This window comes from Wolffia australiana, chromosome 16 (assembly GCF_029677425.1).
Source record: "Wolffia australiana isolate 7733 chromosome 16, ASM2967742v1".
Taxonomy (NCBI): domain Eukaryota; kingdom Viridiplantae; phylum Streptophyta; class Magnoliopsida; order Alismatales; family Araceae; genus Wolffia; species Wolffia australiana.
This window is the reverse complement of record NC_135850.1, coordinates 8,234,119-8,306,207: the sequence shown is the minus strand read 5'-3', so window position 1 is coordinate 8,306,207 and position 72,089 is coordinate 8,234,119. Positions and strand designations below refer to the sequence as shown.

The 72,089-nt window shown below is 44.8% G+C and overlaps 1 non-coding gene across 1 annotated transcript; it reads left to right on the top strand.

The window, feature by feature from the left end:
* Positions 1 to 42,506: 42,506 nt before the first annotated feature.
* Positions 42,507 to 42,612, top strand: LOC144714097 (small nucleolar RNA R71). The gene has a single exon (XR_013584251.1). It is a non-coding gene; the product is annotated as a small nucleolar RNA R71 (small nucleolar RNA).
* The last annotated feature ends 29,477 nt before the right edge of the window (positions 42,613 to 72,089 follow it).

The window sequence follows — 72,089 nt, the reverse complement described above, 5'->3', positions numbered from 1 at the left end:
AGCAAAAGTTAAAACAAAAGTGAATAGAAGAATCATGAAATAACATTTCCTAATCAACCTAATGTGCATTTTTTTCCATCTTTTCCCTCTTTATGGATGTCATCCAGCAAATATCAGCCAGCAAAAAAGCCTTAGTAAGATCTAGGTTGTTCAACCTGGTTTATTTGTGTTTTGAAGTCTTTGCTTTATGCAAAAATTCTTTTTGCAGTGAAATCCATGTTATGAAGTAGATTTGGATGTGTCCCATTTGTTTCCCAACCATTTCCATCAATTTTTCATAATGTTCCTTTACTTTGTCTCTCTATCCTTCCATTGGTACAGCTCTCTTTCTACAATCAACCACTTTCTCTCTATCAACTATATTCAATCTAAGCCATCTTTCTCTAAAAAATACCTAAAATTCTCATTATTTCCCTCCACAATATGTTCCCATTTTTTTGTACAACCATATGTTGCATGGGCACCAGATCGGGCAGCCACAAGGAATTCCAGATGGTGTACACAACCCTCTCTCTATAGTCATCAACAAATCATGAAATTTAAGCTGATGTTATGGTTTATTTTTAAGTTTCTGATACCCCATTCGTTGAGATATGATTTTTCAAAGGGAGTAATTTAAAGGCATCCATGTTTTTATGGCTTTCATCTCTAGTAAATTTCCCTGTCATATGTCTTGATCCAATTAAAGAATACTGAGACCCATGGTTCACTGCTCAATTATTGTATAAGGTTTCATTATGGCGTCGCTATTAGTGCAGTTATTTTTTGCCAATGGATGTACACACTTATTCATTCAATTTTTTCAGAAATGTCAACTCGTGATGTTATTAGCGATGTGACATTTCATTTGTGCCAAGAGATAAGGGGCATGTCCCACCAGCATTAAATTCAAGGATTAAATCTGCATTAAATGCTATTGGACATTGATAACATTATAGATCTACTTTAACTTCTGTGCATTTAGTACAATTTTAGACATCTAACTCTTGATTTCATCATATTGTAAACCAATATATTTTGAATATACTAAACTATGTCTAGAAACAAGCTTTTTCACATGATTAATATTTTTAAATAACCCTGCTCAAGGATGCACTTTCACCGTTGGTAAATATTTTATAGTCTGTGTCTAAAATTTTCTGGAATTGTATGAAACGGTTTTCAATGGATTGTATCATTTCACGGAGTTAAGCCATTGGATGAATGGGCTTTAAGGTACAAATTTCAGTTTTGGTCTTTCAAATACATAATCAGATAAGTATGTGCCACTACCTGGCCCATTTATTTAGCCCCCAGTTACCTCTCAAAAGAGGCAGATGAAATTAGGATAAAGGAGTTATCAAAATAGAATCCTGATTTTGAAATTGTACACACTAATACTGCGTCGTTTTTTTCTCGATGGTTTGAGGCCCCTTCCAAAACACATAGGGGTGTCCATCTCGATCAATAGCTTGATTATCCCTTCTTACAACTTTCTTTGGCCTTATAGATTATGTACTAGTGTACTGATAAAATGAACCAAAAATTATTATATATACTATATTAGTCTACGTTCCCTTCTTATGGGAATGCTCTAGTAGGGGTCGGCCAGAAGGACAAAATTTATGGAACTCATAGAGACAGATTTGTGTGCTGATGCAGTTCCCATGGAGTCTAACTCTTTGGAGTTGGAAACACTTAAAATTAATCAGCCCAGTTCATGCTCCACACATATATCATTTCATTAAAGTCATAAAATTCACAATCTTAGATCACAAATACAACCCTAAAAAAATCAATTTTTCAATGTCATTCCATTTGTGTTTTTGTCCGTCGTTCTGTTTGGTGTGTCATCGTCTATTCCGTGTCTTTCTTTGCTTCTTTCACTGTGCCCGTTGTTCGTCGTTTGTCCATTGTTTGTGTTTGTGTTTTTATTTTATTTTGTAAGCAGGTCCTTAGTTATTTGGACCCACCCCTTAATGGATCCCCCTAGGGCCTATCTGACTCCCCATTTATAAGGGAAAAGATGTGCCCTAGGTCAGGGCAGATCAGAATATCAAGTGAATTTTCGTTGTTCAATTTTGGTCTCGTTAAGAAAAAGAAGGGGCAACAGAAGGGAGGAAGAGGAGTGATGGCACGCGCCATCAAGGATCACCAATGACGTTGTCCGCGCCCCCCGACACCGTCGTCATAGGTCGGGTGAAATTGCTCGATTATCGCATTCTGCTTTCATCGCCCTTTCTCGTGTTTGGTGTTTCATTTTCCCATTGTTGTCATCATCTTTTCGCCACATTCGCGATGTGTTTTGTCCATCCATCATTTTATCATCAAGGGAGAGGGGCCTTCCTTTGCCCCCTTTTCCATTGTTTCCCTTCTTTCTTTTATTTTTAATTTCCCCTTTGTTTTATTATGAGGGGGCCCAATATATAAGGGCCCCCTTAATGGACCCCTTTCTCTCCTCTTGTTGACCCAAACTAGGGGGGCCATTTTCATCTCCCCCTTTATAAGGGAAGAGGGGGCGTCCTAATCCCTTAGACGAGGAAGAATCATGAAGTTGTGTGTTTTGTTCTTTTTGGTCTCGCCCCTCTCACTCCGAGAAAGAAGAGAGGGGGAGAAGGAGAAGAGGAGATTGAGAGGAGGAGGAGAGAAGGGCCTGACTGCTCGCATGACCTATCCACCCCCTCCAAGCCGGAGATATTGCTGAATCCGCTTGGTAGACTCTGGCCACAAAATCCTCATCATGCTTAACCAAGGTTGCATGTCAGTGAGAACTTTTGCCGACCATCAGACATCTCTTCGACGCATCTTGCACACTACGGTAACACAGATGGGGCGGCGGAGCTTCGCGGTCAAAACCGAGATAAGCTTTGTATCGGGGATTGATTCAGGGGAAAACAATCGGTTGCTGCAACGCTTCCACGAGGATTGTCTTCTTGTGACGCGGAACCACTTTTGCCTTGTAGGTCAATGGATCGTGTGTTGTCGGGCGCAGGACCCGCATTACACAATCGATAGTTGATCGTGCCCTCTGACACCCAGAGGAACACTCGGAGGAAGTGTCAGAACTATCGGTTGATGGGGGACCATCCAACAGACGCCAGGACGGGACGAATCCAACCATGCCGGGCTGCTCGCGCCGATGCTCGCCATCCGGGGTTTAAGTACTCCGCGTAATCATTTCATTTACGTCTTTTATTTGTTTTGTCTTTATGTAATTTCCGTTCTTGGATTTTACGGACTGGGCCAGTGTTTTGGGCCTCGTCCATGTTATGTTTTCATTTGCTTGTAACTGTTAAAGAGAGGCCGAACCACGTCTCGCGACGGTTCGTCCTCCCCATGTCTCGCGACGGTTCATCCTCTCCACGTTCTCACTTGGCACCTATCCTCACTATATAAGGGGATAGCATGCCCAAGTGAAGGTAGGCAATTGTTGAAGGAAAATGTCTCAAAGTTGTCTCCCTTATCTTAGTGATAGATACGATCTAGAGTGTAGAGAGGAGTGGCTATCCTCACCCACGTCGAGATTACTCCGTGGATTAGAGCCCGCGCCTTCACGTTGAGACCACTTCATGAAGACGTGTTCTAACGCCCTCATCGAGATTACTCTGGGGTCGCCTAAAGATACAAGGAACGTCACTTCTTGAAGCCGGAAGACTCCTCCGGCGAGCTCGCTCCGAAGGTGTCTTTAAGATTCAAGAAGGTGCCTACATTGAGGGAAACATCGTCGACCGTCTTCGTTGAGACCACTCAGGGTACACGCCGTCGACATCTCCTTCGAAGATTCTACCAACTGCCAGCAAGAACCCGCTCTCAAATCAAGAAACCACCTTCTTCTTGGGGTTCTTGGGTGGTAAACCTTCAAGAAACCCATTCTTGGAGTTGCTGCTAGACTGGCGGCCTCCATCTCGTGCGCCACTTATGACCGCCGTCGCCTGCCGCCGGCGCCGCCGCCATCTCCCCCGCCAGACGTCCTCCCCGCGTGGCTGTGCACTGGTAAACGCGTCTGCGCGCCAGTGCCTGCACGCCCCATCTCCTGGCCGTGCGCCCGGAGGCTCTCCTGCCGGCGCGCTCGCGCGTCTTCACCAGCGCGTCGTATGCACGCTGCATTCCCACCCACGCATGTCCGGCGCGGCGGCGCTCATCTGCCGGTCACCGGGCGATCCAGCCCGCGCGCCCGTGGACCCTCACAGGTGTTACCCGCGCGCCTGCAATCACGTGCCAACGCCTCACCGCCGGCGTCCTTGTGCACCTAGGCTGCACGCCAGCGCACCCCTGCCGCGCGCTTGCGCCCCTCTTGCCGACCATACGAACATTCTCGCCAGCGTGCCCGTGCATCTCTGGCCAGCGCACCATCCCACCTTCGCCGGTGCTGCTCACCGGCCCAATCACGTTCTTGTGCTGTCATCCGCCGCCTTCGCCAAGTCTCCCTCAACGGTCTGCTCGCCGAACTCTCATACTGCCGTGGATTATTGACAATCAGGTACCTATTCGTCTCCCCTCCATTAATTCCAGTATTATTACTTTCCTCCAATGCCGTCTACGGCTATCTCTTCCACTGCCTTGATTTGCTCCGATAATTGCTATAGGATAGCCACCGTGAAGAAAGGTAGGATTTCTTTGTGATGGAGGTTTAGCCGTCAACTTAGATGGTGAACACCCTTGGGCCATCACACGTCCCTTACTCTTAGATGTCGTAGTTGGTCTTCTAAGGGTCATTGGGAGTTTAATCAGATCAATATCTTTTCTTAGAGGACGTCGTTGATCTCCCTCCTCATTCGTAGGCGTCTCTTATTGCTCATTAAGGGTTTTTCCAAACTACATTCCTTTCATATCATTAACTACGAATTCATTCATTCTTGCTCCTTTGACGTAATATGAGCCGTCCGATTCCGGCCCGCCCTTCGTATTACATCATCAGTGTGCGGAGACCAACCAGCGCGGCCCTCGGATCTGTCCTTTTGGGACAATTGCGCCCGATCCCTGTGAAGTTACGGCAACCGCCGCCCACCATGTGAAGGCGGGGGCGCCTTGGGTGAGCCAACTGTTGGTTTGAGCCACTATCGCTGTCGCCTTCATCTCCTCCACTCCGCTCCCCCTCGACTGCTCCGTCCCTAAGCCGCCATTGCTCTTCGGTGCCTCTCTGTCACACCCGCTCCGACCGCTACGATTGTTGACAAATCAGCACTCAAGCACATTGAGGTACGCCGTCCTCTCCCGTCACTCGTTTAATTACTTCTTGTAGTAGATTTTTGTCTTAACTCCTCCGTGCTCGAGCTAGGTAGGTGAGAGAGGTTTTGAGAGAACTATGACTCTATGAGTGTCTTACCAGTACAAACGAGTACGTCCGTTATGTATGAGCCCTACGGATAGATTTTGTTCAGCTGTAGATGTCTTCATCGCTCTGACGAGGTTTAAGAGGCCACCGTCGCCGTCACCCCGTGACCCATCCAAGCTTGGAGCTCGATGCCTCCCTCGAGTTGGAGCCTGCACATACGACACGTAGGACATTCATTGCATCATCGTCATATAACCTGTTAGGGTTTCATCCGTCGAATGATGACACTGTCCATGTTCGATACCTTTATCCTTTATCTACACCGAACCATCATATTCGGTGTCGATCGGACGACGTCTCTGACGACGTTCGACATCAAGGAGGAAGAGGGAGAGCGGAGAAGGAGAGAGAATCAAAGTTACAAGAGGAGGAGATTCGTGCACCACGATCATCCACTGTCCGCGCTTCCCAGATCTCGCGAATCTCTCTCTCCTGCGTTTGGCTGATTGTCCAAGTCCACCATTAGAGTCGCCGCCTATACCAACGCACAGGCGTCGGATTCACACCAGCGCCGCCAGAGCGAAATTGAATCATCGGGCACCTGCCTGGCCCCTATAATGGCTAACGTCAGTGGTGAGGATGCGGGATTGAATATCACCCGATGGCACTGCCTCTCGAGCCAGCCACCTTCATCTCGTGCAAACCCGTGATTGATCTTGACAGTCTACGCGGTCAGCGATCCTACTGGTCGATGGTGGCGGGCTGACTCTTTATCCGAAGGCCCTAGTCGACAGTTCTCAAACCGAGTTGTTGCTCGTGGCAGAAGACTATGGCCGTACCGACGCTTGGTCGCATCTGCCCTTGTTAGCATATGCTCATGACAGATGAATATTGATCGATGTGCCGCTATCCAAGTCACCCAAGGGGCGCCCACAGCGGTCTGGACCTGTCACGCACGTGTTGACTGCACGAACCTCCTTGCCACTCAGCACGCGCTGCACTTGGGGTGACACCATACACAGTCCTTCACGAACCCACATCATATTGACCCATCTCCATGTTGCTGACCTGTTGTACTGGCTTTGCTGAGCCTACGCCACCTACACCGCGCCCACCGTCAAACTCGTCCAGGTGGTTCAAAGGATATCTCGTCTTCACCCCCTACTCTCCCATGACTCCTCGCTTCCAAGCTCTACCAACTGCTCATGCGCCTATTGCCAGTTGAGCTACGCTGACTTCTCTCTAGCTCCTCTCTACCCACAACCCGCACCAGCTGCATCAATCGATGAAGACCGTCACGGCAAGCATCCCGCCGATGAGGTACGTTGTCCTCCATTCATTATTTATATTATTTCTGACAGTATATTGTCGATTGGCTCCACCGCGGTCGGGCTAGAGATAGGTGAGAGAGAGTTAAGAAAACTACGAGAATTTGTGTCTTACCGATATGGGTCGAGCCCATCCGTTACGTGTGAGCCCCTACAGATTTATTCCATTCGGCACCGTAGATGGCATCGTCCCTTCGACAAAGGTCAGGAGGCCACCGACGTCGTCACCCGGCGTCCCATTCGAAGCTTGAAGTTTGGCACACCTCATCGAGCTAGGGCCTGCAAGTACGTCCATGTAGATTGCATCATTCCGTAGTTACATACCCTTTAAGGTTTATCCATCAGGTGACACCATTGACGACGTCCGACACCACTATCTAGGGAACCGAGCATCATCTTGGTACCGATTGGACGACGTCTTTGATGACGTCCGACATCATTTATATTAATATTTTCTGCATAATGTCTCGAGAAACTAATTAGTATATATTAAAGGAGAATATTGACACTGAAATTGGATACATAAACTTCCTAAACTCTATTTCCTCCAATCTTGGGCAACAACCCATCTTTAAATAGCCAGAGTGAAGCCTTTTCATAGTTGTCCCTTTCCTTTACATTTATTGACATGAGAAACTTTTGATTCATTTTTATTTTGTTAACTTTGTATCAGAGGGACTGAGTGACCAAGCCAGGCATGACTTAACCTTTTCTCAGGGATAGACTTGGCACATTAAAAACTAATAGTTTGGATAATAAAGAAACATGATCCATCATTCACATATTCCTTTTAGTGATGCAAAACCCATTTAATTTTCAACTGGTTAGAATACAAAATAAAAATTTACAATAGGACAGCAATTTAAGGAAGATTCAACCAAGCATTAAACTTTCGAAATTGAATGTTTATATCAAAAATATCAATATTGTGTAGGTGTGATTAGAGTGAATTAGCAAATGTATCTTCAAAGTATTTTCTTACAATTTATTTTGGATTCGTAGGGAATGTAGTTAAAAAATGGAAATACGATGATTACTGGTCTCTTATATGATGAGAAGCAAATAAGGTTGAAACAGCAGTACACGGAGTCTTCTAGCTTAATCTAGTTTCACCATAACTTAGAACATAAGTTCAAATATTAATTGATCATCATCAGATAGGATAAAAAATAACACTGGAGATTCAAAAAAGTTTCCAATTTATCATGGGCCCTTAATTTAGTTGCCAAATATATTTATGGGAAAACACATTTGTTCTAGCTTTTATTTACTCATTAATATCCTGGTGAAGGGCATGGAATGCAGTTCTTGACATTTGTAATAAAAATTCCTTGCAAAAAAAAAATGTATCTTAGAAATTGATTCCTAAACATTATAGTCTAAAATACAGGATTAATACTATCATCAATTATAATTTAATAATAACTTTTAGATACTACATAGTGATTATATGTTTGTATCTTTAATGGGAATATGAAAAAATATGAAACATTGCACAAGTGCACTACACTATCACGATTGTGCTCTTACGAGACATTACTCTGACCACACACGGATACTCATTCTCCCAGATATGAACTGATGGGGGACCATCAGGACGACGCCAGGACGAGATGAGTTCAACCACACTAGGCTGCTCGCGTCGACACTCTGCATTCAAGTATCCCGCGTAAGTGGTTAGTTCATTTTGCGCCTTATTTGTTTGGTTGTATTTTCTTTTTATAGACCTCACGGACCGGGTCATTCTGTTTAGGCCTTGTCCATGTTATTTTCAATTCTTATTTGTAATCGTTGAATAGAGGACGAACCACGTCTCGCAACGGTTCCTCCTCTAGAGACGTCACTTGGCACCTATCCTCCCTATATAAGGGGATAGCATGCCCCAATTGAAGGAGGCCAATTAATGAATTGAAAGTTGTGTTCTTCTTATCTACCTTAGTGCTTAGATAGAATTTAGATAGAAGTTAGAGAGTAGTGGGAACGTGGCTTCTTTTGCCCGCCTCATGTTGAGACAACTCCGTGAATTGCCGCCATCAACAACCTCGTCGAGACCACTTTGATGCCGCCGGGATGACTTGCGCCAGCCCTGATAGTCTTCTTGAAGTTTCAAGAAACGTAGCTCCTGGGAACCAGCGTCGCCTTCGCCACCCTCGTTGAGATCACTCCGAGGATACACCGACGATGGCCTCCATCTGTGGCTGCCCCAACTCCTAGAATCGCCATTATTTTGCCATTAAGAAACTCCAAGAACCAGGAGGTTCTTGTTTTCTTAGCGGTCTTGCGGCCTTCCAGCCTCGCCTGACCACCCTGAGGATGACCAATCTGCCTCCCCGCACACACCCACGTGCCCCGCGTTGGTTCCCAGCATCGCCACCACGAATGCGGCCCTTGCCTTCGCGTGTTATCACGCATCCGTGGATGCCCCGTGCCCTGCCTTCGCCCACTACCGCACACCCGAAGGACTTCCATCGGTGCCCGCGTGATTTCACAGTCGTGAGCATCGATCTGTGCTGTGGTACTCGCATCTGAACGCTACCACGTGCCTGCAACAATGACCCACACTGCTTCTGCGCTCGCAACCCTCACCTCCGCACGTTTCTACGCGCCATGGCTTCTCCCCACCACGCGCCGCCATGCGCTAGTGGTGATCTCCTCGGCGCTGTTTACCTAGGATCGTGATTGCCCGTCTGTGCACTGCCCGGGAGGTGTGACTCTTCAAGCACCCTTTGTCCCCGACTAGCAATCCTCGACCAATCGCATGCTTCGTCAACACCACCGAGCTCGACCGTCCCCTATTAGCCCATCAACGGACTACTTCACTCAAGTATCTTCTCGCCCTCCCCTATCAGTTAGGGATTCATTGAGGTAGACGACTACTTGCTAATTTTAGAATTGGGACAACCTTGGGTCGTTAAACGCCTCTTTCGTCGTAGTCATCATAGTTAGTCAAGAGGGTCATTGGGAGTCTATCTTGGCTACCCTCTCTCCAAGGGGAATTCATTGATCATTCACCCAGTACGTAGACGTCTCTTTTTGCTCATTTGGGGTTTCTATCGACATACATTTCATCTACATAGATTCTAATTACCACATCACTTTTTACTGTGTTGTAATACGAACCGTCGATCCCAGTGTCATCGTATTACATCATGAAAACTCAAATCTGTCATCCCCCATTTAGATTCCTAGCTATGTTGTTGGAGTATAAAGACTTTCATAGTTTTGTGCAAAGCCACTGGCATGGAACGATCTCCGCATCGCCTTTGGATAATTTCAGTTATAGACTACGGAACCTTATGTTCCACCTGAAATGGTGGAATCGAAATGTATTTGGAGACGTGCACGCACTAGTTGAAGCACTCAAAATGGAGCTAGCTGCTATTGAGAGATAGCTACAAGATCATTGGACGGACGAAGCGTGGGAGTGATAGCTTAGGCTACATGAGAAGCTTGAGGATACGATGCAACGACATGGGATTTTCTAGCTCCAGAAATTGCATATCCACTAGCTATGAGAAGATGATAGAAACACACATTTCTTTCACGCTTTGATTCACAACAGAGCTCGTCCTAATTATACGAACCTGTTAGGGATGTATAGTCAAGACCCCGCCCAACTAGCGATTGCTTGCGTTGAATATTATAGCTCACTCCTTGCCTCACAATTGATTGACGTGAGTGAGGACCTACTCGCCACCATCCCTTACTTGGTGACCAACGAAGAAAATGCATTACTCACAGCCCTTCCTATGCGAACGGAGATCAGGGAGATAGTCTTTTCCTTGGGTAGGAACAAGGCTCTGGGACTAGATGGATTTCTAGCAGAATTCTATATCACATATTGGGATATCGTAGGCACGGACTTGGTGCTTGCCATCGAGGAAATCTTTACACACAAAGTCCTACCACGAAGTTGGAAATCCACTTTCTTGGCGCTAATCCCAAAAGTGGGCAACTCAACTTCATTTAGAGACTTTTGACGTATTAGTCTTTGTAATGTATGCTATAAAATTGCATCCAAGATCATTACAAATCAACTTGGGACCTTCCTTGATAAACGTATCTCACCTGAATAGTGCAGTTTTGTCAGGGGTCGACAGATCCAAGACAGTGTCATGCTTGTTCATGAGTTAGCCTAGTCATTAGACACTCATATTTGGGGCTCAAATGTCATCATCAAACTGGATATGGAGAAAGCTTTTGATCGAGTCGAGTGGACTTTCCTTACCGAAGTGCTACGTCGCTTTGGAGAATCATTTCTCTCTTTTGGTGGACAGAAACTCCATAGGTTTTTTCACGGCCACGAGAGGTTTATAGCATGGTGATCCTATCTCACCCACACTTTTCATCTTGATGGAGGTCTTTAGCCAATCAATCACACGAGCGATCGCCCGCAGCCTCATCTAACCATATTTTATGAAAAGGGGATGCCCAATCCTCTCGCACTCTCTATTTGCACATGATGCCATTCGTTTCTTCAATGGATCTAAAAAATCCATTAAGGAACTTATGAGTGTCCTCACTACATACGAGTGGGCTTCTAGCCAGCTCGTCAATGCCTCAAAGAGCAACTTTATGGTCACTCGGTCCACCACTATAGAGCGCTCTCATATTATCCAACAGTATACTGGTTACCAACAAGGATGCCTCCCTTTCGACTATCTTGGATGCCTTATCTTTCTGGGACGTGTGAGGCATCATTATTTTGATGCCTTGCTGGACAAATTGAGAAAGAAACTAGAGGGATAGAAACTTCATTTTCTATCAAGTGAAGGATGCATCCAACTTATTTGACACATCCTTAGATTGCGGTCCATTCATTATCTCTAACAGTCCTCCGCTCTATGGAGCGATTGTGCGCATGTTTCTTATGGTCCAGCCACCTCAAGAAAGAGAGTCACCGTCATTGGGTTTCTTCGGAGAAAGTTTGTCGGTCGATGAACGAGGGGGTCTAGGGATTAGGGTCTAGGGAGATTCATATCATCAAAGTATGGCGAGTGGGCGCGTAGTGAGATGGATATCCGGGGCCATCTCAAGTGACACACTTGGCAGCGTCATTGGATTAAGATAGTCACGGTCACACGTTGGCATGTTGGTCGAGGCGCGATGAATGCTTGGTATGATACATGACTCAACAACGCACCCCTAGCCAGTCACCCCACTTTTTGCTCCATTGCCTTAGATTGATCATGGCGCAACTACTTCTAGGCGACACAAGCCACCTTTGGGAGCAACATGGCCTTGCCATCAACCTGTTACCCCAAGCCCTGAGTAATCCCATTGTGCCCACTCAAGATTATCCTATATGGATGTTTACCCTTGATGGGTCATACTCTTGCTGCTCTTCTTGGGAGTATTTTTGTGAGAAATCCCTCGCCCAGCACTGGGGTTGCCGAATTTGGTATCCGGAAATCATTACTCGTGTCTCCTTCTTCCTCTAGCGACTTTTGCATCATGGCCTCCCGACTGATGATCGAGTGAGCCATTTGGTCAATTTCTCTGTTTTGCGTTGTTATTGTTGCCCCACATCTTCCCCTAGCTGAGACTATAGAGCACCTTTTCTTCCATAGTGAGACATCTCTAGCTTGTTGGCGCTAAATCACACACCATTGCAGTCCACTTCTTGGTACCTACTCTGCTCTGACATTTTTAGAGTGTTTTGGCAAAATGTATCTCTCACCAACATGCTCCAAATGAAGCCCCCTACTACACGTCACTATAGCTTATTCACTATGGGAGATTTGGAAAGGGCCAAATTCTTCTTGTTTTTGAGGAACTCCCATGTGCGACTTGGATATCCAACATGTCAAGCAATGGATACGCGTACACATCACCTTTTACCACCTTGTGCCTACAGCTCACCCCTAGCCTATAACCTCCTTCGATCTTGGAGTATCCTAGTGACCCTCGCCCCCATCCGTATTTGTCTACAGATTGTTCGTTGGCACCCACTGCCAATCGGCATCCTCAAGCTAAATGTGAATGTGTGGCCAAAGGGAACCCAGGGCTGGCAGAGGGAGGTGGTATCCTATGTGATCATACATGGAGTATTATCTTTGCTTTCTCCTCTTTTTATGACATACAAACTAATACAATAGCCGAGGCTATGGCGATACGTGATGATTTACTCCTATGAGAGGAACAAAACCTTCAGTATATCATCGTAGAATCAGACTCACAGGTATTAGTTGACATGCTTTCTACACGCAAATACTCCCAATCACGATTGTAATGCGTGTGACAGGACATCATGTAGTGCCGCCCCCGCACAACTTGTGCCCGTCACCAGTTGTGTGAGGGAAATCAGACAACAGATACCCTTGTCAGTCACGCGGTACACACACAAACCCCTTCCTCCATTTTCCTTTCCAAGCACGCACTCCCTCCAATAGCTCATGGATGTTATCACATTGAACGCCTGGGCTTGTCGGCCCTTCGTACATGACGCACAATATCATAGGAAGACCCGCGGGAGTGGCGGATAGCATGGAGTGCTGGGGCTGGGAGAGCTCACCATCTCGCCTGATATTTCATCAAGTCGCGCATGTCCACAATGACATTTGCGAACGGCGAGGCGAACTACGCACCGACTTTTGTATCACAAAGAGGGTTCCCCCAACTCTTGCTAGCATGAGTGAACATCTCTCGGCCTTCACTAGGTCAAATCTCGAGCTAGGTTTCTTCCTCGAAATTGGTGTGTGCTGGCCTTAGTGCTTGGAGCAGAACACTGAGCAGCCTTAATCTCTTGCAACAGAAGCTTTTGCAATTGCTTAAGATTGCTTAGAAGGGGTTAGAGGAGATGGTAGTGTTAGGAACCGTCAGTGAATAGGGTCATTTCATTCATAGCATAAAGAGTACATCATCATTGGGGATAATTACATGGGGGAAGACGAGGGGTGATACAACAAACGAGACGAGTCACCTTACGGTGAGGTAATGTCGTCACACTACCTCAGGGTCGCCGCTCTGCACGCTCACGCCCGCTCTACCACTTACCAAGTGCGTCAGACCGGGTGCCGCACGCCCGCGGGCCTCGCGATCACACACGCCACCCCTGCCTTGACGATCACACACGCCACCAGCACCCGTGTCAACACTGTAGCGCGCAGTTTGCGCGACGCTGACGCATTCGATGCCCCTGAGCTGGAGGCTGCACGCCGAGCACTACCCGCAAGAGCGCTACGCGCCCGCTGTGTCACGCGCTGCCTGCGTGGGCAGCACACAACTCTGTCCACTACAATCGCAGCACGCTGCCCGCCCTATGCGTCCCGCACCCACGCGCGGCGCTTCTTTCTCCCGCGCACAGCGCTTGGTGTGGGCGGGTAGCGTTGGCGCCCGCGCGTGGTGCTTGGTGTTGGCGCGCGGCACTTGGCGCGCGCGCACACACCGTTCAGCCCAGCACGCGCGGACCATACCTAATCCATCCCGCCTTGGGCACGGACGAGCACGTGCACAGTGTGCCGTGAATCACCATCGATAGTGGCAATGGCCTGAAAGATCAGGTATTGGGCCTCACTACCCATTATAACTCAGTTTTTAAAATGTCGTGAGTCGAGATACACTGGACACCCCCTCCCAATAAGCACGCAGGCCTCTAGGTAGGGAATGCCACCTAGTTAGGGGCCTAACACGCCCCCGCCACCTGAACTTGTCGACACGCGCTGCTCCGCTTCATATGCTCATAGTAGGTCCTTGAAATACCATAAGTCCGAGTCGGGCTCCCAGGTGGCTGATTCCTTTGGTCTGTTCTCCCACTTTATTAGGTACTCGATCTTGTGATAACAACCGTGACGCCCTCCCCGGTCAATTTCCCGCTTCGCCAGGATAGCTTCTGCTTCTTGGTCGAAGTGATCCCGCACATTTGGTGGTGCACGTGGGGGCTGGTTCCTCGCCGCATGTTCGGTATCTGGTATATATTTCTTCAGAACCGACACATGGAAGACCGGATGGACCGCCAACCGATGGGGAATGTTGAGTCAGTAGGCAACCTGTCTGATTTTTGCGACCACTTTGAAAGGTCCATCATAGCGAGGTACCAGACCCTTGTGACGCTGCTTTGCTTGCTTCGTCTTCAACATTTGCGCGTTGGTCTTCAACAAGACCTTGTCTCCCACTTGGAACTCTATGTCCCTTTTGTGTTGGTCGGCGTACTTCTTCATTCTTTGAGCAGCACGCTCTAGTGCTTCACGGGTTTCCTCAATGCGAGCATGATAGTCGCGTGCAAATTGGAAGGCCGCAGGGAAATGCCCATTCCCTTTCCTTTTTACAACTTCCGGAGGAGTCATAGGCTGTCTTCCCATTGCAATCTCAAATGGCGAGTGACCTGTAGCCAAGCTCCAGTTGATGTTGTGTGCAAATTGTGCTGCGTCCAATAGCTCCACCCAATTCTCCTTATTGACCAAAACGTAGTGTCGGAGGTATTCTTTGAGCATGGAATTGACACGTTCCATCTGACCATCTGTCTGGGGGTGGAAGCTCGTAGAAAATTTGAGCTTAGAGCCCATGTACTTAAACAGTGACTCCCAAAAATGACCAGTGAACCTTGTGTCTCTGTCACTAATAATGTCCAGTGGAAGACCCCAGTACTTCGACACATAGGACATGAATAGACGAGCCACTCCATCTGCGTGCACTTTCGACGTGGTGGGAATTAAGGTCGCATATTTGAAGAAGTGATCCACGACAACTAGGATGGTGTCGTGCCCACCCACGCGTAGAAGGCAAGTGATGAAGTCCATCAAAATAGACTCCCACGGTCTGCTCACCCTCGGGAGAGGTTCCAGCATTCCAGCTGCCTTGGCCTTCTTCGTCTTGTCTTTTTGACACACCAGGCATGAACGAACATAGGCTTCTACGTCTCATTCCATTCCCCGCCAGTGATAGCTGCTGGACATGAGTGGAAGCGTCCAAGCCTGCCCTAAGTGTCTGGTCTGGGGTACGTCGTGTGCTTCGTAAAGGAGCTTCCAGTGCAACCCATCCTCACGCGACACATACGGCCTGCTCCCATTTGCGTATATGATGCCGTCCTCGGTCCAGAATCTCCTTGTCTCGCCCGCAGCAATGCGCTTCATTAGGCAAATAGCTTCTGGATCATCTTTCAGCGCCAACTTGATTTCATCGAGGATGCTTCCTTGGACTACTGAAAGTGCAGCCATCAACACTTTTGGTTCTTTGCGTCTTAGGGCGTCGGCCACTTGGTTGGCGCGCCTTGGCTTGTACTTCAAGTCAAAGTCGAACTCCGCCAAGAAGTCTTGCCATCTTGCTTGCTTCGGGGCTAGCTTCTTCTGGGACTCGAAGCAGCTGGTGGCCACATTGTCGGTGTAGAAAACAAATTTTCCTTCGAGGAAATAGTGACGCCAGACTCTTAGGCAATGGACCACCACTGTCATCTCCTTCTCGTGTACCGAGTACCTCCTTTCTACGTTGTTTAGCTTGCGGCTCTCGTAGGCCACAGGGTGTCCATCCTGCATCAAGCCACCACCAAGGGCAAAATCAGAAGCATCGGTGTGTACCTGATATGGCTTGTTAAACTTGGGCAATCGAAGCACCGGTTCACTGGAGACTGCACTCTTCAGCTTATCGAATGCTCATTGACACCGATCTGTCCACTGCCACTTCACATCATTCTTCAACAAGTCCGTCAAAGGGGCAGCTACTCGGGAGAAGCCTTTGATAATCTTCCGGTAGTAATTTGCCAACCCAAGGAAAGATCTTAGCTGCAGCACTCCCTTTGGCTCCGTCCAATTTGTGATGGCCTTCACCTTAGAGGGATCCATGCGCACACTTCCCTTCCCGACTAGGTGTCCAAGAAATTCAATCTCCTGTAAGGCAAACTCACACTTTTTTGGGTTCAGGTAGAGCTCGTGTCCCTTCAGCTTGGCCATCACCTTCCTCAGGTGCCTCACATGGTCATCTAAGCTCTGGCTATATACGAGAATATCATCCAAGTACACAATGACAAAATCATCGATATAATCGTGAACAATATTGTTCATCACGCAATGAGACTTAGCAGGAGCGTTCGTGAGCCCAAAGGCATCACACATAATTCAAATGACCCGTTGCGAGTCACGCACGCCGTCTTCGGTTCATCTCCCTCCTTAATCCGCACTTGGTGGTACCCGCTCTTCAAGTCCATCCGTGAGAAGTAGCGAGCCTCGCCGAGCCTGTCAAATAGCTCTTCAGCATTCGGTACAGGATATTTATTTTTCATTGTTACCTTGTTCAACGCTCAGTAGTCCACGCAAAGTCAGAGCGACCATCCTTCTTTTGGAAAAGAACCGGGGCGCTGAAGGGACGGATGGACGGATGAGCTTGCTTTCTAGCAGTTCTTGGAGCTGCTTCCTCAGCTCCTCCAGGTAAGCAGTGGGCATCTTGTAGGGCGCCCGCGCAGGGGGACGTGTTCCGGGGAGCAATTCAATCTCGTGGTTCACATCCCGCCTGGGCGGCACCTTCGTGGGGAGTTGCGCGGGCATCATCCCGACAAACTCCCGCAATACGTCTGTAATTGGCCCCGACAGTCCACCCGCAGCTGCACTAGGGTTGTTGTCATCGTCATCACCCCAACTAAGTGCCGCCAAACGGGCTGGTGCGCACCCCTGCCTTTCACCCTTTTTCTAGGGTGTCGGCCCTCATGTGGTGATGAGGAAGGTCTCTTCCCCCTTCCTCAATCTGTCCTTGATTTGCATGGCGGACAGTAGTGTTGTGTTCAGCGGCTTCTGGGCCCCGTGGTCCTTCACGAAACATGGGTGAGATCCCTCTGGTAATAGGACGCCGTGGTACTGGGGGAACACGACAACACGTGAACCCATTAGAAGGTCGAGACCCAAGACGACCGTGAAGTCATCCATGGGGGACACCATGAAGTTGGTCCGGCCCTCCCACGTTCCCACCTGCAGCAACACCTCCTTGGCCACGCCAATGATGTCTCGAGCTTCTGAGTTGACGACCTTGATCTTCCCCGCACTTGGGGAAAGCTTTATGCCAAGGTTCTTGGCTTCTTTCTTAGCGAGGACGTTGTGCGTCACCCCTGTGTCAACCATGGCCGTAGAGGGCTTGCCGTTGATCAGTACCGGGATGTGCAAGAGGTTCAGACCCTCATACAGGACTAGGGCGCCCCCTTGTAGTGCCGCTAAGCACTGCAAGGGGTTCAGGGTCACCGTACTGCTTCCCCCAGGAACATCCAGTTAGGGCGGCGACATGACCATCGCCTTAACGTTTGTGGCCACCGCCGTCCCTCTTGGGCAATCCTTCATGAAATGGGGTCCTCCGAAAGAAAAACAAGTTAACTTGTTGCCCCCACCGCCTGGATTCTGTTTCCACAATCTCAGGCTCTTGCCCTTGTCTCGGCTCTTGCCGTGGCCTGGTTTAAACTTCCTCTTCAGGCCTGACTGTTTGGCACTGTTGGGGCCTCAGCGCGCTCTTGGCGCAGCTTGTTCTCTCTCATGGGTCTGTCCTCTGTCCTACTGGGTCTAGCGGGGCGGAGCTGTGTGCTTTCCACGACCTAGTAGGCTGAGTTCAAATCTCTACATTGTCTCCTCTCCAGCTCTGTCTGGAGCTAGTGGGGAAGGCCTTTCGCAAAGCGGTAGAGCTTGTCCATCTCAGACATGTCGGTTATCCTCCGGATTATGGACACCAATTAGCCCACGTATTCCCTTGGATTGCCCGTCATCTTAAGGCTTTCGAGCTCTCCCCTCGCGATCCATGCCGTGTTGTGTGGCATGAAGCTCTCCTTAATCTCCCGCACAAACTCTTCGTGAGTCAGGGGTGGCTAATTTCCACATTCTTCCTGTCGCCACCATGACTTCGCCTCATCAGTGAGAAAGTAGCTAGCCTGTATGATTTTACTTTCATTCGAGTGTTGTCCTTCGCCAAAATACCGGTCGTAGTCATATAGAAAATCCGCCACTACATCTTCGCAGTGAGAACTGTCGAACCGCGGTTCGGGGAGTGAGTGCTTCCTCGCGGTGCCGTTGCTGGGACGACTACTGGTGCCTTCTTCCAGTTTTAAGGTCAGGACCATCTCGGTCAGCTGCCGGATGATGTCCTCCCATTGATTGATCTTTTCTTCGAGGATTTCTTGCCTCTGGCGGGTCTCCACCCGCACTTCTTTTACATCTGACTTCAACTCATCGTAGTTTCTGTCGACGTGGGTCTTCAAACCCATCACGTTCTTGTGCAGCAAGCGATTAGTCAACCTCTGCTCCTTCTCCTTTTGCCGTCTCTCTTCACGCAACTACGCGAGAAACGACTCCATCTCCTCAACAAGAATTCAGAAGCACAGGCGGCAGCGATCCCACCTGGCTCTAATACCATTTGTCACACGGCCAAATCTCGAGCTAGGTTTCTTGCTCGAAATTGGTGTGTGCCGGCCTTAGTGCTTGGAGCAGAACACTGAGCAGCCTTAATCTCTTGCAACAGAAGCTTTTGCAATTGCTTAAGATCGCTTAGAAGGGGTTAGAGGAGATGGTAGTGTTAGGAACCGTCAGTGAATAGGGTCATTTCATTCATAGCATAAAGAGTACATCATCATTGGGGATAATTACATGGGGGAAGACGACGGGTGATACAACAAACGAGACGAGGTGCCTTGAACCGAGGTAATGTCGCTACACCGCCTCAGGGCCGCCGCTCCGCGCGCGCGGGATTGCTCTGTGCCTATTGAAGTGCGTTGGACCGGGCGCCGCGCGCCCGCGGGCCTTGACGATCACACATGCCATTGGCACCCGTGTCAACACTCTAGTGCGCAGTCTGCGCGACGCTGACGCATTCGACGCCCCTAAGCTGGAGGCTGCACACCGAGCACTACCCGCAAGAGCGCTACGGGCCCGCTGTGCTGCCTCAGCGCTCTTAGTGCGCCACATGCCTTAGTCTCTTGGCGAGATGTCTCCCGGCCCCGCACCCCGCACACACAATGCGCGCGCTGCCCACGCGGCCACTGCACGGCACCCCACACAACTCCACGCGGTGCAACCGCGGCACGCCACCCGACCTGCGCGTCCTGCACCCACGCGCGGTGCTTCTCGCTCCTGCACGCATTGCTCAGCGCTGGCGGGTAGCGTTGGCGCCTGCGCGTGGTGCTTGGCGTTGGCGCGCGGCAACTTGGCTCGCGTGTGCACACATCGTTCAGCCCATGTGCCCAGCACGCAAAGACCGTACCTGATCCATCCCACCTTGGGCGCGGACAAGCACGTGCACAATCTGCCGTGAATCACCATCGATAGTGGCAATGGCCTGAAAGATCAGGTATTGGGCATCGCTATCCATTATGACTCAGTTTTTAAAATGTCGTGAGCCAAGGTACACCGGACACGCCCTCCCAATAAGCAAGCTGGCCTCTGGGCAGGGAATGCTGCCTAGTTAGGGACCTAACGCATGGGCATAGGCGAGTAGGGTTCGTGTGTAACTGGGACATGTACGCTTACTCCATGCTAAAACTGATGAAAAACACTGAATTTTAACAGTAAACACCCCCTGATGCGAAACGCCGACGGCCGGGATCGAGCAGCGCGTTTTGCATCACAGGAATAATGATGATATGATGCAAACACAATGAGATTTTATGATCGAGCAATTAAGACACAAGGAGATAACGCAATGGACGGTGACGATCACCAAATAGATTGATCCGAAAGTCAGACTCCCAATGACCCTCAAGACCACTAGACGTCTAGACGAGAGGGGCGTCTAACGGCCCTGATAAGTTCGGAATTTAAAGATCAAGTGACAGACCGTTTACCTCAAGAAAGTCCTGCTCCCACAACAGTGGCTTGTTCCTAATCCGCTGCCGAGTGATGAGTGGCGCAGAGGATGCGATAGCGGAGGACGGCACTGGAACAGGTAATAATACTGGTTAAGGAGGGAGAGGAGACGAGCTGACCTTAAAATATGTAGTCCACGGCGTATCGAAGACAGGCGTAGAGATAGCATTCCGGGGACGGATTCGTCTTGTCGTAGGCCAGAATGCCGGGAAGGATCAACGTGGCTTGGCGCAAGTGACGGGGCGGCACCGGTCGCAACTGGCAGTGGCGGTGGCGCAGAGCCACGGTACAGGGCAGAACAGCGGCGCAGGGGGGTTAATGAAGCGAGGCGAAGCCTCGGCGCGGCGTGGAGCCACAGAGTGCGGCAGAATCGTGGCGATTGGCGGACCCGCGGCGGGGCGCGAACTCGCGGCGCACGGTCGGATCACGGCTGGGCGCGAGTCCGCGGCGCTGGCGGCGCGCGCGCGCGGAGTCGCGCGCGAATGGGTCCACAGCGCGGCGTGGGGTCGCGGCACAGAGCGGGGCCCCGACGCGGGGGAGGATGCGGGGTGGTCGGGAATCGGGGTTCGGGGCGGGGCGGCAATGGGAGAAGTGGCGGTCGAATCAAGAAAAAGGGGGGGGGGAAGCCAAAGGGTGATGCAAGAATGGGGTGGTTATGGTCAAGAACGATGGAAGATGGTGGGGGAATGGTCAAGAACGATGAGGGTGAAGAGGAAGATTCAAGAAACGATGGGGAAAGGAGGGTGGGCGATCAAGAAAGGCAAGAGGAGGCGGTTGGGAATCAAGAAACGATGGGGAAAAGAGGGTGGGCGATCAAGAGAGGCAAGAGGAGGCGGTTGGGAATCAAGAAGCGAAGGGGAAAGGAGGGTGGGCGATCAAGAAAGGCAGGGTAGGGGGAGGGCAATCAAGAAAGGCAAGAAGAGGTGGTTGGGCGATCAAGAAGGGCAGGGGAAGGGGAAAGGGTAGGGGAAGCGGTTGGGCGATCAAGAATTTCAAGAAAATGGGGGATGAGAATGGGTGGCGTTCAAGAATCGGTGGGAAAGATCAAGAAATGGGGTTAGATGATCAAGAAGCGAGGGTGAAGGGGTGGCGTCCAAGGAAATGTGGGCGAGATGGGCTGGATGAAGGAGAAGGGGGTGGATGGGTAGAGCCAAGAACCTGGCGTGGTGAGTTCTTGGTGGGTCGCGTGGTTCTCCTCGTTGGAGATGATTTCCGACGCAGCGCGGGCGCCAGAGTCGTCGGAAACCTGCGAGGACGGCCAGAGTGGTCTCGATGGGTGGTCTCTAGATTCTTTATTTCAACAGCTTCTTGAAAATCTTCAACGTACTGGAGTGATCTCGACGGTACGGTTGAACACGTCACGCCCGGAGTGATCTCGACGGACAGGACGTGGGCTCTACTCCTCGGAGTGGTCTCGACGAAGAGGTGGGGCTAGCCAAACCCCCTACGCTACGACTACGATAGGGGGAAGATTCTTGAAACAATTTCAATTCAAAAACTTCCAAGTAGTCCCTTGGGCATGCCCTCCCCTTATATAGGGAGGAGGGGTGCCAAGGAGACGTGGGGAGAGGTTGAACCGTCATGAGACGTGGTTCGACCTCTCCTTACAAAATCAAAATACAATCTTAAAATGAAAATAAAGACGAGGATGGGCCCTACGATACTGGCCCAATCCATAATTCGAAATGCAAAGAAAATACACATAGAAAAAACATAAATTGTTCGAACCTACCCGGAGTACTTAAACCCCAGGTTGCGGACGTCGGCACGAGCTGTCTGACGTGGCTGCTGGCGAGTCGTCGTCGGTCATCCGGCTGATGTCGTCGTCGTCATCAGGTCGTCGTCAGCACGATGGTCCTCCATCACCCCCTGGGCGGCGTCTAGGGCATGGATGGATTGGTCTACAGGCACAACAACAGGGTTGGATGTAATCGGCACTGTGATTTTGCCAATAAAAAAAATGCAAAAATATGAAATATATTTGAATGGTTTTGTAAGTATTCACCAAATAAAACATACTTGCAGTAAACTTCTTATTTGACTGGTTTAAGACCTTAACCTATAAAACATACTTGCACTAACCTTCTTATTTGACTAGTTTAAGACTTTAACATTCAAAACATACTCGTACTAACCTTCTTATGTGACTGATTTAAGACCTTAACATTGATGTAATACGTAGTCGGGGATCGATGGCACGTATTACAACACAGGAAGACGGCATGTACAAACTACGCAAAATGATGTGATGCAGATTTTAAGTCCGAATGACAAGTGCAAAGAAAAAAACTATTAAACTCAAATGATCGATTAAATCGATGAAGTTCGATTGAGTCAAAATTGACTTCCCAATGTCCCTTTCGATCAATTAGACGTGATAAGATAAGGGGTAAATTCAATTACCCGTCGGCGTCCAATCCTCCTTTGTAAACTATTAGTGTTTTGACATCGAGAAAATCTTATCTCTCACTAGAATGAGTAGTGTTCAATTCGATGAGGATGGTTCCTAACTATCAAAGCACGAAATGTAAATCAACAGTACTGTAAGAAAATAATAGAACTACAACGAAGGAGAAGATGCTAGAACGTCATAAGTTTGATACCCGTCGATTTCATAGCAGAGTCAAACACTCAATCCGATCAAGAGCGAGCGTGTCAGCAAGGCAGGCTGAGTGAGCAGGGCGCAGTTCGGGCAGTATGCAGGGCAAAGCATTGCGCCGGGTGAGCGGGCACGCGCGCGTGCACGCACGGTAGGGAGTGTGCGCACGGCAAAGCAACGGGTGCGTGTGCGAGCGCGATAGAGTGCACGCGCACAGCTGAGCGGCGCTCGGCCAGTCTTGGCATGGGAATGAAGGGTGCTGTCGTGTGACAGAGCCAGGCATTGACGGCGGCGCCGTAGATGCGCACGCAGGTGCTGGCCGCGCTGTAAGATTCAGCGCAATGGGCATCGGAGGATCAAGGTCTGATGACTCTCAATAAGTCATCAAATATTTAGACTTTTAAGCATTAAAGCATCAAGAATATCTAGTTAATTCATGTGAGTTGTCATGCATATGCATTATTTCATAAAATTACTAACCCCACTTGATTCTTCGAATCAAGTGGATTATATTTGACATTTTTGGTTAGTAAGTTCAGAAACAGGTTAAGACAACCAAGGAGGACGTCAAGGATCAACAGGAGCTGGAGAAATCTCAAAGAAGAAGAAAATTCCGAAAATGCCCTTGGGCATGTGTTAAGAGAAACCTATAAATACTCTCTTGAGAGTTCACTTTGGGTTGTCCAGAATTTCTCTCAAGGAAGCTAGGGCTTGGAGAGGAAGGATTTCTGCAGACCCTCCAGGAGCTGATGAGCTTTGGAGTTGGAGAGGAGGAACGAGCTGAAGATTACCTGGGGATTGAAGACCTCCGCCTCGCCGCAAGGACGTGACACTAGGTCGGAGCGATCTCTTCAGTTTCAGTGGTGTAATTCTCTCCATTTCAGACAAGCTAGGTTGGGTTGGAATATTCACACCAGTGATCTTCCAATATTTCCAGCAGAGATTGTTTCGTTTTTTATTTGTTCTCCGTTGTCCAGGTGAAACCACCTTTGGTGGAAGCTTCCAGGCAGCCAGCAACCCAGTTGCAGCTACCTAAGGGGTGGGCGGCCTAGGCTGTTAGAAGCCAAGACAGCCAGCAACCAGGGCAACAGCCTCGGTCGCCAGCAGTCTAGGTAGCCAGCAGCTTGCGCTGCCAGCAGCCCAAGCTGCAGGCAGCCAAGGCCGCCAGAAGCGGAAGCTGCTAGCGACCCAAGCCGCCGGCAACCAAAGCTGCCAGCAGCATGAGCTGCGGGCAGCCAAGGACGCCAACAGCGTGAGCCGCCAGCAGCGCGAGCTGCAGGCAGCCACGTCCGCCAGCTGCTCAGCCGCCAGCAGCGCATGCTGTTGGCAACCAAGGCAGCCAACAGCCCACGCTGCTAGCAGCCCACGCCGCTAGCAGCTAGGGCCATCGGCCGCCCAGGCTGCCAGGGCGACTGAGTGGCACCCCTGCGCGCAAGCAGCGGTCCGCGCGCAGGGTGTTTGCTCTATTGCTTCATAGAGCATAAGCAAACCATCAGCAAAGAAATTCTTTGTTGATGGTTCTGCTCAGTTAAGTTTTAACCAAGATAACTCTGTGGAATCTAACTAAAGATAATCTAACTGAAGAGTTGAGTGAACCAATACTTTAAAGAAATCTTTGTAGCTTTTACTGAAGAATTTTCTAAGAGATATATTTGAAAATATAGATTTGAATATACAGATTGAACTGAAAAGAACCACCACTGTTTTCCTTGCTCTCTGAGGTTCGGCCCTTACTTGCCCTAAAGTAGTCAGGTTATAAATTGTGTTGCATAAGCTCAATCCTCACACGATTAGACTGATAAATAACCAGTAAAAACCACTAAAATCGAGCTTATCTAGGTCGCAGGCACACGCAAAGATTCCATGGAGTGAGAGATCTTTGGCGCTGTGACACCCAAGACCTCCAAGAACGATGGCTATGGGCAGGACTGCACTCGAGACTCCAGGAAATGAAGGTTCTTGGACGTATGGCATAGAGGATCCCAAGCAGCGATGGCAATGGCTAACGACGAGGATGATAGCAGGGTCAGCGGGTCGGCGATGGCTCGGTCAGGATGCTGAACAACCGGTGACGTCGGTGACAATGGTTAAGGGTGAACACAACCCAAGACTCTCCAACAAGGGCTCTCTTGGGCGATTCTTGAGCAATAACTTCCAAGAGCGGGCATTCTTGACAATGAAGATGAACCAAAGGGAGGCTCTGGCATCAATACACGAAAACACATCATGGAGGAGAGGCCACGATCTTCCCACGATCTCACTACAACTCTCTGTGACAAAAATGGAAACTAAGATAGAAAAAAAAACACTAATTCAACTTCAATTTTTTCAAATGTTCTCTAAAACGTCCTCTTGGGCATGCTGACCTTTATATAGGTTCGAAGGCATGCCCAATTGGCCATAACTAGAGGGAACCGTCTTTTGACGCGCAGCCCCCTCAAAATGAAAAAATAAAAATGATTGAAAAGGACGAGGCCCGAAACACGATTGGCCTTGTCCATGATCCGAAAGAAAATTACAATCGAAATACACGATACAATATGAACACACGATGTCGTATCGTCAAGCGGAGTACTTGAACGACGAGTTAGGGGCGTCGGCTCAAGCAGCTCGGAGAGGCTGTTGACATCGTTCTGTGATGATGGCAATATGGTCCCCTGTCTATCATGATATAGTGGATTATATAAATTAAATAAATTTCATAAAAATTTTCCACTTTTCACTCACCATTTAGATGTATGAATATCTGACTAAACATAAGCAAAATATCATATAAAGTAGATTCTTAATTTTGGTAACTCACTTTATAAATCCTTCTATACATCTTTGTTGGGTACGGTGCCTTGGTTCGTCCATGGAAAACACGTTTATGTGGATGCAGAAGCGTGCCGATCGATTCACAATCGGTCTTTAAAATGAAACATTGAATGTACCTTGTGGGGAACTCATTCCACCCTTTACTTTTCTGCTGTGAGATCATTCTAAAGTTGTTCACACGTCCAGCATTTAGAAATATCCGCGCGATCACTTGGCGCTTGGATCTCCACATCTTTTTCTTCGATTCTTTTTCAAAATATAGAAGATATCCTCACTATGAAGACACTCTCCATTGGATGAGTGGAGATGAGAATGGAGAAAGGGAGGGGCTCTCAAATAACTTAAAATGAGAACCCTTTCCCACTTTATATTTCATTTAAAGTGTTTCTCAAAAACCCTAATAAGTAAATTATATCCTCCAATGCCCTTATGACTTTGTGCGTATGACCTCTAGGGCCATGTATAATTCTAGTTACTAAGTTTAGTGGCCTAATAACATTTATTGACCAACCCTATTATTTAACTAAATCAACATATAGATTAATTTAATAATGATCAATTTAACCCGATTGATAGGTTATGTTTCCAGCTCGTGGGTGCCAAGCTACACCTCGTGCTCTAGAAGACACTAAGTACTCTTGAACTCTCTCATGGAACCTTTACCGTCATCCGTTACCATATATGTATAATCCATCATCCGTGCGAGACTCTCAAACAACTTAGGGTATGGTTTATCGTTAAACCCTAATCCATCATTCGATTAGTACTTATGTATAATGGGGATCATTGGAGAATGTCTTCTCCAATATCCTCACTACCCTAGCCAGGAATTTTTCTGCACCGTCTTCCTTGAGTCACTTTCCTCTTATACCGAGGGTGGATATCCCGTCTTGACCACTCAATCATCTCGGTAAGCTTATTACTACATCTGGTCTATAACTTATTTGAATCCCATGATTAGAGGCTCGTAAGTCATAGCCAAAATGTAGTCGTCCACTCACCAGATGTCCTTGGTGTCTCAGGTCAGTGGATCACTTATGCAACATAACTTGAATCAACCTGATTGATGTTTAGGTATAATAGCATTCAAGGATTCATACGGATCAGTTCAGTGAACTCTTTCTCCAAAGAGCGCCCACTATATGTTCTTAGTGTCTCCACACTAATAGCCACAGTATCAGCTATACTTTTCGTATAAGTAGGGTCAGCTAGTGCTATTCTATTCGGATAATTCAATATCCGTCTCCACTATCCATTGAATATGAATATTTAGAGCACATGTTTAAAGACTAGTGATAATTGTATTATGATCTCATCATAATTCACCAAGTCATCGGACGTATTCATGGACTTCATTATAAACATTACACTGAATAATAATGAACGTAAATATTTTATTCAATGAACTTAAATAAACATGGTATTGTGATTGGCTTGATGGCCACATAATATCCATCAATCTTTCGATGACCTACCAAGTCAAATTACATTGATAAATGTTTGACCATGCCATCTTTGGACTTCAAGCAGTTTGAATTTTTATCAAAGCACTATTTTTGTAGTTTCAATCAAAACAAATGTAACCTTAAATTTGATCATTTTTATGATGTTCATAATTTCAGTATCCTGTTCTTGAACTTCTATTATTTAAATACATAATTTTATAAAATATGAGCCTTCTGATCACAATTTTCTCTATAGTTGAAGCCATGTCTCACAACAATCCAAGTGTAACTACGACCTAATAAAGATGTCATGGTCATCAATTATTATGTTTTTAGGTTCTTCTAGATGTATGATTTGTTTCACTTCATTTTGTGCGAATATGATATGGCCATCCACCCTGGTAGAGTATCAAATTCAAATCATCAAAATAAAAATCTAGTTCAAAACAAATGAATGGGATCCATTTATGACATGTCATTAATTAATTATAAAAAATCCATCCCACTCAACCATGAGTTTTTTGTGTAAAATTTTATAGAATAAAATTTGAAAAAATTGCGGCCTATTGTTAAATGCAACTAAAAATAACTTGGGCACCTCAATCCATGTTGCATTGTGTCTGAAAGGTATCAACCGTGTGGAAGGAAGGGAATGACCCAATTCCCTATTTGACAATGATTATAGGGTCCAGGTCAACTCTTATTGGTCCACTTAGGTGAGCCTTACCCATCCTGACATGCTAACCTGTTTGGTCATGTGATATGGTCCTTGTTAACCATTTGTTATAGGTCTATGCATTGGACTGGCTTTTATTGTCCCAAAAAAAGTATTGATATTTTAAATCTGTTATTTCTTAATGTTAGGAAAGTAAATAAAATGTTTGAAAACCCAAAAAAGCATTCAGAATTATGTCCCCAAATTGCAAAATTAAAAAATGGAAACATTAAACTGAACATATCTACCAAATATCAACACAAAATTCAAAGAGTGTATGCATTAAACTGACGACCGTTTCATAAGTGAGACTAATTCAGGGAATTTTCATAAATTAATTAAAAAAGTAGAAACTTACATGGACAGTTCTTTTGCTGATAAAAATACAAAAACCCATAGATATTGCACAAGTCATCATAACTAACCCTAAGCCTATATCCCATCCACTTAGTGCAAGGATCTCTTATAAGGCCTATACTCTGAAGAAAAAGTTGCAGGCATGCACAGCATCATCCCACTCAAAGACCTGTGTCCTATTTTTCAGCATATTTTTCTAGACTCTTGTGTCCACTGATCGATATTATACAATCATCAAGCGAAATCACACCACCATGTTTCTATTTAAGTTCATTTGAATAAAATAGTTGTTTCATTATTATTCCAGGGTGGTCTTTATAATGAAGGCCATGAATGCATGTGATAACCTAGTGAATTATGATGAAATCATGATAAAGTGATCACTAGTATTTAAACATCTAGTCTAAATATTCATATTCAATTTATAGTTGAGATGAACGTCAAACTATTTGGATCCTACTTATACGATAAGTATGGTTGACCTTGCGGCTGTTATTGTGGAAACACCAAGGACATATAGTGATGGAGGACCATCTGGAAGATTGGGCACGAGTTCTTGAGCAGCCGCCATGTTGACCTTCTCAAAGGCCAAGATGACTAAACAAAATGCTGGTCTTTACATGCCCCTACTGGTGCCAACATGAACTTGGGATGACATTTGCATTGACTTCATCCTCGATCTTCCTAGGACCTCTGATGGAGGACCATCCCAAGGACGATGCCACGAAGACGAAGACCCATCTCGAGGATGATGCGACGAGATGACAATAGCCACGACGAGCAGCTCACGCCGACGCTCGCCATCTGGGGTTTAAGTACTCCGGGTAAGTATGCATTTTCATTTATGTTTGTTTTTTTTCTTATATTTCTGGATTTAGGGATTGGGCCGGTGTTGGGCCCCGTCCTTCATTTTTCATTTCCTTTTTTCATTTGTATTTTGAATTTGGAAGGAGAGGCCGAACCACGTCTTGCGACGGTTCGTCCTCTCCCACGTTCTCTTGGCACCCATCCTCCCTATATAAGGGGATGGCATGCCCAAGGAACATTCGGAAGTCATTGTTGAAAATTGAGTTGCAATTGATCTTCCCCCTATCGTAGTTCTACTGTAGGGGGTTTGGCTAGCCCCACCCCACGTCGAGATCACTCCGTGGGTAGAGCCCAAGTTTCTTCCATCGAGATCACTCCGGGAGGATCGTGCTGAAGCGTGCCGTCGAGATCACTCCAGCACGGGTTAAAGATTTTCAAGAAGTCGCTGTCCTTCAGGTCTGCGAAGAGTCTCCATTGAGATCACTCCGGGAATTCTTGGAGGTTCCTGAATGTCATCGACGCCACGACCAAGCTGGGAATCCGCTCCGTCGAGGGAGCATTGCCCCGACCGTCAAGAACCCGACACCAACCAGGTTCTTGATCCCCCCCTTTCTCCTTCATCCAGCCCATCTCGCCCACATTCCCTTGGACGCCACCCCTTCAGCCTCGCCTCTTGATCATCTAACCTCATTTCTTGATCTTTCCCGCCGATTCTTGAATGCCACCCATTCTCATCCTCCATTTTTCTTGAAATTCTTGATCGCCCAACCGCTTCCCCTACCCTTTCTTGATCGCCCTTTCCCCTTCCCCTGCCCTTCTTGATCGCCCAACCACCTCTTCTTTGCCTTTCTTGATCGCCCACCCTCCTTTCCCCTTCGTTTCTTGAATCCCAACCGCCTCCTCTTGCCTTTCTTGATCGCCCACCCTCCTTTCCCCATCGTTTCTTGATTCCCACCGCCTCCTCTTGCCTTTCTTGATCGTCCACCTTTCTTTCCTCTTGACTTCTTGAATTCTTGATTTCTTGATTTCATGATTTCTTGATTTCTTGATTTCTTGATCTCACCATATCTCCTTGATTCCCCTTCGTCCTCCCCTTCGCCCTCCCATCGCCCTCATCTTTCTTGATTTCTTGACTCCCACCCTCTACGCCATAACCAATTTCTTGGTTTTCTGTCCCCACCCACACGACTATTCCCTCGATACTTGGTTCGCTGTCTTGCCCGCCCACACGGTTGCGCCGTGCGCCAGCCAAGCGCATGCCTTGTGCATCCACTGCTCCGACTCTTGCTACACGCCACCCGTGGACTCAGCTCTTTGCTGGTAGTTACGACCGCACCGTCCACACCCGGTTTCGTCCTCGTCAACGACACTCGCCCGCACGATCCGACACTAAGCATCCGCTCGACGACTTGGACGCCTTGGACTAAGCGATATAAAGGTCGGTCTTGTCTCCCCTCCATAAACTCCAGTATTATTATCTTTGATAGTCTCGTCTTCCCCTATCGCGTCCGCTACCGTGATATTCTCGATCATCATCGGATAGGACTAGCCACCCTGTCGAGCGTAGGGATTCTTGTGGTAGACGGACTGTCATCCAACTTGGACGCCGAACGCTCTAGGGCTGTTAGACGCCCTCACTTAGTAGACGTCTAGTAGGTCCAGCGGGTCATTGGGAGTTTTATCTTAGGATCACTCCTCTCTCGTTGATCGGTACGGCTGACGTCGCTATCCGTCAAGTTCTTATCTGCTCATTCGTATTTTCTCATCATTCGGCTTACATCCCATACATTTGCATCATAATCCTATGACGTGAAACGCGCCGATCGATCCCGGCCGTCGTCATTTCACATCAACCTCCTGACGACACAACTCCATAATGGTTGTCGTTGATATATTTTAAGAGATGCCCCATTTTATGCCATGCACCAAGACAGCAGATGCATCCCGCTTGTCTCGATTCTTCTTTGATGAGATCATTCAGCTAATGGGCCATCTGTTGGGCCTAGTCTTTGCTTTATTTTGTATTTTTTTTTTTTAATTTGGCTCATTAGGGGAAGGTCTCTCAATGCACCATTCCCCTAATAGCCCATTAGGGCAACCATCCTTATGTAAAGGAGGGTATGCCCTAATGGGGAGACTTTGATTGCTTGAGAAAGAAGAAAAATTGTTGTTGTTTTCTTAAATCCTCCATCGATGTGGTAGATCCCATCGCCCTCCTGCAAGAACACTCTTACTTGTACGTGGTAATAAGGAGAAAGCACAATCTATTCTTCTGATATATCAGTCTTGGTTGAATACTTAACAGTGGGTATAGATCATTTGCCTGGCTTACTGATTGACATCTCTGGAATCCCTTCCATGTTGTTCATCACCAATGGAGCAATTTAATCTAGTTTGGAGTAATTTATAATTTCCTTTACATAAAATGTTCTTAGAGCATGCTCTGATCAGCCATCGTCGAGACAAACAACCAACTTCCGTGGAATATCTGTCAGTAGACGGCCGGCCAACAATGATCGTGGTGATTTCTCTATCACCCATTGACAGCCGCCCACCATCGACACTCCTTTGATCAAAAGCAGGATCCCCCGATGGTTATTGATGGTTAGGTCGTCGTGTGGGTGTTTGAGGATCTCCAAGTTGTCCTCATCACGGGGCTCAAATTTTCTCTCGGTGAAGACTTATTCGATCATTTCTCTACTGATTTCTCTATAGACCAAATATCATCAAGTCCAATCAAGAATTATCGGGTCATATATATCGATTTCCACCATCAATAGACTCTCGTTCGCATTGAGCCCAAGACATTAAACAAGCCAACCTAGTCAAATAATTATTGGCGGAGTTCCCTACACGGAGTATCCAATTGCACTAAATACGTACAGAGCTTATGAACAGGTCATTTTCTCTTCTCCAAACCCCCTTAAATTTTCAGCTTAATTACCTGCTTTAGTGCCATTCACATCATTCCACAGCTGGAGAGGGTATTACATAGGATTAGCCACCTCATCATAGAGAGTAATTTTTCTCTTATTTGAAGGTGTCGTAATAGACTCAATATCGGTGATGGTTGTCAACACTTCTAGGCAGTGATTCCATCCCCATTGTATCAGCCTTTTGAGCAGATCCGTTCGGTCATTAGGAGTCATCCGGCCCTAGATCCCTCGTGTATTTATATTGTTCATATTGATCTAGTCAGTGTTGTCTCAGTATCAAAGTTAAATTTTCCTATTTACATCATATCATTTACCTTGCATATCATTCGTCGTCTTTGTGGTATAGCCCGATCTGACGATTCTGTGGAGTCGTTCTACATCATCCACAGCTTCAACGACTTTGTCAAGAGCTTGTTAAGCCCTTGGACAATATCATTGGCTCTAACTCGTTGGAGCCGAGTGATAAGCTCAAAAATATGTGTTATTATGTCATTATTTAGGGGGCCTTTCAAACTTAATCACTAAATTTATATATCCCTTAATGCTTAAGGGGTCAAACCCTAAGGAGGCGGTGGTGATATAAATTTTCAATCGAATTAGGGTTTAGCATTCAAACCTAAATGAGATGATGTGTTAACTGCTTATGAAATACAAATTGTTGAAAAATTGCGACTAAACTTCTATTTTTTTGAACTCAAATGATTCCAATAGTTCTCTGTTATTTAATAACAGAGATATATAATCACTTGAATTTATCTTTTTATTTTATTGAAAATCTTAAATGGTTTTGAACTATATTTTTAAGTTCTTTTTAGTGATTTTGAATTTTTTATAGAAAATTGATTTAGTTCTAAGTGTTGTGTAAATGTTTTAGTTATTTTATTTGTCAGAATACGTTTTACTGATCCTAAGAATCAGAATATATTTTTAAAATTTTTAAATCTAAACCTAGTGAAAATTTATATTAAAAATACCTTAAATTGGAAATTCTTGATCAAGAACTGCTAACTAAGGAAACTATGATTTGAAAGTAATTTTAATATAATCTAAATTCGATCAAGGTTTTTTGAACTTCATCGATGACTGTTTAACACTTGAAAGCCAAGTAGATTCAACATTGAAAGGATTTAAAAATCAAATTTTAAGAAGAAATATGAAAAAATCAAAGAAATTATGAAAATCAACGGGGACGAAATCAAATGTAAATGAATTCAAAGGATGCCTAGGAATACCAGGAATAGATTATGGCTCCATTTAAGGAGAATTCGCGCAACTGATAAGTCCAAATTTAGGGGGTTTATGTCTTTGTTTTGATTCAGACTTAGCCAAAAATATTTATGAAACTTTTCCACTTAAATACTCTATAATTAATATAAGACAAGTAAGGGATCGATCCACAAAGAGGCAGAAATTTAACTTCAGAATTTTTGCTCAAGCTTGGGATGAATAAAATCATTTAAAACGTAAAAAATACAATTTTTTGGAATTTTTCTAGATTTTTAGGTAATTTTCATAATTCCCTATGATTTAAGTTAAGCCAAGATAAAAGGAGAAACACAAAATAATATTTTTAAACTATTTTTTTTATTTTCTCTTAGCAAATTAATCTTAAATATATCTTTTTAGAATTTTCTGGAATTAATTTACATAAATACTATAACTATTAAAAACGAGAGATAGATATTTTTTTAGAATTGTTTTAGGTGTTAAAATGACTTTAAATAGATTATATGATGTTTCTAGATTTGTTCCAAATTTTTCTGATTTTTTGAATGCAGAAAATAATTTTTCTGATTTTTTCTGATCTTTTTCTATATTTGTATAATTTTTAAATGCTAAAAATATGAAATTTACCTATTATGGCGATTGCCGGAGCGGCGGCGGCGGCGGAGCGACGGCGGCAGAGTGATGGTTGCGGAGCGGGGGCGACGGCGGTGGCGGAGCGGCGGTGGAGCGGCGGCGGCGGGGGTGGAGCAGCATCGGCGCGGCGGCGGCGTGGCAGTGGAGCGGCAGCGGCGGCGGCAAGCCAAATGGGCCGGCGGGGCTGGGTTGGCCCGTAGAGGGCTGGCCTTAGTGGGTCAGCCCACTAAGATTAGCCCAATTTGGCTAAGTGAAGACTTAGCCAAATTGGGGTTAAGCCTTATTGGGCTTAACCCAATGGCCAGGACTTAGCCGATTTGGCTATGTCCTACACAGGGCTACCCTATGCCCTGCGAACGTGTGCGCTGGCTGCGCGCGGACCGGGGGGCAGAGGGCTGTCTCTGCCACACGGGCACCGCACGGCACCGCATAGTGGCGGCTAGAAGACAGAAACTTGTGTTTTGGAAAAATAAAAAATGATATTTTAATGCAATTTTTTTGGGGTTCAAAGTAGGGAATGCTTGAGGATCTAGAAAGACATAGGGAGATATTTAAGAGTGAGAAACAAATGTTTTTAGAGAGATAAAATGTCGAAATGAGAGGATAGAGAGAGAAAATGAAGAGATAGTGTAGAGAGAGTTTGAGAGGGAACTTGAAGGTGTAGATGAAGGAGATTTTTTATGAAATTTTGAGGTAATGAACTGTGGATATGGATGGAGTGTTAGAGAGAGAAAGAACAGATTCTAGAGAGATAAAAGGCCGAAATGAGGAGATAGAGAGACAAAATGAAGAGAGAGTGTAGAAGGAGTTTGAGATAGAATTTGAATGTGCAAATAAAGAAGTTCTTTTATGAAATTTTTAGCGGAGTAGCTATGGATATAGATGAAGGTCTAGTGAGAGAAAAAACCTATTTTAGAGGGAGAAAGTAGAGAAAACGAGTGTTTTGAGTGGGAAAGTGATGGATTTTAAGGTTAAATGGATGGGAAGTGATGGAGAAAGTAGAAATCTAATATCCTAAAGCCTCAATGCAAGTTTACTAAGCCCTCAATGCTTCCTCTCAAGTATGGATCCTGATATTTTTCCAGAATCAGGCATTTTTCAATGCAAACAAGAGACGAGATTAAGAGAAAACTTCAATAAACTCACATTAAGCAGGTTGAACAACCTGGATTCTGAAAAATGCCTTGTCCTGCTGACCAGCCACTTGCTAGAGCATGTTCAGGATGAGGGAAAATGAGGGAGAAAAAGTCTATTTATTCATTGAGAGAGTTACTAAATACCCCTTTGGGCATTATCTATTCTCTTTTCTTGCCATTTTGCCTCTTTTTCTCCAATTGTTGAGAGCTTTGCCTTGTACTTTCCAGTTTGTTTCTTGTGTAAGCTGTTTTCAGGCCCAATAGGTAGGTCAGGTCATGGCCCAAGCCCCGCTGATCTCTCCTTTAAAAGCCCAGAATACCATTTCCTCATTTGCAGCCCATTTAGATAATCACTAGGCTCCCAAAAATCCTCCAATTTCCTAAGAATTGTATCTTCTAATTCCTGTAAATTTCTGCACATTTGGAACTATAAAAGACTCATCAGTAATCAAACTGATTGACTTCATAGAAGTCAATGAAGTTAGTGAAAAATAATCATAATGTTCAAAGGTTGGGATTTCTAGCTAATGCATAAATATTTGGTTAACTCAAATAATAATATGATAAATTATAAATTAATAATACTAAAAACATCTAAAATGTATGAAAATATATGTTCATTTATCATATCATCAGCAACGCCCCCCAACTTGATGCATTGCTAGTCCCTTAGCAATGGGCCTTAGGTTCGCCTTTGAGAAGTCCATCCATCCCTTGAAACAAAAGACTCAAGTATGAAGTGTTACGAATATCAATCACATCTCTAAGTATAAATATCCCATAAAATACTAAAGCACTAATGGTCAAGGCCTTTGTAGTGATGGAAAGAGCTAGTGGTCATGAAGAGGGAAGCTTACTTCTTTCTAGGTATGGTACTATCACCATGAAAAGGTCTCACCCTCTAAAAAAAGGTGGCCCTCATCACTCAATAGAAGTGGCCCTCATCTTACCCACACAATATCTCACTTCCACCTGAAATTTGAAATGAGTCATTCTTCTCATCCAAGTTCTAGCACAGAATATCAAGAGTGTAACGAAGGAATACATGTGTGGTGAGGCTAAATTCAAACATGGGTACATATAGGTAGGGAAAAGCGGAGATAGGTGAGTGACATCAACATGGGAAGGATTGGGTGAAGGGAAAATGATGGATGTCAGATTCGTATATGTTACTTAAACTAGCCCACCCCCAAATATAGATGAATGAGCAGAATGCACAAGAAGGTGAACAAATATGAGGAAGTGGAGTTCATCAATAATGTGGATCAGATAGGTATGTATCCACATAAACAAAGGATTATAACAATGACCAACAAAATCATGAGAGACGAAAAATGGGAATGAAGAAATAAACAAACAAAAACCCCATAATTGTTTTTTTTCTTTTTTTCTTTTTTTTCCTTTTTTTTGTTTTGAAGGGGTGAACGACCAAGAATTATACATGAGGTCATATTCTCCAAAAGAAGAAATGAAATGTTTGTCTTGCTAAATGCCCTTGGTATGTAGGGGCAAGTGCAATTGTATAGTATTTTGACCATAAAATTGCCCGTTCCTTGATAATTTGATTCTCCACACAAGAAAGTAAGTGAAACAACACAAGCAAACAGGATGATTTTCTTGAAATTAAAATTCATCAATTCATCCCATGCTGGTGGTGAGAATGAGAAGAAATAAGATGAGAAGATGTAGAAGAAACAAAGAGAAAGATAACAATGGAAATACATCATCACTAGATGATATCACAAAGGGGAAGAGGAGAAGAAAACTTTGGGAGTTGGACATCTTCTAAGTAACATGGAAGGTAGCTAAAAGGATAAAATCTAAGTTCACAACAACATAGGTGGAAGATGGGTTGTAGGTGATGAAGTAAGGTAGTACGCATGGTTCTCAAATTAGCTTTAGGTGGTTCAAGGGCAGATGATTCTGTGCTTAAGATGTGAACAAATAACCATCTCTCCTTCCAGATGAAATTCTTTGTGATGCATATCCTTAACCAAAAGGTGGGAACCAATCAATTCATTCATCACTCCCTTCCACAATGATAGTACTTCTACCCTTTGAATTTCATGTCTGCTCCTCACCCTACTAGATATCCTAACCACTTGGGAACTGACCAAGAGTGTCTAGACTCATGTCTTATACTATCAAGAGATGCTTTTGATCTGCTACAAGAGTCTAGCTTCTCTACTCATGCCTTATGGATCATGGTTTGGACAACTTCTCAAGGTGGGGATGATTATATGGGATGTATGCATTCAAGAATAATAACATTAAAAATATTTTGAAAAAATGAAAAATATGATCCTCTCATGCATAAAGACCTATTGTATTTTCGGTTGCACACCTAAATTAACCCCCTCCAACTGCTATATGCATTGAACGAATGCAAATAATGGTAAAACAAGGGAAGGGAAACAAAAATGCATACCGAAATGGAGTAGGTGCTGATCATCCCATTGTGGTTGGCTGCCATTGGACTAGATAGCTTCTTCTAAATTGCCATCCTGCTTAATGGACAAACTAAAAAGAAAAATAACAAAACAAGAAGAGAAACAAATGGCCATCGTGGCCTTAATTGTCCAAGTAAAAATAAGCAAAATTAAAATGTCTTATGATGAAATTAGGCTAAGAAAAAGAGAATTTGTAAAAGTTCAAACTAGGAGATGGTAAAAGAATCAGGAAATGGTGGTAGAACTGGGATACCTTCCAGGATGGTGACCATAGGTTGTTGTATTTGATCTGCTTCAAAATTGGGCTTCAACCTTTGACCATTGACTGTAAAGGACTTTCCGGTCTTTGTATCTATAATAATGACTGCACCAGAATCAGAAACTTCATTAATAACATAAGGTCCGTCCCATCGTGATTTCAATTTCCTAGGAAATAACTTCAAATGAGAGTTATAAGGCCAAACTCTTTGATTCTCATGCAAATTCCTCGTCTTCAAGACCTTGTCATGAAAGTGCTTCATCTTGGACTTGTAGATGAGAGAATTTTCAGAGGCTTCATTCCTCAACTCTTAAAGTTCATGGAGCTGCAAAAGGTAATTCTTTCCTGCATCATCTAAAGACAGATTAAGTTTCTTAATAGCCCAATATGCCTTATGGTCAATTTCAACAGGAAGGTGGCAAGCTTTCCCATAGACTACACTATAGGGGGACATTCCTAAGGGTGTTTTATAGGCAGTCCTATATGCCCATAAAGCATCATAAAGTCTACTTTCCCAATCTTTCCTATCAGGCCTTACTATTTTCTTCAAAATCTTTTTAATTTCTCTATTACTAACTTCTACTTGTCCATTAGCCTGAGGGTGGTATGGGGTTGTCATCTTACGATGGACTCCATATCTTCTCAACAAATTCCTAAAGTGGGAATTATTAAAATGACTACCACCATTACTAACGATTGCTCTTGGACATCCAAACCTGCTAATAATATTCTGTAAAATAAATTTCAGCACCACTTTGTGATCATTTGATCTAGTGGGAATGGCTTCTACCCATTTGGAAACATGATCAACTCCCATCAGGATATATTCATATCCTTCAAAACTTGGAAATGGTCTCATGAAGTCAATTTCCCATAGATCAAATATCTCAACTTCTATAATAGGCTGCAAGGGCATGTGATCTTGTTTGCGCAAATTCACTACAGCTTGGCATACTAAACAAACTTCACAGAATTCAAAACAATCTCTGTGCAAGGTAGGCCAGTAGAAGCCAATTAGCAAGATTTTTGAAGCTGTAATTTTAGGAGAGTAACATCCCCCAAATGGAGATGAATGGCAAGATTCTATAATCTTCCATTGTTCTTCATAGGGTACACACCTCCTAAGTATATGGTCAACCCCTTGATGAAATAATTCAGGTTCTTCCCAGAAATAATGCTTTATTTCTTTATAGAACTTCTTTCTCGCATTAACATCCCAATCATCAGGAAGTTGACCCGAAACTAAATAATTAACGATATGTGCATACCATGGTATCTTTGTTGCTTGTACTTCCAAAATCTGCTCATTAGGAAATCGATCAAAAATGGGTGAGGGTGAGTCAAAATTTAATCTAGAAAGATGATCTACAACAGGATTATCACACCCACGCTTATCTTTAATTTATAGATCAAATTCCTGCATTAATAGACTCCATCTCATGAGTCTAAGTTTAGCTTCCTTTTTACTTAGCAAAAATTTCAAAGTTGCATGATCAGAAAAAACAACTATCTTACTACCTAACAATTACGAACGAAAATTTTCTAAAGCAAAAATAACTGCTAACAATTCCTTTTCTGTGGTTGAGTAGTTGACTTGTGCTTCTCCTAAGGTCTTGCTAGCATTGTAGATGGCCATCGGCTTCTTTTCAACCCTTTGGCCCAAAACTGCCCCTACTACAAAATCAGAAGCATAACACATTAGTTCAAATGGTTCATCCCAATTAGGGGCTCGTAAAATTGGAGCTTGGATTAGAGCTTCTTTGATCTTCAAAAAGGCAATTTCAGCTTGAGAATCAAAAATAAAATCAACATCTTTGGAAAGCAAATTAGTTAAGGGTTTGGAGATTTTAGCGAAATCCATGATGAATCTCCTATAGAAGCCTGCATGGCCAAGGATTCCTCTAAGTTGCTTGAGGTTTGTAGGAGGAGGAAGGCCCTTGATCACTTCTATTTTGGCCTTGTCTACCTCGAGCCCACGTTTGCTGTCTTGATGGCCCAACACTATCCCCTCTCGCACCATGAAGTGGGACTTCTCCCAACTTAGAACTAGCTTGTTCTTCACACATATCTGCAACACCTTAGATAAGTTAGACAAACATATATCAAATTAAGAACCAAAAACAGAGAAGTCATCCATAAATATCTCTAAACAATCTCCCAGTAATTCAGAAAGCATGGCACTCATGCATCTTTGAAAAGTGGCTAGTGCGTTACACAATCCAAAAGGCATCCTCCTAAAAGGAAAAGTTCCTACAGGACAAGTAAATGTGGTCTTTTCTTGATCATCTTCATGTATAGCAATTTGATTGTAACCTGAATAACCATCAAGAAAATAAAAATATTCTGGTCCTGAAAGTTTTTCTAAAATTTGATAAATAAATGGAAGAGGGTAATGGTCTTTCTCGGTAGCTAAATTCAATTTCCTGTAATCTATGCAAACTCTCCATCCTGTGGGAAGTCTAGTTTGGAGTTCTTCCCCCTTTTCATTCCTCTGCATGAACAGGGATCACCCATGGGCTGTCAGAAATTGCATAAATAAAACCAGCTTTTAACCATTTAATGATTCCATTTTTAACCACCTCTAACATATGAGAATTTAGGCGCCTTTGGGCCTCTCTAGATGGTTTGATGTTATCCTCCATAAAAATCCTGTGCTCACAGACCTCTCTACTAATGCCATGAATGTCATCAATAGACCATCCTATAGGTAATTTATACAAAGATAAAACTTTCAACAATGCATCTTCTTGATCAGGAGATGAATGAGAACAAATAATAATCGGGTAAGTTCTATGAGGTCCTAAAAATGCATACTTGAGAGAGCTAGGTAGAGGTATGAGTTCTAATTCCGATGTACACATATTAGTTGGAACATCAATATTCAGATCATTTATTTCCTTTTCATTTTCAGAAGGATCAATTGAGTTCAGAGGAGACGAATGCAACTCAAAATATTTTTCATCAACAAGATCACAAACACATGCATCCTCGCCACAATTTTCAAGGAATTTTAAAAGCTTAGAAATCTGAATTTCAATTTTCTCTGGGCCAACTTTCAATTCAACTGTCCCTTTGCCCCGATAAGTGGTTGCTTGGGCTGTTGCTAAAAAAGGTCTACCAAGGATTATAGGTGCATGGCTCAAAAATTTCAGTAAGCTTCATATCTGCTACAATAAAACCAACAGGAAAACAGTAATTCTCTACTCTCACAATCACATCCTCTAGCTTCCCATATGGTTGTCTAATTGATCCATCAGCTAGCTGCAATTCTATCAAAATTGGCTCTAGTTCTCCAAATTTAAACTTATCATAAATAGCTTTGGGCATAATATTCACACTTGCCCCTGTATCCAAAAGTGATGTACTAAATATCATTCCCCCAATTTCACATTTAATCAATGGAGCTCCTGGGTCCCTTTTCTTCTTAGGAATTTGATTTTATACAATAGAACTAATACTCTCTGATAATTGAATCCTCTTTTGCTTTCTAGATAGAGTACACAGATTTTTCAAAAACTTTGAGCATGAAGGAATATTCTGAATTGCATCTACCAAAGGAATAGTGATCGTGGCTTCCTTAAAAATTTTAAGCAATTGACTATCATCAGGAAGAACTTTGGAAGGCTTTGAAGCTTGGGAAAAGGAATAGGGGGTACATAGTCTTTTGGATTAGGTTATAATGTACTTTTTTTAGAGATTCTTCAGGGTCTTCTCTCAAATCATCAACAATTCTATTCTCCTCCTCCATTTCAGGTTCCTTACAATGTTTTTTTTAAATGGATCAACTAGTTCCTTCCCACTCCTTAATCTAGAAATTCCACTTCGATGCACATGTTCATGATAAGATTCATGAGATTCAAATGTTTCACTACATGGAGCATATTTTGAATCATCAATATAACGATCAATGAAAGAAATATTTCTAGGATTAACACTGTGTTGGGTTGGAAATCGACCTGAATTTTGGATGGGGGTGCCAAAGTCATCCATCTTACCGTTATTCTTGTCTTCCCTGAAGTTACCTTGAGAATTTTGACCTCCTTGTTCAGCATTCTTACTCTCCAAATTCTCCATTCTGACCTCCATTCTTCTTTGATTCTCTAAGAATTCCTCTTGCTTGAGCATCATCTGCTTCAACATGTCCATCATGGAGTTAGAAGATGAATCTTGAGAATTTGAAATAAACTTAGGACGAGGGTTAGAAGCAAAATTCTGATAATTTTGGTTGTTCTGCTGATGATATGGACATGGCTGGAAGTGGCTTTTCCCTTTTCTGCTCCACCCCTGATTCCCATAATTAGCCCTCTGATTCCAAGCTCCTTGCATGAGGTTATTTCCCTCATAAGCATTCACCTGTTCAAGAGTAGGACAAATGGCATTAGTATGATCAAAACTCTCACAAATGGAGCAAAGAGGGGAAGGATGTTTAGGGTTAGTGGAAGGGGAAGTAAAGGTTGGAGAGGAGCTCATCATATTCTTCATATTTTGGGAAAGCTCCTCCACAGCCTTGCCCACTTTGCCTAAGTCCCTCTCTACCTTATCTTTCCACAAATCAGGTTCTATTGCGCTAACATCAATTAGCCCTTTACGTTTTGGCCCTGAAATTCTCCCATTGTGACTCAAGCCCTGATGATATGCACAACTATCTGCTAACTTCTCAATATTACTAGAAGCTTCATCGATTGTTTTATCTATAAACGTACCACCATTAGCACTATCTACTCTACATCTCTCCTGGTCATTCAACGCATCATAAAAAATATGAACTATTTGCCAATCAGGAAGACCATGATGAGGACATTTTCTAATAAGGTCTTTCAATCTTTCCCCTGCTTCACTAAAAGAATCAGATCCCTGGGTAAAATCTCTAATCTCTTTCCTATAGGCATTAGTCCTTCTGACTTAAAATTTATTCACAGTTCTGAACCAATCTTTTGCCTTATCCTTAAGAGTGTGAGGGAACATTCTCATTTTCAAAGCATCTGAAGTCACTCCTGCAATATTATAAGAATCACATTTCTCCACAAATTCATATAAATACTCATAAGTATCTTCATTCAAATTTCAATAAAATGATGGCAAGATTTGTTGAAGATGAGGGTCTAACTTAAAATTCACATTCACATCTATGGTCCCATGGACCCTAGGATGAATGTTACTCTCAGCTGGCTCATAAAAGTCCCTCAATCTCATCCCTCTATTCACATCATTAGGAATAGCCAAGTCTTTAATTTCTTCTACAAACGCCTCCACAAATTCTGCACACGTGTCTTCCAAATTCTTAGTCTTTCCCACAAATTCTAGAGCTATTAAACGTGGGTTCCGAGATCTTCTACCTTGCATAAAACAACTAATATGCAGAAAAAAAAAACTGCAACAAATATCTAAAGAGAAAGGTTTAGAGTTCACCGAGTGATCATCTCCCTTTCCACTATAAAAAAAATAATATCCATGCACCTCAAACTTCAGTCAAGCATATACCAAATGGAAATAGGAGAAATCCTAAACTTCGAAAAATTCAGAAATCAAATTTAGGGGCATTATGTCATTGTTGCCTCCCCGGCCACGGCGCCAGTTAAATAGTCCAATTTAGGGGTTTTATGTCGTTGTTTTGATTCAGACTTAGCCAACAATATTTATGAAAATTTTCCACTTAAATACTCTATAATTAATATCGGGCAAGTATGAGGTCGATCCATAGAGAGGCAGAAATTTAATTTCAAAATTTTTTCTCAAGCTTGGGATGAAGAAAATGATTTTCAACGTGAAAACTACAATTTTTGGGATTTTTCTAGATTCTTAGGTAATTTTCATAATTCCCTATGATTTAAGTTAAGCCAAAATACGAGGAACACAAAATAATATTTTTAAATTATTTTTTCTATTTTCTCTTAGCAAATTAATCATAAATAAATCTTTTTAAAATTTTCTGGAATTAATTACATAAAAAAACACTATAACTATTAAAAATGAGAGATAGAGATTTTTTCAGAATTATTTTAGGTGTTAAAATGACTTTAAATATATTATATGAATTTTCTAGATTTGTTCCAAATTGTTTTGAATTTTTTCAATGCAGAAAATAATTTTTCTGATTTTTTCTATATTTGTATAATTTTGAAATACTAAAACTATGAAATTTACGTATTACGGCGATCGCCGTAGCGGCGACAGCGGCGGAGGAGCGGTGGCGGCGGAGCAACGGCGGAGCGGCAGCGGCGGCAATGGCGGAGCCGCGGTGGCGGAGCAATGGTTGTGAAGCGGCAGCGGCGGCGGCGGCGGCGGAGTGGCGGTGGCGGCGGAGCGATGGTGGTGGCAGAGCGGCGGCGGCGACGGAGAAGCGGTGGCGGCAGAGCGGCACTGGCCATTCTATCTCCCTTTCCATGGGATCACCTTTATCCCATCTCTATCACCATTTCTGTCTAATTTCTCTCTTCAATTTCTTATTACCTCTTCTTCTCTTCAATGATTTTACGTACTGCCCTTATGCCCTTATTAGAGTCAATGATAACTCCATTCTGTTTTCTCTTTCCCAGTGTTTAGTATTTTCTTTATCCCTTGCAAAAAAAAAGAGAAAGTCCTCAAGTTCAAGTAACATATGAGGAAAAATAAAAAACAAATTGGGGATTTTTGTGATAGGCATTGTTAGTACATTAGTTTTGTTTCAAGTTATTGAATCTAGTAAGGGCATTACTCATGATTTCTTTCTTTCTATTTCTTTCTCATTCATAAAAGTCTTGGGAGAAGGCAACTTCAAATGATGTATCCTTGATGAAACCTTTCATTCGAAATCCATCTCTTCCCCTTTGAGCATGCTATCTTTTGTTCATTCTGGTGGCATGGATGCCAACGCATCGACACCAGACGCACCGCCACCGTCAACCGAAGTCAACGTCTCCACTACGGACACACCGCCATAGTCAACTGAAGTCAACACCTCCGCCACAGACATGCCGCAACCGTCATTAGACAAATTCAACAAATCAGCGTCACGCACTTCTCCACGCACACACGCCCCGTCGCGCATCATGACACATCGCCAACGGCAGATCAACAATTGCCCCTTGATGTGACACGAAGCACATCTCTCGTCTTTAATTTCTCTCCATTAAGTTGTATTTTTTCTTTCCTCCAAGGCCTATATGTATACGCCCTTGTTTCAAGAAACAGTTTGGCACTCATTATTCAAGAATTGAGTTTTTGTTTAACTCTTCTTGGAGGACTGCCCAGCCTCCCCTATCCTTCCTCTCACCCTACCACCGCCGCCACTGCCGTCATCGCCGCCGCCTTGCGTCGCCAGTCTTCCATCTCCTCGTCCTTCTTCGCCTCTCTTCCCTTCCTCTCCATTCCTCTCTTTCTCTCCATCCCTCTTATTTCTCTCCCCATCTCTCCTCTCGCCCCCACAAGACTGCCCAAGGCAGCCGCCCCAAGCCGCCTAGGGCAGCCCGCCCAAGACCGCTGCCCAGGCCACCCAAGGCCACCGCCCAAGTCTGCCCAAGGCAGCCACCCCAGGCCACCCAAGGTGCCTACCCAGGCCGCCCAGGGCAGTCCGCCCTAGGCTGCCCAAATTGACACCCCAGGCCACCCATGGCACCCAGCCCTAGGCGCCCAAGGCGCCACCCCAGCCCGCCCAGGGCATCCCTCCCTAGGCCGCTCAAGGCGCCACCCCAGGCCGCCCAGGGCAGCCCGAACTAGGCCGCCCATGGCCACCGCCCTAGGCCGCCCAAGGCAGCCACCCCAGGCTGCCTAGGGCAGCCCTCCTTAGGCTTCTCAAGGCACCACCCCAGGCCGCCCAGGGCAGCCCGCCCTAGGCCGCCCATGGCCCCCGCCCTAGGCCGCCCAAGGCAGCCACCCCAGGCCACCCAGGGCAGCCCGCCCTACGCCGCCTAAGGTGCCACCCCAGGCCGCCCAGGGCAGTTCGCCCTAGGCCGCCCAAGGCCGCCACCCCAGGCCACCCAAGGCAGCCCGCCATAGGCCGCCCAAGGCCGTCGCCCAGGCCGCCCAGGGCCACTGCCCAAGGGCGCCCACGGCAGCTACCCCAGACCGCCCAGGACTGGTGTCCGCGCCCCCTAGCTCCGTCCATGCCTGTCCGTCCGTCTCACTCTCCGCTAGGGCCGTACAACACCCAGAATGCCCGGACATCTCGTCTAGTGGGCTATTCAACACCCGAATTCATCCAGCCTCATCACGATCAGAATTCCCCACAGCCTCTTCACGCACTACGGTGCCGAGGTACGCCCGAAATCTTTGGTGTCAAAGTGTTCTCCGTCCAGTATTCCACGAGAAGTCTCCACTGCTGTTTGATTTGATTTGATTTGGATTCTCCTACAATTCTCTTTGAGAGTTTCTTTCATGACGTGAATTCGGGTATTAATTTTGGTTCTTCGGCATCGTCGCGGTGGGTGAAGCCAATACTCCAGTCCTCGATGAGGATCGGAGCTGCACCACCAGTACTTCACCCATTTTAAACTCCGAGTTTGTTTGTGTGGATTTCTGTGGTCTGTTTTGATGGGGGACCATCTGGACAGCACGACACCCGTCGCCAACAGCCACACCGAGCTGCTCGAGCCGACGCCCGCGACGCTTTGTTTAAGTACTCAAAATAGCGTTTAAGCTGCACACACGTTTTTTCATGTTATTTCCTTCGTATCTTTGTTGTAATTTCATCGCTGGATTTTGGACCAGGCCGTTCATGTTTTGGCCTCGTCCATCTCGTCATTTTTCTTTTTTGTTTTAGAGAAAACCGCTCGTGTTGAGACGGTTTTCTCAAGTTGTGCCGATTGGGCACGTCCGTACGCCTTTATAAGGACGGCATGCCCAAGAGGATGATCAGGCCTATTGTGAGAAATCCAAGTATTGTGTTGTTCCCTTCTTTAGCCTTAGCCCTATCTTAGTGAATAGTTTTGTTGGAGATCGACCTCGTCGTAGATCAAGGGAAGCATAGTTTCCAATCCACGAAGTATCATCGTGCTAGTTTCTTTCTTCCAAGGATTCCCCCCCTCCTTCTTCTTGGTAGTTACAGCTCAAGAAGTTTTCAAGAACGTGATTCCGGCTGCACTGCTCATGGTGCCCCTCCTGCCGTGCCCCTTGCCTGCGCTCACAGCCGGCAACACCGTCCTGTGCCCGCCTTCCCTCAGTGCGTCGCGCCCTCATCTGTGCCCCCACGCCCTCGCTCGCGCCAGCTACATCGCGCCCGCGCCCCACTGCTGCTCCCGCGCCCGGTTACACCGTGCCCAAGCCCACCGTCCCTCAGCACTCCATGCCCGTGGCCGCAGCACTTCGCCCGCGCCCACACTCAGCTGCAATGCACCCGCGCCCGTCGCCCTCAGCGCTCCACGTCCATGCCCGTGCCTGGACACACCGCATCGCGCCTACCATTCCCCAGCATGCCGTGTCCTCGGCCGCACCCTCACCCACGCCAACACCGTGCTGCCTGACCTCTCACCGCGCACGCGCTCGCAGTAGCCGCGTGCATACTGCCTCAAGCCACCTCTACAAGCAGTGCCTGGCGCGCCTGCCGGTCGTGCACTTCAACCGGGATTCAGGCCCGCCACCGGTAGTGTCGTCTGTGCCCGTCGTGTCTCTGTGCTCCACGACGACCTCTCGGCCGACCATCAGGTTCATAGGACTACTTTTCGCATTACTTGCAGATCGTTATTTCTTTCAATATTCATTTCGTTTTGCGCCTCTAGAGTTAGGACCCCGTCAGACCCGTCTAAAACCCTAGGGAGAGTAAATAGAACATTTCTTCTTGTGGCAGTGCCTTAGTTTCTTTGGGGGAACGTTGGTGCTCTTGGATAGTCGAGCTATCCCTCGTCTCACGCGTTCGAACTTGGTCCAAGGCGACGTTGGGAAGTCGATTGTGCTCAATCGAACTTTGCCAATTTAGCTAACTGTTGAACTTGTTCTTCACGTTACTTTGTACTTGTCGTTGTTTCTTAAAATTTCATCATCATAATCTCTAGCATTTTAGCAAACTCATAGTCTTCAGTTGTGGTGTAACACGAGCCGATCGATCCCGGCGATTCGTGTTACATCATGTTTTGTCCTCCCCATTCAAACTCATCTAGCACCCTTCATGCGTCGTTGTCGTATCCATTCCCTCAGTCGCCCTTTTCATTAGCTGTCCTACATCAACTTGGTATCAGAGCCAAACCTGTGTCAGCCTTGTCATTTCCGCCATCGTAGACATCATCATTTCATCAGTCCCATTGCATGCATCTGCGTTCAGGCAAACGAGTCTCCGCTCCAATGACAGACCAACCCCAAGATGGTCATGATGTGTCCGTCCCCGTCCATGAGTTGTCCTCGTCCGTCCCACGGACCTCCTCTTGAGGGGACATTGATCGCGTGTTAGATGCTGTCCAGAACGGTTTTCGTGACGTGAATACACAAATTACCAACATGGATAATCGTCTAACCAGTTCGATCGATGCAGTTAGTGAACGGACTTACCAACTCGAGAATAGAGGTCTGGACCAACATCGCCGTGATCGCGAAGACCATTACCCACCTGATCCTAGATCTCAAGATTGTGATAGGAATCATGATGTAATACGATGTCGGCCGGGATCGATCGGCTCGTATTACGTCATAGGAATTATGATGTGAATGATGTGAGATGTAATTCAAGTAATGAGAAAACGGTGAATGAGCAGTTAGGGAATCAACGGATAACGGCGTCGGCCGTGCCGATCAACGAGAGAAGAATGATCCTAAGATCAAACTCCCAATGACCCGCGAAATCAACTAGACGCTTAAGCGGTGAGGGGCGTATGACGGCCCTGGAGTGTTCGGCGTCCTAGTCAAATGAATATCCTTTCAACCACAAGAATTCCCTACTCTCGACAATGGTGGCTATCCTATCAGTGCAGAGGAAAGTTGGGCAGAGGACGCAATAGCAGGTGACGAGACTGGAGAAGATAATAATGCTGGAAATATGGAGGGAAGACGAGACTGACCTTTGGGCCGCTTAGTCCACAGCATAGAGAATCGTCCCGACTGATAACGAGGTGCAGACGAATCGTTGGAGACGACGATACAGATGCGGCTGACTCCCAGCGGAGTGGTCAGCAGACGCGGGACGACTCTGGCGGGCAGGGTCGACGGTGCACAGTGGGCGGGCGTGCGGCTGGCAAGGGCGTGAGGTGCGCGCACGAGCAGGCTGGCGAGCGCGCAGAGGTGGCCGCCGCGTGCTGGGTCCCGGCAGGGAGAGGCGTTGCAACGAGGGGGGCGAAGGCGGTAGTGATTGGACTAGTGGGGGGGGCGGAATGGCGATGTTGGCAGGATGGGGCGACCAAGAAGGGGGTGGGAAGGGAGGGGTGACGGGAATCCAAGAAATGGAAGGGAAGAACGGTGGTAGATCAAGAAAGAGAGGGCGGAGGGTTGAGGATTCAATATTTCAAGAATTCAAGAACGAGGGGTGGATGACAGATCAAGAAAGTGAGGGCGGAAGGTTGAGGTTTTAAGATTTCAAGAATTCAAGAACGTGGGGGAAGGGGGGGGGGGGGAGAAATGGTCAAGAACGTGGGAGGAAGGGATCAAGAACGCGGGGAAATGGATCAAGAACATGGAAGAAGGGATCAAGAACGTGGAAGAAGGGTTCAAGAACGTGGAAGAAGGGATCAAGAACGTGGAAGAAGGGTTCAAGAACGCAGAAGAAGGGATCAAGAACGCGGGGAAATGGATCAAGAACTTGGGAGGAGGAACGGGAAGGCCAGGACGAGGATGGTTGGGTTTTCAAGAAAGGGGTGGAAGAGATGGGAGATGGAAGAGAGTGGAGATCAAGAACCTGTCAAGAACGGGTTTCTTGATCGGTCTAGGCGAGCTCTCTCGATGGAGCGGATCTCCCAGGTCGGCGTCACGTCATCGTCGTCGTAAGCCTCCAAGAACCTCTGGAGTGATCTCGACGAAGGCCTTCTCAACTTTTGACAACGTCAACTTCTTGAAGTTCTTTAAGCGTACCGGAGCGATCTCGACGGCACGTTTAAGCACGTTCCTCTCGGAGTGATCTCGACAAGAGAGACGTGGGCTCTAACCACGGAGTGATCTCGACGTGGATGGGGCTAGCCAAACCCCCTACGCTACAAACTACGATAGGGGGGAGACGAATTGTGAATAAACTTTTCAACAATGACTCCAAATGTTCCTTGGGCATGCCATCCCCTTATATAGGAGGATGGGTGCCAAGAGAATGTGGGAGATGACGAACCGTCGCAAGACGTGGTTCGGCCTCTCCTTAAAAATTCAAAAATACAATTATAAAGTAAAAGGAAATGACGAGGACGAGGCCCAACAACATTGGCCCAGTCCACTACTCCGAAAATACAAACAAACATGAAATGAACATAAGTAAAGAGAGGAGTTTTTACGTGGGGTACTTGAACCCCGGGTGACGAGCATCGGCGCGGGCTGCTCGACGTGGCTGCTGTTGTCCTGGCGTGCCATCTCCAGGATGGTCCTCCATCATCCTCCCGGGGTGGGAGGAGCTCGACTCTGGCGAGCAAAGCTCGGCGATGTCCTCGAGCGGCGAGAGTAGGTCCGGTCAGAGTCGGCGAAGATCGTCCTCGGAGATCCACGTATCATCTGAAGATGGTCGCCCCTGCCAATGGACTAGAAAGGAACGGCCAACTCGCTTCCCCTCGGCGTGAATTACCTCCTGTAGTATCGTTTCTATCGCGTCTTGCCGTACAAGGAGGGGAAACGGAGAGGGAGTGGGCTTGCTCTCACTTTCACTACTATTGAGGCTCAATTGGCTGTGAGGCTCGTTGATGGGTTGCGAAGGTAGGTATCGGGATAAGTCACTAACGTTAAACGTCAAACTAATCCCCCAATGTGGTGGAACTAATCTCACTTTCACAACGCGTCAGTCAACCGTACTACTAGCATGAGTCCATTTGAGATAGTGCATGGTCATTCACCTCCTACGCCCATTGACCTTATACCCGTGTTACCGCATACTAGAGTCTCAGATGACGGTCATGAGTTCGCCAGTCATATTAGACGTCTGCATGAGGAAATTCATACATGCATCATTAATAGCAACACCTCATATTAACAGATTGCAGATTTACACCAGCGTTTTCGCGAATTTAAAGAAGGTGACCTGGTGATGGTGAGGGTTAGGCCGGAGAGATTCTCTTCCAAGCGGGTACTAAGCTGCATGCTCGTAGTGCGGGGCCGTTTGCAATCCTCAAACGAGTAGGGGAAAATGCCTATGCCGTCGACATACCCTCCATATGGGGGATAAGCACCACTTTCAATACTTCGGATTTGGTCACGTTTAAAGCCCCACACCTTTCATCTAATGGCCCTCCTTTACCCTCGGACTTCTCGGTGAGTGAGTTTGACTTGTCCACTCCCCCTTCACTACCTTCTGATTGGCAAGAGAACATCGAGGCTATGCTGGACGAAGTAATCACCTTCACCAAAGGTGGGACGGTGCGAAAGTTTCTTGTTGGTTGGCAAGGCAAAGCATCGACGGACGACACGTGGATCACGGAAGAGGATCTAGCTCGCCTATGCCCTGAGTTGGTGTTCCCGCTGGAGTCTCCTGACGCTTACTCGACAGAGTCGAGTTCTTTGCACTCGAGGGGAATTGATGGCGTCAACGCCAACGCATAGACACCGGATGCGCCGCCACCATCAACCAAAGTCAACGCCTCAGCCACGGACACACCGACCGTCATGGGACAAATTCAACAAACCGACGTCACGCACGTCTCCACACACACATGCCCCGTCGCGCATCATGACACGTCGCCAACGGCAGATAACAAACTGCCCCTTGATGTGACACGAAGCATGTCTCTCGTCTTTAATTTCTTCTCTTTAATATCTCATCGTTAAGTTGTATTTTGTCTTTCCTCCAAGGCCTATACGTATAGGCCACTGTTTCGAGAAACAGTTAGGCAGTCATTATTCAAGAATTGAGTTTTTGTTTAACTCTTCTTGGAGAACTGCCCAGCCTCCCCTATCCTTCCTCTCCCCCTACCACCGCCGCCACTACCGTCGCTGGTTTTCCATCTCCTTGTCCTTCTTCCCTTCTCTTCCCTTCCTCTCCATTCCTCTCTTTCTCTCCATCCCTCTTCTTTCTCTCCCCGTCTCTCCTCTCGCCCCCCCAAGACCGCCTAAGGCAGCCGCCCCAAGCTGGCCAGGACAGCCTGCCCAAGACCGCCGCCTAGGCCGCCCAGGGCCCCCGCCCAAGGCAGCCACCCCAAGCCACCCAGGGCAGCCCGCCCTAAGCCGCCCAAGGCGCCTCCCCAGGCTGCCCAGGGCAGTCCACCCTAGGCCGCCCAAGGCGCCACCCCAGGCTGCCCAGGGCAGCCCACCTAGGGCCGCTCAAGGCGCCACCCCAGGCTGCCTAGGGCAGCCCGCCCTAGGTCGCCCATGGCTGCCGCCCAAGGCCGCCTAAGGTAGTCACCCCAAGCCACCAAGGGCAGCCCACCCTAGGCCGCCCAAGGCGCCACCCCAGGCCGCCCAGGGCAGTCCGCCCTAGGCCGCCCAAGGCACCACCCAAGGCCGCCTAGGGCAGTTCGCCCAAGGCCGCCACCCCAAGCCGCCCAGGGCAGCCCGCCCTTGGCCGCCCAAGGCCGTCGCCTAGGCCGCCCAGGGCCACTGCCGAAGGGCGCCCACGGCAGCCACCCCAAACCGCCTCAGACTGCTGTCCACGCCCGCTAGCTCCGTCCATGCCTGTCCGTCTGTCTCGCTCTCCGTCAGGGCCGTACAACACCCAGAACGCCTGGACTTCTCGTCTAGTGGGCTACTCAACACCCAGATTCGTCCAGTCTCTTCACGCACTACGGTGCCGAGGTATGCCTGAACTCTTTGGTGTCGAAGTGTTCTCCGTCCAGTATTCCACGAGAAGTCTCCACTGCTGTTTGATTTAATTTGATTTGGATTCTCCTACAATTCTCTTCGAGAGTTTCTTTCATGACGTGAATTTGGGTATTAATTTTGGTGCTTCGGCATCGTCGCGGTGGGTGAAGACAATACTCCAATCCTCAGTGAGGATCGGAGCTGCATCACCAGTATTTCATCCGTTTTAAACTCCGAATTCGTCCTTGTGGATTTCTGTGGTCTGTTTTATCCTCCCCATTCAAACCCGTCTAGCACCCTTCACCCGTCATTGTCGTATCCATCCCCTCAATCACCCTTTTCATTAGCTGTCCTACATCACATTCTTATTCTCTTACCCATGCCATCCCACTATTTGATATTCTGTGCTAACTGGGAGGCGGAGAATGTCTAGATTTCATCATATAGTTGGAGGAAACTTAATGGAGAATTTTAACACAAGTAGCCGCTACCCGAAAGAGAGTGATCTTGATATGAGAGGCGAGAGGTCCACCACGGGAAGAGTGCAGTGAGGAGCATTCTGGATCATAGTGTAATAAATGGAGAGAAGTGCATCTTTCTATTCATTTCATTAGCTCTACCCAAAACCAAAAGGGATGGCACCCATATTCCTGACAAGGTGGAATTCAAATTATCAAGGAGAGTTTCGTTTGAGCATGTTATTGATAATTCTAACACTTCATGCAGATGAATGAGGATTGATGGATGAAGAAGTCATCTAAAGAAATAATGGTACATTGCTAAGGGACTAGCAATGATTTAAGTGGGGGGGTACGATAAATTGCAAATTAACATGATTAATTAATGAATTTTACATTATATTTATATGTTTTAATGACTATATTTGCATGTTATCATATTAAAATAAAGACAAATCACTTACACTTTCATTTTACTATTATTTTTTATTTTTATCATTTTTTTACATAGAATTTAACCTCATTTCAGCGAAGAAATATTTTTTACAGGGCCTTAAATACTTGGCTAAAGGTTGGTAAGGGCTTTCTAATTTGTCTGGAATTGTTCCATATTTTTATATAATTTTTTGACAATTATATAGCCAAGAAATGATCTTTATATATTTAAATAATACATATTTAATTTAATGGGCATTTTATAATGTATTTATGTTTATACTAAAGGGTATCCACGTCATTCGCCCAAAATTCGGCGAATAAATGGATATATATATTATTTAAATAAATTAAGAGAGAGAAAATTACATTATTATCTCATTATGGCATCGCGAATCGCAATGCCATAACAAGCACATGATTCTACAAAAAGATCATCAACGTGGCGCAGTCGGCGTGTCGGCGGAAAAGGTAGGTTTTGATTTTTTTTCATTTTTTAATATATCTACCACGTCGGTTAGCCGCGTGCATTAAATGCACGCAGCAATCAACGCACTTGCTCTTCTTCGCACGTGAATCCGTTAGCCGCATGCATTTAATGTATGCGGCAACCAACATGCACGTGCAAATAGGTAAGTTTTTTTATTCATTTGTGCGACGTCGATTCGCCGCGTGCATTGATTGCAAGCGGAAATCGATGCTGCATTTTTCTTAAATTTAAATATCGGTAAGCTTACCTTGCTGTTTATTTTATTATTACTTTTTGCAGGTGCCGATGACGCATGTTGGTCAACAATTGCTGCTGAAAGAATTAAAAAAAAAAATTATATAAAAAAGAAATGTCGTGGAGCGTTTTTCTTTTTCTTTTTTTTTATTATTTCAGGGTGACGTAGAGCATTTCTAGCCATTCAAATGTCGGAATCATTTGCCAATGATTGCGCGCAGTGGACGTGCACAACAACGTGTTAGGACGTGATCCGAGAACGCGAAAAATGAGAAATAATCATGCGTGCCAATCGAAAAGCGCCATTTCCAAGCTTCTTGGAGGAGATAAATAAATCCAACGGCCCAGATGTTTTCTCACTAAAACCTTGATATCTTGAGATCTAGATGTCCGATTGGGCTGAAATTTGAGGGTAGGTTCATCTTTTCTCCCTCTACAATCCAGACTGCTGGATCTTTAAATGGGGGTCTGGAAATGGGCAAAAATAACTTTTTGAAGCTCTCTCCAAGGAATTGGCCAGGAAGGACACAAGGGATGATTTGTAAGTTGCAGTTCTTGATTCTGCACTCAAAGTTGTAAGTTTCGGATTTGTATTTCAATCTTCTTCTTGAACGTTCTAAAACGCCAAGACATGGGCGAAATGTACGTGCCCTAGAAGTTGGTTTTGAATGAAATTAGTACTGCACTTTGATTATAATTCAAGATCTGATTTTTGATCATTAATTCTACATCAATTTAAAACATTTCTGCTTCATTAGATTTTTAATGTAGGGTCAGATTTCATCTTTTCCCCAAATTCTTCACTTTTTCTCTCTAGGTCACTTTGTCTAGTTTTTCTCTCTAGATTTAAATTTTTATTGTTTCGGAATTTAGTTTAATATATAAAAAACCTAAAAATAAATTTTGATTCAAAAATTCATCCATCTTGAAGTCCAATTTAAAAATCCCTTTCTTGATTATTTAATTCCCAATTTTCGTTCATAAAAATTGTCTTTCAATTTTATAATAATTGGGAAACTAATAATTCAAATTAATCTGATCTTAAAATTGAAATATTTCTATCTTGGGGTTTCTGATCGAAATATTTAAAATCAAAATTAAGTCTTACTCAATTTTGATTAATTAAAAACATTATTAAGCATAATTAAGATTTATTAATTGCAAAATTAATTCATCTTTGAATTAATTCATTGAAATTGGATAAAAATTCTTATTTGTTGCCTCACTGTGGTTCGACCCGTGCTTACTCTATATTCTATATTTAGTGATGCAGGAAAATTATAAATTTTATTGTATAAGTCTAACGCCAAATTAACAGTATATTTACGTGCATTTTTAGGCTTATCAAGCCCACAATACTGTTTCCTCATTTGCAGCCCATTTAGATAATCATTGAGCTCCCAAAAATCCTCCAATTTCCTAAGAATTGTATCTTCTACTTACTGTAAATTTCTGCACATTTGGAACTATAAAAGACTCATCAGTAATCAAACTGATTGACTTCATAGAAGTCAATGAAGTTAGTGAAAATAATCATAATGTGCGAAGGTTGGAATTTCTAGCTAATGCATAAATATTTGGTTAAATCAAATAATAACATGATAAATTATAAATTAATAATACTAAAAACATCTAAAATGTATGAAAATATATGTTCATTTATCATGTCATCAGCAGTGAACAACACCGAATGTCCACGTATTTGAAGATTGAATCTGGGGAAGAATGGTGGCCAGATCGACGAATTCGAGCTCATTCCTTGCTCCAAATCACTCCATGGCGGTCTTGAGTCTTCAAGGAGGCTAACAGATCGTTCCTTGAGCTTAAAAAACCAAGAACGACAGTAAAATTTTTGTTTTCCCCTTTTTATCGTCGTGGAATCGGAAGAACAGCTCTTTCAATCCTGTTATATTTTGTCTCTTATGCGCGTTGTACGCAGAGCATACAACGCATTCTTATGGGCTAACATGGTGCCGTGTACGGGTCTTCCTCCGTGCGCACCGCAATGCGTACGCACGCTTTGCACGATGGAAGACCCGCCAGTGCTATGCATGTGCTTAACTCGCTGCGTCACACGCATCGAGTTAAGCTGCATGCGGTTGGTCGTCGCGCGGGTGCGAGTGGTGCACGACACGCACGGCACTGCGCATGTGCGTGTCACGCATTGAAAGCACCGATCTGCTCATTCATTGGTCCTCGTCGTGATACATGTGGTGCACTTCACGCTGCACGTGATGCGCGACACACACCACTGTGCATGCGTGTGTGTCACGCACCAAAGCCCCAGCGCGCGTTCTAATTGGCCGCCACTCTCTTCAGTGTCTTTCCCTGTGCACGAAACACACTTTAGCGCTTAAACTGGCCTAATAAGGGCCAGTTTCAATAAAAAAAAATTTTTAAATGGAAAAACACCTTAAAAAAATCCTAAAAATATGAATTAATACCTAGAAAATGATTTTATTATTTTCTAAAGTTTGTTTTTTTTACTTCTTTTCTTTTGATTTATAGAAATAGGTCAATTAATCATTTAATTTGATTTAAAATTCATTTTAAAACATTTAAAGTGTAAAGTTGACCTAAATATTTATTAAAAGTATTATTTAACTTGAAATTTAAGGAATATATTATTTTAACCTGAATTCATGATAACATGCTTAAAAATTAAAGTTTTATGCATTAAAAGCCCAAAAATATGATGACATTAACAGTTTATCAGCTCTTATTTGCATGTTATCACCGAGTTCTTTCCACCCTGAGAAGATGATGGAGGACCATCTGGAAGACCGGGCACAAGTTTGTGAGCAGCTATGGCATGGAGCTTGAGCCGATGCAAAGAACCCAAGCTTCAAATATCCGGCTTGATGACATCCTTCCACGGTTTGTTTTATTTCTTGTGTCTTTGCTTTTATGGGTTTTATGGAGGGCCACCATGTTTTAGGCTCCTCTATTGTCGTGTTTTCTTTATGTTGATTTGGGACATTAGGGGAAGGTCCTCGCCATTTTGGGGGTTTCCCCTAATTTGGTCCACTTGTGCTATCCTCTCTACCTATATAAAAGGAGGTATGCCCAAAGGACAATTTGGAATTCCTTGAGAAATTTGAAAATTTAAAGGTATTTCCTTTCTTTTGGGGCTCCCACTCATCTCCCTCTCAGGAGATCTACCTTTAAAACTTTCTAGCATTGATCAGAAGCAGAAGCTGGCTTGACGAACTGCCTCTGCCATGTTCACCGCTGCCAAACCATTGTCACTATCGAAAGAAAAATTGTCTTTTGTTGTCGTCTTCTTATTTCTCTCAGCGATAGCAGATCTTGGTGGTTCTTTTATCGCACTAACGAACAACTGTAGACTCCAACTCATAACTGCCATATCAAAACTCATTCTTGCAATCCAATTCTTGCACCTGTTCTGTGGACGCCCTGTGCCACAACCAACTCCAATCTTCCTTTGTGGCCATTGTCATGAGCACCAGGTCATTTGTGATTTTCATCAAGATTCACATGTGCCCATAGTTGCGGTTGATGGTACCAGGCGACGTAATCGCCCTCAGCTGTCTCCTAGTCATCTCGCATTTTTGCCACCTTCAAACCTTCATGTGCTCACCGTCGCTAACCTTACTGCCTGACCGGCCATGCCTCAAAAATCATCTTCGTCAACCTTCCCAATCGGCCGTGAAGACCGTGCATGCAGTTTCCCTTGGCCATTTTGTTGTCATCTCACTCGCCTGCCATAGTCGATCCTCCTCACGATCACAAACGTGAGCGCTAGGTTGCCTCTAGAGGTTATAAATATCCGACGGCGCTGTTTGTGGTCATCCACGCATGCCTATGGATTTAAACAAACCCTGACCACACACATGTCCACGTGCTAGGTCTTCAAAGACACTAGTCTTTAGCTCCTCAAAATAAGCTGCTGCGTCCACATCTCCTTATGCCATGCTGACTTGGTTATTCTTGACTTATTCAAAAACTACCGACTCCTAAAATAATTGAGTCAAGATTAACTCTCCAACAGGTATTGCCCATGGTTCCAAACCACTATACCGACAACCTCAGCTGTTGTAGCTTCGGCCTCAGCCGTTGTGATCCCAACTATGCTGCTCGTGCACTTTCTCATGTGATCTCACCTGTCCACAACTATTGCAACCTTTGCCCACTACCACGATTGTCGAGACCGCAATCTCCGCCACTTGTGGACTCTTATCGGCTGCGGTTCTGACCACCCAAGCACCCGACTCTCCGTTACCTTAGGTCACTCATCAATGACCCCACCCCGTCATCGCAGATCCTATCGTGTCTTCTGTGGTTGCCACCCAGCCAATGTGGATCCTGCCGCCTCCACGAACAGACCTCTCAACACAATGTTGCGCCCATCACTCCCATGCCTGATGGTCACTTGTGCGTATCGGAGCAGTCATGCAAGTACCCTACCGCTATACTCACTACGGCTCATTCTGCCATGATTTCCTGTTGTTAGGCCCTACGTACAAGATTGTGATCGTTGCTCCCTCTTCATCTCCGAGGCTGATCGGCCCCTTGGACTCTCTCCTCTTGCACCAAGATCTCTCTCACCCCAGATTTCTTTGTCACTCATGGATGACTCGACTAGCCTTGAGCGTCTAGGCCCAAGCCCGTAGGTCATGTCCTTTCTCTCCACACTTTACGGTTTTATTACCTTTGTCACTAATAATCTCATTAGCTTCCCTGCCAAAAGTTTTCATGTTATAGGACTAGCCACTGAAATTCTAATAAGGGAATTATGCTTTTGTGTCAGATCTGCATTGCCCTCGGCGAAGGTTGGGACGCTCATAGACAATGATTGTCCTTGATTCTGTCGCTCTTTGAGTCGATCATCCCTGTTATTGGGAGCTTGCTTGTGCCTCGACTCCATGTGCTGATTATTTGGACTACCATCCGGGTCACTAGATTTTCTGTCATACCTCTGGGTTGTTTTTAAGTTTACGCATCCTTTTTCACATCATGCACCTTCGCCCTTCCCCTCTGGTGTGATACGAGCCGTTCAATCCCAACGCTTCATGTTACATCATCTGCCCAGCCTGTCAAGTCTCCTTGAATGATCTCACGCCAACACCACATCCTGTCCCTGGCCCGCAGGTTGCTCAGCTCCTCCCCTCTATATCTAGTATCAGTACTTCTTTCGATGCTGTGAAGAATTGCTTCTTTGCCGAAAATTTCTCAACTCATAGGATTAGCCACCCCATCGAGAGATAGGATTTCTATTCATGGTGTTGTATTAGTGTCTCTTTTCTATGAAGGACGTGGATGTCTGTGGATAGCAGTTGTCTCCCACCTTGTCAGTCTTCTAGCCGATTCATCAGGTCATTGGGAGCTTGCCTGCTATGTAGCACCTTCATGTCATTATTTGGTCGTCACCCTAAATCAGTGGATTTTATGTCGTGTATTCTCATTAATTTTTAACTTGTCTGCATCATCTATCCATGTTTTCATATCTTCTCATATATCCCTCCCTGTGGTGTAACACGCGCCGCTCGATCCCGTTAAATCAGATAGTGGGTGCGTTTCGAGAAAGATTCACTGAAATAATATCTATGAATCCCTTAATGGTATTATACCTAAACGTCAATATGGTTGATTCAAGTCATGCTTGTATAAGTGCTATATTGATTTGAGACACCAAAGACATATGATGGGAGGAAAACTATGTTTTGACTACAGCTTACGAGACCCTAGCCATGGGATTCAATCAAGTCATATCTCAGATATAAGAAGAATCACATATAGATGATTGAGTGGTCATTACGTGATCATCCACCTTGGTATAAGACGAGATTGACTCAAGGTAGAAGATGCAGGAAAATCAAGGGCCAGGGTAGTGAGGATATTGGAGAAGGCATTTTCCAATGATCCCCATTACATACGGTTCTAATCGAATGATGGATTAGGGTTTGATGATAAACAATACCCAAAATTGTTTGCGAGTCTCGCATGACGAAGGATTATACATATAAGGTAATGGATGAAAGTAAAAGTTCTATAAGAGAGTTTGAACACTACTCGGTATCTTCTAGAGCATGAAGTGTAGCTTGCCATCCCATGGGATATAAATTAAACCTATTAATAAATATATATGTTGATATAGTTAATGAATAAGGTTGACTTATAATTGCTATTGGGCCGTTGGAATGAACTACGAGCCTTGAAGGTCACACGCATAACATCGTAGGGGCATTGGTGATTATAGTTTACTTAATGGGTTTTAATAAAAAAATCTTATGTAAAATATAAATAGTGGAAGGGGCACCCAATTTACGCACCCACGCAAGCCAGAGCTGGGTGTCCACCCTTTTTTTCTTTCTTCCAGCTTTCTCCACTCATCCAAGAAGAGACCCTTCATGGTGAGAAGATCTACAATGATTTCGAGTAGAGTTAGAGAAGCGGAGATCCAAGAGTGACTTGATCGTGTGGATACTTCTAGAGGCCCAACACGTGAACGACTTTAGAGAAATCTCAAAGGGAGCATGTCAAGGATGGAACAAGTACTTCATAAGGTACAAGTGATGTATGATGTTTTAGAAATTGATTTGTAATTGATCAGTAGTTCTGTTGCATAGAAAATTATTTTCTATCATTCAATCAAGGCACCATAACCCAACATACACTTACTCGTCAGCATATCTTTCCTTGTTTGATTCTTATCACATACGATAAACCCAAAATTAGGTTTGAAATTAGGGTTCAACCCAAAATTAGGGTTGAAATTAGGGTTCAACCCAAAATTAGGGTTGAAGTTCTGACATGAATATATATAATAGTTTATATAGTATCACCAAAAAAGCCCATAATATTCTCACGTCTTGTATTTGATTCCAGGAAATTGAAAATGTTATCTTTTGAATTCAGCCTTGATCCACGCTATATCCCATGTAGCAGTAAGGAAGAAACTTTTAAAGTTGATTTATGAAGTAGTTCCACTAAAGTTGCTCAGCTTGATTAGGACTTCAATATGGGTTTAATTTGGGCTTTTAAGTCCTATAAAAGTATTAACTTCTTCATTTAGTCATGAATGTGGCTTCGGCTTCTTTTTTTCCCCATTCACAACTACTCACATGGATATCTTGATATCTCCAAAATTCGCAAGCACTTCATTCTACATCCAATTATTCTTTTGATTTTGAGATGTGTCAGTTCGGCAAGCAACATCACCATATCTTTGCCCTATTTCTAATAAGTTAAGATACTGAAAGGTTAATGATGATGAGTTAGAGGTAACACTAAAAAGTGAACCTGGGATAAGATTTTGATGAAAAATATGCAAATATTCATAAAGTTAGAAAAATTGGATGGTGAAATATAAATATTTCTCAGATATGCGTAAAAATATTTTCTCAAATTTATCATGCAGATTATTGTAGGTGTGAATAAAATTATGTCCTTGAATGCACTCATAGGGTAAAACATAAATCAATATGATGTAAATAATACCTTTATATGTGGAAAATTTAAAGATGACATTTATAAGGATTTACTGCCTAGATATAAAAACGATTAAGAGAAACAAATTCTTTAACTGAAAAATAAAATTCTCAAACTAAAAATAGTCCTCAGGAGCATGGTTTGTAAATTTTCAAAAATACAGAAACAGTTAGCTTTAAGAAGAGTAATTGAGTGACACATTGTAATAATACAATAGGGATGATGAAATTTTGTGGTGCTAATTAAGATAAATAGTATAATAATAAATAGTCATTCTTGTTTTCTGATTTAAAATATTAGGAAATATTATAATGGATATTATATGAAAATTTCACCATTTTAATTTGTTTTCTTCTATTTGAAGTATCTTCTTTTCCTTTCCAGAATATGGTTATTATCTAAAGCAAAATATATTCTTGATGTTTTATCAGAGACATTTTTTCTAGGGACTCAATCTATCAGAACTCTCGTTGATCTAACTCGCAAATTGAATGTAAAAGGATGATGAGGGTCTTTCAGAACACTGAATCTACCAAACATTGGTTGGGACATTAGTAAACGTATCATACCAAGTTTGAACTTTAAATTGCTTTTAAAACATTAAGTTAATTTAGGTATTATCTTAATATCACTAATTTTAAAGCTCTATGTAGGTGTGTAAAAGGTACCGTTGGATAATTTTTATTGTAAGGATTCGACTACATCTGTTAATGAGGGCTCTGACGTTCATTAGTAGATCCCAAGTATATTACAGGCCTGTGTAATTTCTAGGGGGAAATGTGTTCTCCTACAAAATTAAGAAACATTAGTGATGGTCAAGATGAAGTCCTGAAATGCTGAAGCTAAGCCTAGAGAAATATCCACAACATATAATGAAGCTAATTAAATTGGAGGTATTATGATAAGGTCCCTTTAAGGACTTAGCAAAGCTCCAAGAAGAAAAGGAGTTAATTGTATGTGCGAGCAAGCTTAAAGGGTGGGAAACACTTCCTATAAATAAGGGTCAAGAAGGCAGAATGGGGGGACATATTTTTTAATTCAATAAACCACAGAGTGGTTGTTCGGACAGAGCAGGAGATACTGTGAGATTCCGAGGCATGGGATTGATTCGACCCCTCTCGGTTCTTCCTCTCAGGGAGATTTGTTCCAAACTATTATCTACATTCTTTCGTTTCAAAATCTGCTCCTTTATTGATTCTTGGGAACTATTGTGTTGAAAGATCTGTCGATCTGCATATTAAGGAGAAGATGCAATCCAGGATCATTACATTTTGGTATCATAGAAATCTATCCTCATCCAGACATGTCAGATCTAGAGTCAACAGTGAAAGATCTGGCGAGTCATGTCACGGCAGATCAGAAGAGAGTCACTAATGTCCTCGAGCAACTGATACAAGTAGTTGCTTCTATATCGGTGAGTTTCAAGGGCAAGGCAAAGATGATATCAAATCATAATCAGGGGAAAGTGGACACTAATCCTCAAAGACCAAATCAACACCGACATCTCCAAGAACAAAGGTCAGATCACGATTTTAGATTGAAACGAGGAGATCTGCCGATATTCAGTTGTTATCAACCGGATTCATGGCTTAAAAGTGTGGAGCAGTTTTTTTCGTTCACATAACCTATCACATAAGGATAAACTGCATCTCATTACCTTAAATCTGGATGAACCGGCACTTACTTGGTCTCTTTACACCGAAGTTGAATTTGGCATGTCGACCTGGCTAGACTTAAGAGTTCAATTTATATAAAGATATGGAATGTCGACAAATTCATTACATCAGAGTCTTTTTCAGGTTAAACAGAATAGATTTGTGTAAGAATACCAAATAGAATTTGAACTTATAGCTTCTCAACTGCCATTGGTTGCACCAGAGATCAAAGAGAGCGCTTATCTCCAAGGGTTATTACTTGAAATCCGGCATGAAGTATTAAAGGGGAGGCCATATGGGTTAAAAGAGATGATAGATTTGTCAATTAGAGAAGAGTCTGATCTACATGTATTATACCAAGCATGGAAGACTCCTCCTCCATGCCCAGAACTAAAAATTCAAGAAGCTCAAGGTCAACATTACCAAATTACAGTTCAACCACATCAACAGCTAGTACTAGTACAACCACTTCAACAAATGGCTCCTAGACATCGATCATATAATCATGTTGACATTGCAACTAGTTAGTCTAATTTAGTGCCGACTGCTTCAGTACAATATAGCAATGATAGAAACACAAGACGAAGAAACTTAAGAATCACAGATAGTGAATTTCAGCAGAGAAAAGATAAGGCCTTATGCCACCACTGCAATGAATGATTTTGATGGAGGACCATCTCACAGAGCAAGTCCAGGCTCATCATCAACCGCGTCGCGGAGCCCGAGCTGACGTGAAGAACCCGAGTTCTCGCTACCAGGTTTGGTGACATCCGAGTTTTCGCGTTTTCATGTTCTCACTTCATTTTTGTTATTTTGGTCTTTTGGAGGAGTATCCGAGTTTTGGCGTCATTTTGGTCATATCTTGTCCGTTCCCTTTGACTGTAGGGGGGCCCCCTCTGCGTGTGTAGGGGCCTTTCCCCCCTTCCCCCCCCCCCCCAACCATGTTTGTGCTTTTCTCGTGTTCTTTCTGTTTTGTTTTGTTTAAGCCCTTCAGGGGAGAGCCCATGTTTGGCTTCTTCCCTAAAGGAGCCCATTAGGATACCCATAATATGACATGGTTGTTAGGTTCTGTTCATTTTATACGAACAAAAAATTTGCACAAAATAACCCGTAGGACCTTGTCCTTTGTTCTGTTCTTTTTTTTTCAAAAATGAACAAAATTCGCACAAATTCGCACATTCGCACAAAACTAGAACAAAATTCGCACAAAACGAACAAAAGAACTGCACACGGGTCTGTGCGATGTTCTATTCAAATTTTTTTTGTTCTGTTCGGAAAACCGAACAGAATGAACAATTTTCACAAAAAGAACAGAATGACCTATGTCTCCCCATAATCCCCCCCCCCTTTCTTTTACTATAAAGGGAGGAGGGGGGGTTAAAGCTTGGCTTAGAGACTTTGTTCCCGATGGATTTTCATCCCCTTCCCATGAAGGCTTTATCAATCTCAAGAACTGTCTAGGATTTTTGCTGCGGGAGGAACTCCATGCGACCTAGAGCCTCAAGGATCGTCAGGCCGCTGCTCACCCGAGCCAGTCGCTGTCCGGGGCAAGCCCTCGACGTCAGAGTTCCACCGGATGTTGAAGTCGTGGGGATGGGCGCCGCCGTCGCGAGTTCCGTTTCCATGTACCGCATCTTCAGCCGGTTTCATCTTCATGCCCACGACGGGCTCGGCGGGATTCCATACTCTGTCATCGTCGCCGCCGGGAACGGCTGCCTCCTCGTCATGGTCAACTGCGACCCGACGTTTCTCCTGAATACAGCGACTGTATCGACCGCCAGACTGTAGTTGGGGGCGTACCCACGGATCCATATTTCCCACGGATGTTCTTCCTCGTCGTTCCCATCGCACGCCGTCAACCGTTGCCCAGTTGCACCACATCGATGGTGGACTATCGCGTACGGACTCCATCGCGACCGCGGTTTTCTGGCATCTTTCATACCCTGACGAGAGGCCCTGGGGACCGTTGCCTCTTGGCGCGCTTCCGTGTTTTCCGATCCTCCAGCTTGCTTGCACCCCGTTGCCCTACTGTCTGCTTGCACCTTTGTAGTGTGCTACTGCCGCTCATCACTATCGCCAACAACCTACAGCCCGACAGTTGCAGTCTTCCCCTGCCGCCGGATCACAATACCGACGCGTAGGGCTCGCCCTCCGGTACCTTCAGAAATCTGACCGCGCCGGTCGTAGCTTTCACTGCACCCGGTAACGTCCCGTCCCAGGTCGTCACCCGCTCGGTCCGTCCGTCCAAACCAATGCTGTCCACGGTCCAAGTCGCCGACTCCCATCAACCTTGGCGCGTACCGATCCGCGGAGCCGATTTCATCTCACCCCCGAATTCTATCGCCACGGAGTTCTAGATCATCCATGATACTCGTAGCTCACCACGAGCGACCGGACATGGTCTGGAGGTCTCATACCTTTCCCCTCTTTGCAATATTATTACTTCTTTCAGTGCCGTCTTTGCTTGTTCCGCTGCCTCGAGAGATTTTCTGAGTGTTAAGAGTTTTCTTTCGGCGGTGTCAGATCTGCTTCGTTCACAGCGACGTAGGGAATGGCACGCCCGGGACGTGACGGACGGGACGGATGACAGGTTGTGACAGACGGTGACGTGATGAATTGGTCATCTCGTCACCATCACGTCACTCATCTGAGGTTTTTCCAAAAATTCGTCACCGACCCGTCACTCATCCTCGCTTCCTCGTTTCGTCACTTCACCTTCAGGGTGACGGCGTCACCGTCACTAGTGACGTGAATTACAAAATTATCATATATGTTATATGATAATTTCTGAGTCAAAAGGAGTCCTTCTCAATCGCTCCCTCTCCTTCTCACAATCTCACCTTACGATCTCTGGATCACTCCCTCTCCTCATTCCTACCCTCTCTCTGTCTCTCTTTGGATCGCTCCCTCTTCCTCTTCTCTCTAGATCGCTCTGTCTCCTTCTCCATACATATCTCTCTGTCTGTCTCTCTCTCAATCCCTCCCTCTCCTTCGCCCTCTCCCTTTCTGGATCTCTCCCTCTGTCCCTCTTCCTCTCTCTATTTCGATCGTTCCCACTCCTTCTCCCTCTCTATCTGTGAAAGTAGTTTATTTTTCTTCACTCGCGCCGACGGGGATTTCCACGTAGGGCTGGATACCAGATTGGGCGTCGCGATCAGCCAGCTGATCTCTCGGGGTATCAATCAGGTAATTTCGCTTGAATGATTGATCGTCTCGTTTGTTCGCTTTTTTATATTTGTTTGCTCAATTGTGCTGATTGCTGAAGAACTAGATTGAATGTAGATTGAATGATTGCTCGTTTCTCATTTCTTCGTCGAGAAGATTGCCATTCTATGGTTTTCTACAACCCCTCCCCATTTGCTTCACTGATTCAGAGACAATGCATGTACATATCCGTTATTTGTTAAGTTAATTTTTTTATTCTGTTGTGTGATAAACTATACTCATTTTAAAAAATGCTGGTGAACTATAATATATTACTTGATTAAAACAACTTGGCAATATGTTGTCTCTGATAGGATCCCAATTAAAATGAGTTTGATTTACCTTCTTCTAAATACTTCCATTGCAGGAGCTCGATTTGTTTAATATACTGTTGATTTAGATCAAAACCAGTTCGCCAGATGTTGTCAGTGTATTTCCAAAAGAAATAAGTTCTATTTTTTCCGGACTTTTCCAATAACTGTAAAGTAAAAATTGTTCTTTGCCTTATTTCATGAAGGTTGGAAATCTAAGAAAAAGGTCCACATACTTTCGCACATAGTTGATTCAGAGCAAAACTAATAGGCGGGATATTGTCAATAAACACTCCTTTAGAGGTATGTTTCATCTATCTTTCTGTGTCAATCTAACATATAGAGGTATGTTCCATGATCTCCCATAAATAGATGTGAATTATAAATAGAAAGGAGAGAAATAAATTTACTCTTCATCTTTCCTTCCATATTACAAGAACAAGAATAGAGGGTAGAGGGGAGAAAAAGAGAGGAGCTGTAGATTTTCAAGCTCTCTGACTCTCTTCTCTCTTCCCCTCTACTCTCTCTTGCTCTCTCACCCTCTCCCTACTCTCTCTTGCAATTTTAAGTCCTGCTAAATTTCTATCTGACGTGTGATCTGCGTTTTTCTGAAAATATATAAATCTAAAAGTTACTCGTTGAATGAATGAATTAAGAAAGTCATCTTGTTTTTTAACTTGAGGTGTCCCTTTGAAAATTGAATAGAAAAGTTACGTATGTTGGGTATCCGCCGAATCAGTCACCAAAAAAATTGACACTATACATCACTCAAGACGGGATCAAGAATTCATTTTCTGTAAAGGTACGACCGTATGATCTCTGTTCAAAGTAGAAACACCATAGACTTTTTGAATTCTCATTCAATTAATCTCTTTCATTCGTTCAATTATGCCTCCGATTGCATAGCATGTGGAGAAGCCGGTGCAAAACACTACTCTTCAAGTAACAGGAGCAGTTGGTTGGAGGCTTGGAGCATGGAGGAGAGTGGGCCTTGGTTCCAAGAAAATTGGGCTGATTATATATTTTTCGAGTTTCAAACTCCTTTTGTCATTACGTTATCTTGACGAAACGTCAAAACAGATTCATTCCTCATATTCAGTTTCTAAAATTTGGCATTTTCTCTATCGTATACCTCTCTCCCCATGATGATGATTTTGATGAAGAGAAACTCTGAACAAAGTATAGTCATGGCGAAAACCTCAAATTTTCTCTAATCATTGTCGACAAAAAAATAATGCAATTTCTCCAGTCCAGTGAAGACCCATGATTTTTACTGTTAATAGTATCTTCTCTAAAAGAAAAAAAAAGCTAAGTGCCAGACAGAATGTGATCTTGATGATGGTTTTTCTTGGAATTCAAAGATATATATCTGATAGGTACGGTGATGCTGGTCTTTGGCATGGGGATCTACGAGCTGTTCATCAGCAACCTAGACATGGCAAAAATCTCCTCGAAGAGATCGAATCTGCTAGGGCTTCTCACCCTTCAGGCAAGTGAATTCTCGCCGATCATACTCTGTAGTTTGCTTTAAGCGTAAACTTCTGTAAAAAATCCACTTGTGTCAATGCCTCAAAATATGCGGTCTCTACAGGTTTTGATCCCAGAGTGTTAAACTTTCGAATCCTTGAAACAAAGTCCTAGAAATTTATCAGTAATTATATAGACTGTTAGTCGTCCAACAAGATCAAGCCTCATAATTAATAGAGATTGTTGCCTCCTAATCTTCGGCTAATGACCTGTTGCAGATTTTTTGTTTTATTTTCTTAGGTAATAAACTATTGGTATCTGAAACCTGCTAATCCTGTACTTTTGTTCCCACACGTTCAATTGATATTAAAATATTATTCAATTTATTAAAATGTTGAATGTTTTATTTTCGCTGGTGCGTCACTAAATTATTCAATAAATTAATAAATTAATATATTAAAATGACTTCTTGACGACTGCGTCAACAGGTTAATTATTACATTAATTATTTCACATTCCAAAAAAAATTCAAATTATTTTTTACCTGCATTTAAAAAATATATAAATGTCTCACTTTTTGTGAACAAATTATTCATTATATTCTTTAATTTTTCAATCAATAACTTAATTTATAAATTATCTACACTCGAAATTTTAGGTCAATAATTTGCAGATTAAACCATATCAAACCATACATCTCATTTTAAACAATTTGATCATTACCACCTATTTAATAATAAATTGTAACTGTATTAAAATTCCGTCACGGATGTCAACTGTGATGGAATATTCGTCATGTCACCCGTTCGGGCCACCACGTCACCGTCACGTCAACGTCACGGTTAATCCTTCACCGTCATGGCCGCTCTGATTCGTCATCATCACCATCACATTATCCGTCACGTGACCGTCACGGTGACGGGTGATGTGGCGAATGATAACTGCCGATCCCTACAGCGACGTCGTGGACTCTCAGAGACAGATATCATCCCCCACTCCATGGGCCTTTGAGCTGATCACTCGGGTCATTGGGAGCCTGTCTGTGCCCAGACCCCTTGTGTCACTAACGGGTTAAACCGCCCGTCAGACGGTCTTTAGACGTTCTTCTCGTTGATTTTATGAACTTTTGCATCAACTAATATCGTCTGCATCACACATCCACGCCCGTCCCCATGTGGTGTAACACGTGGCACGTCGTGTTACATCAGATTTACTCCTGGCATAGGTGTCAGAGAAATCTTTATTTGATCTTAGACAAAGAAGAAGACGAGATCCAAGAATAACTTAGATGAATTTGAAGACACTACGTAGACTGATGAAGATCCAATTACTGATAGGGCTCTATTCTTGGCACAAGTAAATCTGAGATTAGCACAAAGACCTTGTCCTCTAGGAGCACTAAAGTTTTGGGGAAGAATCAATGGTTTTCTGGTTATAGTTCTGGCAGATGGTGGGGCCACGCACAATTTTATCAACCTTGCGACATGACCAGCTGCATCTACTTCTATTTCAGAGAGTCCAAGAATTGATGTGATGATGGGAGACGGTGCTCTCAAATCTTCCGAGGGTATATGCTTAAATGTTCCTCTGCACATTCAGAGTTTAGGCATCAAAAAAGACTTTCTTCCTTTGGCTTTGGGAAGATTTGACATAATATTGGGAGCGCAGTAGCTGAGATCGTTAGATTGGTTTCTCTCCAACAACAATCTTTTAACTCTAAAGGTGTTATGGCAAGATCACCTTTAAAAGTAACACAATTTTATAGGTAATCTTGCCATAACACCTTTAGAGCTCAGACCTTCGGGGGAAAGTCAGAATTTACAAGCCCAGGAAATTCTTAGAGGGAAAAGGCAATTCAGGAAACTATATACTCTATGCGATCCAGTGAAATCCGCGGTGCAACTGACTTCTGTTTTTTAAAAATATAAAGTCTTTATCCTACTGTTTTCAACCCCATTGGTACATTACCACCCAAGTTAAGTTCAGATCATAGAATTCATTTTATTTCGGGATCAAGACTAGTAAATACCAGACCATACACATATTCACAATTGCACAAAAATCAAAGTGAAAAAATTTTACAGGGTTTGATAGACTCAGGAGTAGTGAGACCTTCTACAAGTGCTTTCTCCAGTCCAGATTTGCTCATTAAAAAGAAGGATGGTGGATGGAGAATTTGTATTGATTACAGAAGTCTAAAAAAAATCACTGTCCCAAATAGATATCTGATCCGCAATCTAGATGAACTGTTTAAAGAATTACATGGGGCTTCCATATTTACCAAGTTGGACCTAAAGTCTGGATATTTCCAAATAAGAATGCATGAGGAAGACATCCTAAAAATGGCTTTCAAGACTTGTATGGGGCATAACAAGTTTACAATCATGCCTTTTTGTCTGTCCACCACCCCCGCTACATTTCAGTCTTTGATGAATACAATCTTCAGACCATACTTAAGAAAATTTGTGTCAGTATTCTTTGATGACATACTGATTTACAGTGGAGGCCCTATATAACATTATCAACATCTCAGATGGGTTATGGATGTTCTGCCTGACAAGCAATTATGTATAAATGCCAAGAAAATACAGTTTTCATCAAGACAAGGGGGTTGAAATAGACGCTAACAAGATAAAGTGATGGAGCGAGCAATCCCACTCCATCAGAGACGTCATCAAAGCCCACACCGTCGTCGTCAACAACCGACGGTCTGAGCCCAACCTGACTGGCACGCCAAGGAGAAGGCGAAGATACACCCATGCTCATAGGTTTTGATGTGTTTCGGGCCATGTCCACTTGCACGGCCCTTTTTTTTTCAAAAATCTATTTTATTTCTGTTCATTTGTTATGGTATTTAAGGGGGCCCCTATGTCTAATGGACCCCCTCTTGTGGACCTCTATTAAGAGGCCCATCACCATCCCTCTATAAGGGATGGAGTGGGCGCCCTAGCCTCCTTGGTCAAAGTCAAGTTAATTTTTTGGAAGGGACCCACTCACGATCGTGTGAGAGAGAGAATAAGAAGACAGAGGAGAAGAAGGAGAAAAAGACAGGAAGAGGAACTCACCACCGACCATGTCGCCTGTGCACTCACACAGCTCCGCCATCGAGCTGTCATGACCTGTCAAGCCGTCGCGACCTGCGAGTCATCGAGCCGTCGAGCGCCCATTCGCGACCCGCCACCAGCTGTCGTCTCGCCCGTTCGCGCTGAGCTGCCAAACCGCCATCGCGTGCTGCGTTCATGGGACACTGTTGAGTCGCCATCGCCGTCGACGCTCGCCACGCCACAGCCATCGCCCGTCTAACTGCCATCACCATCGACGCTCAGATTGCCATCGCTGACACTCGTTGTGCCGCTGCCAACGCTCGTGCCACAGCTGCAAACTCTCGCCGTGCCACTGCCATTGCCCGCCTGACTGTCTCTTCCCATGCTCGCACTACAAATATTCGCATCACTGCTGCCAACGCTCATCGTGCCAACGCCAACGATGCTCGCCGCACGGCTGTCGCCTGGCTGCCGTTGACACCCACGCCGCCCGTGCCTCAACATCAATGCCGCCACAACGCTAGTGTTGTTCACCGCACGCCCACGCTGATCTGTTGATCGCGCTGCGTTTGGTCCCTGGACCCGCATCCAACGCCCGCTTGCCTACACACTCCGCAACATGCCCGTTGTTGGCGCCCGCGCATGCATGTGCCCGCGCAGTCGTGCTGATCATCCGCCTGCGTGCCGCACTGATCATCTGCCTGTGCGCTGCGCTGATCATCCGCCCACGCGCCGTGCTGATCATCAGCCCACGCGCTGCCCTGCTATGCACTGTGCTGCACAAACAACTGATGTTGTG